At 44.5% G+C, this 72089-nt stretch overlaps 2 protein-coding genes across 2 annotated transcripts; both read left to right on the top strand.

The window, feature by feature from the left end:
- Positions 1 to 10349: 10349 nt before the first annotated feature.
- Positions 10350 to 23715, top strand: LOC144943915 (cAMP-responsive element modulator-like). Its single transcript, XM_078871779.1, has 3 exons — positions 10350 to 10441; positions 18603 to 18765; positions 23011 to 23715. The coding sequence occupies exons 1-3, from the start codon at positions 10414 to 10416 to the stop codon at positions 23153 to 23155; spliced, it is 336 nt and encodes a 111-aa protein (XP_078727905.1). The 5' UTR covers positions 10350 to 10413; the 3' UTR covers positions 23156 to 23715.
- Positions 23716 to 30253: 6538 nt separating this feature from the next.
- Positions 30254 to 63650, top strand: LOC144943909 (cyclin-Y-like protein 1). Its single transcript, XM_078871768.1, has 10 exons — positions 30254 to 30597; positions 44203 to 44277; positions 47835 to 47881; positions 48213 to 48313; positions 54801 to 54836; positions 55757 to 55811; positions 58785 to 58904; positions 59168 to 59334; positions 60895 to 61057; positions 62063 to 63650. Exons 1-10 carry the CDS (start codon positions 30426 to 30428, stop codon positions 62177 to 62179), a joined length of 1053 nt encoding a protein of 350 aa, XP_078727894.1. The 5' UTR covers positions 30254 to 30425; the 3' UTR covers positions 62180 to 63650.
- Positions 63651 to 72089: the final 8439 nt, after the last annotated feature.

Raw genomic sequence — 72089 nt, 5'->3', positions numbered from 1 at the left:
CCGAAGCCTTTGAAAATTTAAAAAAATACAGAATATAAAAAAAACTCTTCATATCTGCATTTAAATAAACCCCCGTTTCAAGTTTGTTTATTCATTTATTAATTAACTTTCTGTGTGCCCATGTGTGTGTCTCTCTCTGTTTGTGTGTCTGTCTGTGTGTCTCCGTGTCTATGTTTTATCTCTCTCTCAAATTTAACAATCTTTGGAAGAACGCAATCAACCAGGTGGGGTGTTGACTGTTGTGTTAGCCGACTCTCTGTGTTGTATTGCATTGTATTTCCAAGTTTACTATGTTTGTTTTCTCATAATTTGTACCTGATGATGGTTGCTTGTGTTGCAATCGAAACGTCGTATTCTATTATTATTTTATTTCTTTCGACGTGACTTTACCGAAAGAACCAAAGAGTATAATTTATGATTTTATTTTAATCAGGTACAGTATGTGTTGTGCTGTTGACCTGGCAATCTGGGTTTTATTCCCCACATTGGCTGAATTTAATGGCGAGTGATGTTGACCGACCCATTCCTCGTTCACCAACAACAATGCTCAGTCCAGTGCGGTGAAATATGGTCAAATAACCTCCACGATTGACACGACGTGGGGAGGGATTCATCCAGCAGTGGATTGGCAAGGGCCTTTAAATTACTGCATCTTTATTTTCTGAATAGGACATGCTGTCCCTTGATTTTACTTCCCACCTTGTTATGTATGTATGTATGTTGAACTTATTTTGCATCATGCGTAGCCAACCGTGCCTGTTGCATATTAAGATGCAATTTGTTTGGACACGGGTCAAGAATGGACCTGGAAAGGATGCCATGTAGGGCGCGACAACGTACAAAATTGTTAAATAAATAGAGAAAGACCAAGGGTGCACTAGAGAGACATTATTGAGAATGGCGTGAACAAAAAGGTTGAAGGATGATGAGACTTTGAAGCTGGTGCATGATAGAAAATGGCAAAAGAAGACTTCATTTGGCCCCAGTCACTGTTGCGCTGGCAGATGGGAATCTAATAAGAGTCATACACGATCTATTCAGATTCTGTAATCATATGTATTATTGGTAAATATTTAAGTTAGAACCCTTTTAATAATGTATAGCAATTATAATTTGCGAGCATTACCTTCACTTTCTAATCTTGGCGTAAGAAATGTCGGTATTTTGAGGCCTGTGGACTGAGACGTGGCATAAATGTCATCGGTGATGATGACGATTCAATTTGTACAACCAAGAATGAACGTTGCTCATCTCTGTTGATGGCGCTGTGCCAGTGGTGAAAGTTCCACATTTCTATGGTGGAGACCAGTCTGAAACTAAAAAACTAAACCACTCTTATTGTACCAGGTAAGGTCCACTAAGTTATATAGCTCATTTTATCTTACCTGGTCACAAATGATAGCTCAACGAAGCGGCGTACCATGTGGACATTTATAGCGGCCAAATACTCTAAAAGCCCGCTTATAAATGTGGATTAAAAAAACGGAGCAGCCGGAGAAATATCCACGCGACCACGGGGAGAACACGCAAACTCCAAATATACAGGCATCATGGTTGGGTTCGAACCCTACGACATCCTGTATACCAGGCGAGGGAGTTAACATCACACAACTACGGTGTCCCCCCCCCCCAGTAATTCCACAGGACAACCATTTACAACTATCACTCGATGTTTATTGTGGATTCGCAACAACGATCATCGCAACGTACACGTTATATTGCGTACCACACGCGCGTCTGATTGGCCATTAATAGTACCGAGTTTTCGCACACAATTTGGGATCAAAAGCATTTAAAGTTTTGGAATCACCTAAGTTTTGTCTCTTGGCATCTCCACTCTGTCCTCATTTAAACTGACTCAATTAAACTCACCAAAGTTTAAGCGTGAATATAATTTTACAATGCTATAATTACGTTTTTTTAAATCTGTAATTGTGGAATGCTTAGATGTTATCTGCCGACAGTCTCTCTTCAATAAGAGCTTCTGAGCTTGATGGACTTTACTCGGGAAATAAACCTCTGAACTTCTGAAATATATTATTGGTTATGTTGGGCCACCTTGAATCTATATTATGGATAACAAAACATTTTGACGTACATATTATCCAAAAAGTATTGGCTCACACGTAGTACATTGAATTAAATTAGTTTAATCATATAACAACTATGATAAACAATCAGGATGTACGTAACATCATTATAAATCCTACCATAATCAATCACAATCAATACAGCTTAATGACACTAATGGACATAAATCAAACCAGTAAAATAAACAATAGCATACCATTAATCTTGTGTAAACGGCAGATTATAACCTAAGAGATGGATCAAACATTTAATCGTGTATAGAGCTTCTGGCATCAACAAATCTGCAACCTCATTGGAAGGAATAAAACGCTTTAAACACAGTGAACTCTAATAAATTGAAAGTCCCAACCTTTAGTGACCCCCGACCTATTGATCGTCTTTATAATGCCGTGCTCGGAGGGGGTTAGAGAGCCGCTTTTTCACGGTGAGTGGCAGCTAAGTTCTGAAGCTAGAGAGAGATGACCGGTGGGTGGAGCGGGGGACGATGTACGATGGGTGGAGCGGGGGACGATGTACGGTGGGTGGAGGGGGGAACGTTGGGGGAGATGCGAGGAGTGGGGGAGGTGGGAGAAGGGCGAGAGGGCCAGGTGGGAGGAGGGGGAGGTGGGAGAAGGGGGGAGGTGGGAGGATGGGGGGAGGAGGGGGGAGGTAGGAGAAGGGGGGGAGGTGGAAGGAGGGGGGGAGGTGGGGGAAAGAGGGAGTGGGAGGAGGGAGTAGGTGGGAGGAGGGGGGGGTGAGAGGAGGAGGGGGAGTTGGGAGGAGGGGTGGGGAGGAGGTTGGAGGAGGTTGAAGGAGGGGGGGAGGTGGAGCAGTAGGGAGTGGGAGGAGGGGGTGAGGTGGGAGGTGGGGGGAGGTGGGGGTAGTTGGGAGGAGGGGGGGAGGTGGAGCAGTGGGGAGTTGGAGGAGATAGTGAGGTGGGAGGTGGGAGTGTCATGGTGCGTTGGTAAGGGTTGTGACGCCCCCATGCGAGCACCACAACGCTCCTCACTCTGTGTGATTAACCGCAGCAACAGCAGCAGCAGCCGATCCGGTTACACCACGGGGGGTCGGCAACCTGCGGCTCCGAAGTCGCATGCGGCTCTTTCAGGAGCGCTTCGTAACGTTAGTTATTAAGGAGACATCGTATTTACCACAGTGCACTGCGGCTCTTGGAAGATTGAGCGGGTCGAGGGGGGTGGTGGATTTTGTTGTTTACCGAATTTGACAAAAAAAAGATGCCTCTTCTTGTTATTTTGGTTGTCGACCCCTGGGTTACGCGGTCCATTCGTGAGGTCACGGAAGCAGCACTCGCAAATGCGTTGTACGCGGAGAGAAATTAGAGCAGCCGATATGTATTAACGCCACTCGTAATGTTATTGCACAACACCACGATTGTAATTTGTGGCTATGCCAATAATACGTGGAAAAAAATAAAAGCTCGCGTGTAAAAAAAACACAGTTTTCAAATCACAACAATCATAATTGTGTATTCAAATGTGGCGTAAGTGATCGACGTCATTTCTGTTGTCTGCCAAAAATCACGGAGTTGAGATCCGCCCAAGAACCGGCGCATAGACGGCGTTCGAACACCCTGAGACGAATCAAGACAAACACGGGGACGCATCTTGACCGTGCATCGCCGGAACCAACGTGGTGCATCAACGAGTCAAGATGACTGACGCAGACGGCAAACAACCGTGAGGGTGTGCTTTCACACCTTCAAATCGATGACAAATGATGTCCGTGGCTGGTTAGACATCAAGACGTGTCCTTCACAGTGACAGCGACGTGCCATGGTTGGGGGGAGGGGGTGGAGGAGGGCATTAGGATGACAGGCGTACCGTGACAGCACGTGACGGCTTATTCCAAAGCGCGACTGTGGATCGCCGAATAGCTATCAATGTGTCATCACGGGATCTTCTTTGCCAGTATCAAATATGAGAATAGGTTTTCCCCTTTTTTCTGGCAACAAAACAGCTATGTTAAGATGTTCAAACACCAAACTGAAAGCTTTTGCGAGGAATCATGCCTGCATTAACCACAATGCTTGTGGTCAAAATGCAAACAGAAAACATACTCTGAGAGTATACGCATTGTCTTTGAAACTGATTGGTCCACACCAGAGACAGCTTTCTTTTGAGCCTAGTCTCAAACAGTGTTCTAACACTGTTTTTTGTTTTGCATTTTGACCACAAGTATTGTGGTTAATGCAGACATGATTCCTTGCAAAAGGTTTCAGTTTGGTGTTTTAACATCTTAACACCTATACTCTTTGGTTTTTTCGGTAAAGTCATGTAGGCAGAAAAATAAAATAAAAATAATTTCTCACGACGTTTAGATCGCGACACAAGCGGCCGTCCTCAGGCGGAAAATTGAATCCGGCAGTGGAACTGCTGAACCAGAAAGAAACACAGCGAGAGAGCAGTTACAACAAGAGGTTATATATGTGGCGGAGGGCAAGCAGGCGGGGTCTGAGCTGGAAAGGAATTCCATCCCCGCACGCAAGCACGTCAGTTGTGTTAATGGGGAAGATTATGGAGAGAGAGATTACACCTGTTTTGTTGCCAAAAAAATTGGGAAAGGGGCCGTCCATAAATGACGTCACGCACCTAGGGGGGGGGGGGGTCAGACATTTATGACGATGTGTGACGAGGGGGGGGGGGAGTGACGTCACATAAAAATGCGCAACTTTAAATAAATATAGACAACACGTTCTACTTAATTATTTTTCTCCTACAACATCAGAGTGCAGCGCCACATTAAATACGCACTACAATGACAATAGTTTAAAACGATTTGAAGCATGTTTTATATATTATTTTTTGGGGGGGGCAGAGCTTTGTGACGTCATATTTGAGGGGTGGTCTGACTTTTTGTGACGCCGTGTCACGAGGGGGGAGGGTAAAAAATCGTCCAAATTCGCGTGACGTCATTTATGGACGGCCCCAAAACCTATTCTCAGCGATGAATGTATTTTAACATCCAGTTGTTTACTCGTTCAGAGGAGGAGGGGGGAGGGGGCACTGCATTCTGAATCCTGTTCGGCCCGCACTCCATTATTATTGGCAGTGGCTGAAATCGGTGGAAAGTGATACCTGGATTTGTTATCCGGTCACCCACATCCCGTTTAGCAAGTCAAGTTTGAAGTTTGACCAATCAACCCCAGTAACCACGGCTGTAAGTTATTCAGCTGAATACAGTTGTTGTAGGTGTATCATCGCAGGTAAAACAATTACTGAGGGTAGGTGTTTGTTTTTGTTGCTTTGTAAATATGTAATAATTTGTTGTCCATGAACTATTATTATGAAGGTGCAATCTTTTCTTACGTAACCATTTCTATAATTGATGTTGGTGTATTCTGGTAGTTTGATGTCACTCTCTGAAATGGGTTTACAAAGAAGAATGAAAAAGACAACCCTGGAAGCATCCACATTATTTTCTCACGATAATTTTTTGGTTCCTGACATTTTAATTTACTTTCGCGACGACGTTCTTTTATGTTTTAGATTATTGCTACTACTACTACCACCCAAAAACACACACTTTCACCGGCACTTGTAGCTGGTGGCCAGGGACACGGAACGTCTTCAGTGACATTTCCACTCGGGTTCGCAATCGAATATCCAACAACCGCCACGCGTCTTGTTTGTTGTTTGTCAGTGTCGGCGCCATCTGCCACAGGGCGAACGCAATTCAGCCGCGCATTCGCCACCGCAAAGACAAAGACCCCCCGTATAGCCTTTAACAGACTGTTGGGCCAAGTGCTGTTAGCGATCAGCACCTATGAAGACTGGCACTGTACACGAGGGGGTGGGTGGCCAGCACCACGCTCCGGCCGCCTTTGTCTCCCTAGTGGCGATGATTTTACACACCGCACCAAGTACTCATTTGAGGCTGAGTCGACCTAGGGAAGGCCCAGGACCGGTTCAGATAATCGTAATTGGTGTTGGCCGTGAGCGGGAATCGAACTCGGGTCGCCGCGCACACACAAACCGTCTGAGCGCCACCGGTGAATTCACAATTTCACTGTAGCATTTAGTTATTGTGAAACATTATTGCATTCAAACGTAAGGCCAATTAAAATAATCAAGGCTGAGAGCTTTGGCTGTGGTATAGACAAGCAAGTTCAGTCTTTGTGTGTGTGTGTTTTAAAAAAAATAAAGATTACTTTTAACTCTGTCGGGTGAAAAGTTCTGAGTTTGGAAATATCGTGACTGGTGTGAGCCTCTTTCTGTGTGAGGGACTGTGTTGTCTTGGTGGGGAGCGGTGGTGCAGCGGTTAGCGCTCTGCGCTACGAACCTGACGACCCGGGTCGATTCCCACTCACGGCCAACACCAGTGACAGCGATTATCTGAACCGGTCCTGGGCCTCCCCTAGGTCGACTCAGCCTCAAATGGGTACCTGGTGCAATGTGTAAACATCGCCGCTGGGGAGAAAAACGCGGCCGGGCGTGGTGCTGGCCACTCACCCCCTCGTGTGCCGTGCGGACCTTCATAGGTGCTCGCTAACAGCACTTGTTCCTACATTCTGTTAAGGCTATACGGGGGATCTTTGTCCTTTTTTTGTCTTGGCCACCTGAGTTCGCTTCCCCTTCACGGCCAACACCAGTGACAATTATTTGAATTGGTCCTGGACCATCTCTAGGTCGACTCAGCCTCAAATGAGGTCCTGGTGTGGTGTGTAAACATGGCCACTAGGGAGACAAAGGCAGCCGGGCGTGGTGCTGGCCACTCACCCCCTCGTGTGCTGTTCCAACCTTCATAGGTGCTCGCTAACGGCACTTGCCCCAACAGTCTGTTAAGGCTAAACGGGGCATCTTTGTCTCGGTGTGGTCTGGGACTGTTTTTTGCTGTTCTGCTGCCTTTCCAAAGCTTTGGAATTTTGCTGTACTTAAGCAGTTTGAACGTATATACTTCCCTGATTTACGTATTTATTTGCAGTGATTTGCTTATATTTGCTATACTTTGCGTTCCAATAATGTGTTTCTATTGTTTGTGACCCGCCCCTAGTGTACGCTCTCTGGAAAAAGAGCTTCACGGCTCATCAGATTTCTCCAGGATAAATACAGATTCCGATTCTCATTCATTTATTCCACCAGAGGCCACGGTGTCGAATCCCCTTCGCTCACTCGCGTGTGAGGCCAACAATGGGCGTTACTACGCCGATCCGGTTCATGTAAACAGCCATTTCCCATGACGCAGTTCTGCCCGTCTAAATTTAAGACATTGTTCAATAGAATTTGTATAAACGTCCGAGTCTGAGTCCGCGCGGGCTTGCTATTGCACGACCGACAATGGAATACGGTCCACATGTCAATCGACCGACTCTCTTCGCTGCGTTTTTTTTACAGGCAGCACAGTGCGAAAGAGACATCTCCACTCCATCAGCACGTGTCTTTGGCCTCTGCCTTGCGCCTCATGATAAGCCACTTCGTTGAGGTATCATTTGTGGTAGCCAGGTCACTTCTGAAAATTGAAGCTAATAGCTCCGTGGGCTTAACCTGGTAAGATTAAAGAAACATTGTTTAGTTTGATTTGTATATTTTTAAATTGATTTGCTTATATTTTCTATGTTTTGCACTCCGATAGTGTTTTTTGTATTGTTTGTTGAAATGTTGTGACCTGCCCCTCCAGTATAAATATTCCGATTCTGCCTACTTTGCATAAGTTCCGTTGCCTAAAACAATTGGCAATGGCACTGTCAATATTTTAATGCATAAGGTGGTATTAATAAACATGGAGGTGTTTTTGTTGTTGTTAATATATTCACATTTTGATTCTGTTTTTAACTCGAGCCATACCTGGAAACTTTAGATTCTGTTAAGTTTACCCACGTTGCTTTTGACAGTTGGAACCAATGTTCGTCTGTGCGTCAGAACACATCCAAAATATCGTGAGAAGAATCCGCGCAGGACTTAAGGTATAGGTGAGTGCAGTGGCCGGCAGCCAAAATAACAAGAAGAGACATTTTTTGTCGAATTCGGTAAAAAAAACTCAATATTTCAAGAGCCACAATTCCGTGGTGAATACAAGATGGTGGGCCCTTTATAAACAACGTCACATAGCAGCAGTTCTTAAAGAGCCGCAGTTTCCCGACCCCCGGGGCGAGTGTCAACTCCGATTAGCACGGTTGGCTATCTACGGTGCGAAAGAAGTTCAACACACACACACACGCAGCCAGAGGTTCGTGAAAAACGCAACAGAAACGGATTCAAGGGCCGCATGTAGACCCCGGATTTGTCCTTGGCTAGTGCCAGGATGGGAGAGAGGGGCGCAACGAGGAGGTAAGAGAGGCTGTAATTGGAGAGGCAGGTCAGGGGGAGGTTGTCTCTGGCTACGTTACATGACCACTGAAAGGCGTGCTTGGCAAGCTCTGTCATGGCCCTGGGCTGTCACCAGTGTCAGGAGCAAGGTGTGGCTCTGTGTCTATCACACTCCGTGAGCCACTCGGCTCCGTGAGCTTGGTCCTTCCTACCCAGAATCGCCCGAGCCCTCCGAACGAAGGACGATGCGATGACGGGGATGGATGGAGATGGCACCTGGCCCGGATGCGGAGCCGAAATGCGTGGTTTGCCGGTTGTCTTCATCCATTCTGGCGACGAGACCAAGCAGTCACGTGTGCCTATAGGTAGGCCATTGATGCTTCCAGTGTCAGGCAAGCCAGTCCTGTCGGAAATCCGCGTTTCGGATGAAGTTCCATTAAGTTATTGATTTAGGATAGAATTCTAAGAAGGAAAAAATTGCGGTGTTTTTGTTTTACAAAATAGGTTGCTGAAGACGAACAGAGGGATATCAGTGATCGCATGTCACGTTACTGCATTGACCCGTGACATCACAACTGGTTCTGAGGGTGGCCTGGGTGACAGCGCTTGACTCCGTTATGAAAGCGAGCTCCCCGGTCCATTCGGTGTCAGCACCCAACAGGTCTTCATGTTCTCTCTGTCTGTATGTGTATCTGTCTGTAAGTTTCTATGTCTGTAGGATTATCTGTCTGTACGTTTCTCTGTCTGTATGTCTCTCTGTAAGTTTCTCTGTACGTATCTCTGTAGGATTATCTGTCTGCACAGATGTCCACTCAATGTTGAGTTGCCTCTGAGGAACATAGAACTAGTGCTTACATATTATCATAAAATGTTATGAACACTTATCATAACCGATTCCCTTCATGTCAGCACTGTAAATACTTTATGTGCATGTAGAATTCATGAATTTGTCAATGCCTGATCTGACAACATTAATAAATTCGCGAATAACACTTTTTACTGAAAAAAGTTTAAGATGGTGAAAAGTTTTCAAGCTACGTTACTTAGTACATCTAATGTTGATAACTTGACTTCACCCTCATCAGCCACGGTTAATCCACTGCTGGATGAAGGCCTACCCTCGCCACCGCAATCTCTCACGATCCTGCGTTATAATATATAGTCCGCCTAGCATCTGCTCGCGAGTCCATTTCATCGCTCCAGCCCGACAACTTTAGGAGAGGCAAAAGAAAGGACCTCTGATATTTTCACTCGAAGTGACAAGTCAAGGATGTTTGTTAGTTTGAAGCTTTCGTGACTGCAGGAATCCATACGCTTTGGTTCTTTCTGTAAAGTCACGTAGGTAGAGGGAACTCACTCAATGGACCAGGCTTAATCTTATTCGCAAGAGCGACCTCAGATTGCATCTTTTGCACAACGGGCGGCGTGAACTCTGCGAAAACAACAACAGAACAGACCGCAACTTAGCCGTGGGTGTCCCTGGCAGGTGTGTGTCCACCCACCCCGCTCGCTCACACAGCGACTACACTTTTGAATTCTCGCCCTCCCTCTGTACCAGCGTGGACGGCACCCTCGTGTTCACCTTCTGAAGCGCTCGCTCGTCATCGTGGCGTGCGCGATGACCACCACCACCACTACGTGGCTTTTCTTTCGTGTTGTGCGCGGTACTTTTAGCGCATCTTAGATTTGTAGCGTTTGTTTTCATTTGTTTGCTGGTGACTGTGTATTTCATATCGAAATCGCCTCCAATGCTTTTGCTGCTGGCGGAAATAAAAGTTGTTTAAAAGTCAAAGTCTCTCCGTGGGTTGAGCCGTGCATTTGTTGACATCTTTCGTGACCTACGAGCGAGGCGACGTGGATCTCATTGGTTGAGGCTGAATGCGGCGTCGGTCGAGTGTGGGTGGGTGGGTTGGAAGCGGTCGCTCCTGCCGTGAATCATACCCGGCTCGATATGACGTCAACGCAGTGATGTAGGCGATCGCAGGGTGGGGGGAGAGAGGGGGAGGTGTTGTTTGCTGTGCCCATATAAACTCACAAGAGGGGGACCCGTAACGCCAAACAACCAACACAGGCTTCTCCGATGGGTGTCATGTTTGAGAACGAAAAAGGTAAGACCCGTAGCGAGATCTCTCTCTCTCACTCTCTCGCTCTTTCACTCTTTCTCTCTCTCTCTCACGCCTATCGCCTCCTGCCTATTTGGCTGTCCAACACTAACTTTCAGGTAGTTGTTGAAAACGCCGTTTCGTCGTGCGTCTTTTGAGTGCGTTAACGCCTTTGTCACGCAACGTGTCAATCACGTGGCAAGTTGCTGCACGTACGGACGGGCAAGGGTTAATTCTGGAGTGTGAAATACAATTATATGGCCGTACGAAGTTTCACAAAGCGAGTTGTTGGTGTTGATTATAGGAATTAACTGCTGTACAGTCCACAATTATCACATCGTTGTGAAAGTGTCGTGCACAACCAATACATACACACACACACACTCCGTACAAACAACACACACACTACACACACTCCGTACACACTACACACACACTACATACACACCACACACTACATACACACCACACACACACTCCGCACACACACCACACACTCCGTACACACAACACACACACTACATACACACTACACACACACTACATACACACACTCCCACTGTACACAACACACACACACTACATACACACACTCCCACTGTACACACCACATACTACATACACGCTACATACCCACAACAAACACACTACACACACTACATACACACTACACACTCACAACATACACACACAACACACACACTACATAAACACTACATACACACACAACACACACACCATATACACACACGACACACACAACACACGCTACATACACACAACACACACACGCTACATACACACACAACATACACACACGCTACATACACACACAACACACACGCACTACACACACACACCAACTACACTTCCTGTTCGGATTAAGGGAGATGACGCCAATGACGTCCGCTGACGTCTGCGCCGCCGATGACGCGCGACTCATTCACTTGGCTCAGCAATGGGGGGTGGGGGCAATGGGGGGGGGGGCAATGGGGGGTGAAGAACCCCTCCCCCTATCTCCCGTCTGTGTCACTCAGTACCAACAGTGATGCCAACTTCACCGATTATGTCGCCAGCGATGTAGCGAATTGATGGGTCTCCATAGCTACAACATGGTTTTTTTAATCTTTCTACGCGGTTCTGACTGCAGAAGAAAAAAAATAAACCACCTTCGAGATTTAGGAGCGAATATAGCGATGTTGTTGAAGAAGGGTCGTTGCCTGAAACGTCTTCTGTTATGTACTTTTTTCCCCTTTAAAGTCCAGTGTTATTGACGAGTGTGTTGAAATTGTTAAGAGTACTTATATTAACTGTGCTTGTCCACCACTGTCAACGCCCTGAAACCACAATCACCAACTAATACGTTCCATTTTGGTAATTTAAGGGTTTCCGCATCAGTTTCACTGCGAATACAAAACTTGGAACATTGTCTCGAGACATGTTTCACGATTTTTAGAAGCCAGGCTTATCTGGTGACATGTATCAACCTTGCTGGTATCCCCATTGCCATTGATGCAAGTGCCCGGGGTTGGTGTTAAGTGATCTGTGTTTTCAGAAATAAGAGGAAGTTGCAGTGTTTGGGGAAGTTATCAGTTTCGTGAGCGCTTTGTGTAGAGATCGAATTTAGTTTTTAACAAAAACAATAACCCGGTGTTGTGGAAAATCGTGCGGCTGTATAACCACCATGGCCATATTGGTATTTGAGATTTACTCGCTGCTGTATGTTATCCAGAAGCAGCATTTCTTTCAAATCTAAACAAGCAAACTCCACTGCTTTGGAGATTATCTGTCAGGCTTGCTCAAACACCTGCAAGTTTGGCAGCTATATAGCGTTAAGAGCACACTGTCTGTTCTAGTTCATGTGAAAGTCGTTCACCTTGCCTGGAAAGAATGGCGAAAGTTGGCTGGCCGATGTTGAGGTTCTTGTGCTGGACACAACTGCGGGGCTACGCTATCAGCAGAGGGCACTACACACCTCAATTGTACTGTACTATGCGCCAACGTCTATGCCTCCCCTTGCCTTTCAATTCCGGAACACTGAGCAGTGTGGTGAAGTATGGTCAAGCAACCCCTATGACCGATACAGCGTGGGTTGGGGGCCTTTATCGAAGCAGTCGATTGCCGTAAGCTTGTGACAACCAGTTTCACCAGTGTACGGATTTCTTAAGGCAATGTTAACGTTTAGTTTATGCGAGTTGTTTGGCCATATTTGGGTGGGAACATGATCAGAAACTGCATTTATACTGGAGGAATCCGATGAGCTATAAAGCTATTTTTTTAAACAGATGTCCAGTATTTTCACAGATGTCCAGAAACGAGGGGATGGGAGAGATGGGGGTGCAGAACGGGTTTCAGATCTCGCTTTAGCCGTGGCTGCGAATTCTCACCCAGGTACCGGGTTTAATATGGCAACACGCAACCTCTTCAACTCGTTTGACAAAAGCGTGCCGTGATTAGGGCTTGGGATTCGTAATGGTCTCTCGTTGCCTGTGCATAAAGTGCCATGTGCGTGTAGAGTACATGGTGCAGATCCTGACTGTCTATACACTTGCTGGAAGGGTTTTCCACGTCGGTTAATGACTCCAACACCACTCACTCACTCCTCAGGCATTGGTGGGCAATAATCTCTCACTATTGCTCCTCCGATCAGCAGCGTAGTGGAACCATTGCTCTGGGAAGTGACGGCGTCACGATCACGTCAGCGCAGAGACAAAGGTCACCACCCATTGAGACGTTGCACAGGTTGTTGGGGTCAAGCGGCGTTAGCGAGCACCTATGAAGGCTGGCAGGGCACACGAGGTTGACGGGCGGGTGGCCAACACCACGGCCGGCCGCCACATTCATCTCCCCACCAATGTTGATGTTTGCACATCGCAGCAGGTATCCATTTGAGGCTGAGTCGACCTAAGGGATGCCCAGGATCGAACTCGGGGTTTGCCGCGTTTATAGCGCAGCGAGATAACCGATCTGCTGCCACAACAACAACCGCGGCGGTGACGATGTCACCACGGCGCTTGTGCCAGGCTAGGTGCACTAAGGCCACGTGAAGTGTCGGAATCAGACTATGTATTGACACTGGAGGAATCTGATGGGCTATGAAGCGCTTTTTCACAGATGACACGCAGGGCCACGGGGTCAGCACGTTACAACAAACAATACAAAAACACGATTAGAGTGCAAAGTATAGGAAAGGTAAACGAATAACTTGTATACAAACAAAAAACTAGTTTCTTTATATTGCCAGCTAAAGCCCACTGAGCTATTAGATTATTTTTCAGAAGCGAGCTGGCTACAAATGATAGCTCAACAAAGGCTCGCTGGCCAGGATGAGGTCACGGAACAGACCCAGGCGCCATAGGTTGACTGAGTGACATGACTGGCAAGATGCACCACCACCATGTGCTCCATTCTCTGCCAACTTTCTCCCCACCACCAACAACCACGAACCTGCGTGGTGACGTCAGCACGCACGCTCGATTTTCAGCCCAGAGCGTGAAGCGTGATGACGTCAGCACGCACACCCGCTTATCACCCCGGCGCGTGAAGAGTGGGTGCGTGGTGACGTTAGCACGCACACCCGCGAATTACCCCGGCGCCTGAAGAGTGGGTGCGTGGTGACGTCAGCATGCACACTCGCTTATCAGCCCGGCGCGTGAAGCGTGGGTGCGTGGTGACGTCAACACGCGCACCCGCTTATCGCCGCACACGTAAAGAGTGCGTGGTGACGTCGGCACGCGCACCTGCTTATCACCCCACACGCAAGACGTGCGTGATGACGTCACACTTCGTTGCGCAATCATTTGTGGTGGCCAGGTAAGATTAATTGTTTTTATTTGTTTTAAGTGATTCTATTATAGGTTAGATACTTCGCGATCCTGTCGCGTGTTTTAATTGTTTGCTGTTGCAACCTTCTGACCAGCCCCTACTGGACATGTGTGGGGAGAGAAAAAAATTAACTTTATAGCTCATCTGATTCCTCCCGTATGAAATATAATTGATCATCGATTATCCGGCTGCTTCCAATATTATCCGGGCCAATCCGGCGAATCGGCACCACGTCCGTGACAATATCAAAACAGTAACTATGATTGATTTCAGTGTCAAAATATATGAAATACGGTACATTATACACTACATACAAACAACTTAAAACAATGAAAACACTGCGCGTGTATACATTTGTCACGACGAATAACCGCGGTGATAAAAAGCAGGACAAGTACACTGCGATCCGGCGCAAAAGTGCGTGTTGTTATTCCGCGTTCGTATCGTCAAACACATCGGGATGTTTAAACGAGAAGCGTCGTGTGGACTTCACCTCAGGCATCGGTCACCTCGAGATCGGAGTGGTAAGCGCGGCACGGTAAATACAGCAACTGTTATCGACAGGGTATTTATTTTACGGGGTATGTGCGTGTTTTATTAAATGCCAATTTCAACGTAGTAAACACATTTAAAACGCAAAAAACGTGTACACAACACCTAAAAACGTAATGTTATGCAGTCATCTTCTTGGTTCTTTCGGTAAAGTCACGTAGAAGGGAAGTAATAAAATAATAAAAATAAAACATAATAAATTATTATGTTTTATTTTTATTATTTTATTACTTATTATGTTTTATTTTTATTATTTTATTACTTCCCTTCTACGTGACTTTACCGAAAGAACCAAGAAGATGAATCCCTGCAGTCACGAAAGCTTTAAATCGAAAAATTTTATGCAGTCATGTACATGAGATAAGATCATCGATTGTGCGTGCGTGGTGACGTCAGCACGCGCCAACGCGTGCGTCGTGACGTCAGCACGCGCCACCGCGCGCGTCGTGACGTCAACACGCACTCACGGCGTGCGTCGTGACGTCAGCACGCACCACCGCATGCCTCGTGACGTCAGCACGCACCCACCGCGTGCGTCATTTGCGGGTGACGTCAGTGCCAGACGCGGGCTGCCACGTGCGTTCGTGGCGGGGAGGAAGAGATTCTGTGGGGTTGGGTTTGGGGGCGGCTGGGTGACCGCTCCTATATAATAATAGCGGCCATCCCAGTCAGACAACCCCATGGCACATCGCTGGGTCTGGCTCCCCCGAAACCCTGCAAGCCTTCGACGCTTCACGTGGCCTCAAAGTGCACCTGGCCTGGCACAGGCGTCGCGTTGATGTCACTGAATGTCGTGTATTGGTGGTGTTTGTGGGGGGAGTTGCAAATCCCTCGCAGCCACAGACACCGGCGAGAGAGAAGGGAGGTGGGGTGACGGAAAATTCGGCGTGGCCATGCGTCACGGAACTCGACCGCGTTGTATTTGGGGATCTCCACCCCCAACTGCGTGGCTTTCTGCTCTCTGATGTAATATCCACCACTACCCACCCACGCGACTTAAACGCTGCGTGTTTGGGAGGCGAGAGGAGAGGGATAGTGACTGCTGGTGAAATGATTTGAATCTCAATAATTCGGCTGAGCCAGTCTGTAGCAAAAGCGGGTTGAAATCTGTCTTGTGTGGTGCTTTCAAGTTGTCCCCTCGTGTGTGTGTGTCTTTTGGGATTCGCCGGTTTCATCTCACACGGCACATGGGCAACAATTAAAATGACTAAATTTCCTCACGTAGCGTAGAGGACGCGTAACGGGAAACTTAACTTTGGACCCTTCGATTTTATTTCAACACCACAAGGTCACAAGCACTTCTCGTTTCTTCACTCGCCGCACTGTCAGGACTTTGCCATTCCCTCCCTCCCGTTGCCTTTTCGCAACATTTGCTCAATGCAGGACTTGAATATGTGACGACGTTTGACCTGTGCCGTTGTGTTAAAATAAAGCGTACACTGTACGAACGTCCACGTGTTGTGCACACGTGTTGTACAGTGCACGTATCGCAGCAGATTTGGCCGCACATTCATTTGCGTTAACTCCACATTTGTTGAGCGCGTACAGTATTATCGGTACAGTGTGTTTCACATCAATAATGCCTTAAATGTATACAGTACTGTACGTGGCTCACTAAAATTGGTCCGCAACTTTAATGTTTGATGCATGAGTGCACATAGTTCAAACGTTGGTTAAAGCACGTGCGATTTTACGAATACTGCACAACAACAACATTAGCATTCGGCTGTGTAATGGTAAAACAATTAACGAATTAATTTGAAACTTGTGCAGTGGCCCAATGTGAAACCGGTCACCCTGCAAGTCCATGTTCACTGGCGTCCCACGTGTTCGAAAAGCAGGCTCGGCAAATGCGTTTTGAAAGAATGTCGACTTGAGAAATTAAGTCCCCGTCAATACGACACATATACAAAACTATATAATCCATCCACTGCTGAATTAAGGCCTCTACAATAGTCGCTATTCATCACGGACAATAACGATAGCATTTACAATAGATATGTGTGGTCCAGATGTCTTGTGGCCTCCGAATAATGGATCCCCAATTTGTTGGTTAAGTTGCAGATTCATTTTGTTTTAAATAAACCTTTTATAAAATGTAAAGTTTTCGAGAATTAAATGGGGGGCCACAAGCCATTTTAACCACCCTGCACAGTACTGTGATTGAATTCGTGGGATTTTGTACTTGCTGATAATATGAACAGATGCAGGCACCCACAAGGACAAAACACAAAGGCACGAGACGCGCCAAGTAGAATCAGAGCTAAAAATACAAGTACAGTACATACAGGCATTACACTGGTCAACACACTTTTGCTGGCACAAGGTATTTCAACGGTTTTAAGGTAATTTTGTGGTGCTGATTCCAAATCTAGCATCAGTTTTTGTAAATCACATCAGGTTTTTGAGATATCAAATATTGCATTTCAATAAAAACTGCAGAAGAAACATATTAAATAAATGTGGATATCTACATAAAATGATATAAACACACTATCCTAAAAATACAGCACCATATTTAAACACTAAAGCAGTCACTGACTCGCAACAACTTGCAATCATAAGTGACAGAGTTAATTTTGGGTAAAATCAATGAAAATGGGGTATGCCGATAGCATAAAATGAGATGTGATAGAGCAAATCTGAGATCAGATTTGGAATCAGCACCCTGAAATTAGTCTAAAACAGCTGCAAAAGTCCAGGCCAGAAAAACAATTTTTTGTTGACCAATGTTATTAACCACGTCGGCGTCGCTCACACCGGGGTCAAGGGCCCAAAGCGAGGTCATATTTTCCTCCGGCCAGACAATAACACACCAAAGAGGGGAAGGAGGAAAGGGTGGTGGGGGGCATGTATTCGACCTCTGAAATTAAGATAACGTTCGTGCCGTCGATTGTCAGAATTGCGTGACGTCTGTAGCCCGATACAGCCAAACACCACCCCGCCGGTGCCCCCTCGCGGTCACCCGCGAGACAAGATGATGGAAGGAGGTTTCCTATGTTTTTCGTCCACATATGAAGGTTGGAAATGCTCTCAAAGACAACAACCTATGTACTGCACTCGTCATTTTGATCGTAACGCTATCAAGGGGTTTCCATCGAATTCCACTTAATGTCCTGCTGCTCACACATCGGGGGGAGGTTGGGATGGTGGGGGATAAGCCCCCAGCTGATAGCTCAGTCCCCGCTGCTAAAATGTTATCTTCCATACTCTTTGGTTCTTTCGGTAAAGTCACGTAGGTATCTTCCAGTCCTCATACACACTCATTCAGTTTCGAGTTTGTTTAAAGTTTGTTTTTACATTGAGTTGGACCTCCCCTGACTTTGTGTCCCCACACTACATGGCTGCTTATGACACCCAAAATATGGTCACTAGGATCCCCTGTTTTTACGAGTAAACATGGATCGCAGGCCCAACGTTGGCCCAGCGGTTCCAACCACATGCCAACGTTAGCCCAACATTGCCACGTTTGGGCGCTTGTGATTTGAGAGAAACGTTTCCCGTGTGTGTACGTGAGGAGCGGTGGCGTCGCGGTTAGCGCATTATGCTATGAACCTGGAAACCCTTGTTCGATTCCCGCTCAGGGCCAATGCCAGTGATGATTATTCGGTCGACTCGGCCTCAATGAGTACCTGGTTTGGTGCATAAACGTCGCCACTCGGGAGACAAAAGCGGCCGGGTGTGGTGCTGGCCACCCACCCCCTCGTGTACCGTGCCGGCCTTAGGTGCTCGCTAACAGCACTTGCTCCTACAGTCCGTTAAGGCTATACGGGGGATCTTTGTTTTGCAGCGGCTCCCAGCGACATGCAGACCTACCAGATCTGCACGGTCGGCTCGAGTGGACAGCAGGGGGTGATCATGGCCACCGTGGCCTCCCCCTCGGGCCTACAGGGCGGCATGTACATCGGGGAGGAGGTGACCCGCAAGCGAGAGATCCGGCTCCTCAAGAACAGGTACGTAGTGGACTTTGTCGCACGCTTGTAACGCACCGCTGACTGGTGGGCCGTGCAGGCATTGCCGTGAGGCAGGTGCCGGCAGGTCTACGAGGTGGCCCTGATCCCTCGTTTTGGTTGCACAGCCGGGCCGCGTTGGGGCTCTGTTAGGCCAACTCGGCAATGCTTAGGGGGCGCCAGAATGTTTTTTCCGCTTCATAAGTCCGTTACCGTGCCATTGATGTCACACGCGCAGTTGAGATGCACGTAGTTGATGCAGTGTGACACTGTGTCTTCACTCTGTAGTGACTGATAATATATGTATTGTCCTTGAAACTGATTGGTCCACACCAGAGACAGCTTTCTTTTAAGCCTCGTCTCAAACGGTGTTAGACCAGATGACGCCAAAAGGCGTACTGCCCAAAGACAATGCACTATCAGAGTAATGAGAGCTCGGGGTGAGCATCTACTACATCATGTGCCAGTACCAATATATGATAATACGTTTTTCCCATTTTTTTCTGGCAACAAAACGAGACGAGGCTCAAAAGAAAGCTGTCTGATGTGGACCAATCAGTTTCAAAGACAATGCATTTCTTATCAGAGTATGTTTTTTTTGCATTCTAACCACAAACATTGTGGTTAATGCAGACATGATTCCTTGTAAAGGTTTCAATTTGGTGTTTTAACATCTTAACACCTGTTTTGTTGCCAGAAAAAATGGGAAAACCCTATTATCATATTTTGGTACTGGCAAAGGAGGTCCCATGATATCCCATAAAGAGTTGGCCAAACATATGAATGCAAGATCCTCTCGAAAAACGGTCATGAGATTTAGAGACTTTGATAGAATCAGAATCTTTATTTATCCCGGAGATAATGCACATCAAGGAGAGGTTATGCACTCCAGGAATTTAGCAGAACGGAAATAATCGTGAGTTGTTGACAGCCTGCCACAAGTGGAGCAAGTGGCCTGGAAGAGCTTACAAAACACATGCAACCGGCTTCATATATTTTTTATCAGCCAGTGTTAATGACAAAGGAAATGAAGACGTCTCGGGTCTCGCACATTCAATTTGCATCTCATTCTCAGGTTGTGGCACGACTCATTCTCACGCATTTCACATGCAGCAGCTCACAGTGCTTTAAACATGAGGCCTTTTTTCCCGGCCGCAGTATTTTCCTTATATTCAATGAAATTGCATCTATAATAGTCATCGTTTAGTGTGTTACTCAGATCCCAGCTCTATTTGCAGCATCACATCCTCTGTTCGCGTGTAACTCGGCTTGCTACTCCAGGCAATATAGCCCCTTTAACTGCGCCTCACCAGATGTAGACATTGCCACAGCGCTGTGTATTTGAAAGCAGGGAAACTTTACATTTCACTCCATAGTCTTATTGTCTTGACGCCTTTGTTCTTTGCAACTAGAATTCTCAGCCTCTGGAGACTATCAAATGCCATTAGCATTAATTCAGTGAGGCGGACACTAATGAGCACAATCTGTTCATTTACACTTCTATTTAACCGTGTTTTCAAAGACAAAATACTTTAACTGGCTCCCTCTGTTTTAACCACGTCGTCGATTTTCATTGTAATGTAAACATGAAGTTTGACCGCTTCCATCATCTCACAGGTGCAGTATCCTTCGGAGACAAACTCCTCCAATATCAAAATACTATTACAGACAACAAATACACGACTGTAATTCTAGATTTGAAGCTTTCGTGACTGCAAGGATTCATACTCTTAGGTTTTTTCGGTAAAGTCACGTAGGTAAAAAGTAAAATTAAAATTAATAAAAAATAAAATTAAAATCATTTGTGCTGTGACGGTTCCACCTGAAGACGGAAGCTTGTGTTGCCTCCGAAACGTCGTGATTTTTATTTTATTTTTTATTAATTTTAATTTTACTTTTTACCTACGTGACTTTACACGACTGTAAATGTAGAGGTGGTTTCACACCTGATGATGATTGCTTGTGTTGCAATCGAAACGTCGTGATAATTTTATTGTTTTATTTTTATTATATTATTATTTCCCTTCTACGTGACTTTACCGAAAGAACCAAAAATACTCTACTGTAGTTGCACACCATCTGCAGTCTGTACTAAACCACATTAGGGTGTTTAATTTTGCATGACAGTGGTTGGTAATGGCCACCAATATAGAGATGAGCACCACCTAACACTCGCTTGAGCTTGGAGAAGCTCTGGCTTTTAGAATGTCAGCGTAGAAAAAATACATGGCAACATCCTTCGATTTTCAGTTAAAAGGGGAAGATGTGCTTTTTTTTATTGCTCAGACATTCCCAAACCGGTCACTGTTTTTTTTATTACCAGTTTATTTTTTCATTTGGTGGTTACCGGTTAATGCGAAAGAGGAACTTTTAACAACCGTACTTTGTATCCTGGGTGAAAAGACATCTCTTCTAGCTGGTCTTGGGGAACACTGGAGGCTGACTGCCCCCTGGTGTTAGATACAAGGAAAATTGTATACGCTACAAAGGAAACACAGTAATCTATATGATAGCACTACACATATAGGCATAAGCTATACTAATTTCACGTCAAAATTTAACACTCTTCAAGAGGGAGAACAACCCAGTGGCGTGAGGAACCACAGACAAAGTGGGAAAGGCAGCCCAGGCAGTAAGCTGGCACCAAATTCCTCTCCAAGCTCTGTCAACCTCTGTATATTAAGCCGTTATCAGCCAACGAATGTTTGCTTACAGTGGGGGTAAACCCGAGTACCCGGAGAAAATATGCTCGTGTGAAGGGGCAACACTCTATCCCATACCAATAGAGCAGATGGGGGTCCACATTTGCTGTAGCGCCTTCTGGCAAGCCCGGGTATGACACCTCGACGCTGATGGGAGTTTTACAACATTTGTGAGATCCACCAATCCTCGCCTGCACAGTGCTAGATCACAGGAGAAGAGTTTACAGAAAGCACTTGCAATGTTGGCCTTTAATCACTTGTGGCTATTATTTAGTTAAAGTGTTCCCGTCCTCTGTAAGTCCTCGATGCCATGTGAAATGGGACCCACTGAGTACAGATAATGGAGTTATTTTAAAAGTTTATACATGGGATGTCTATTTCCTCCCCTTTGCCCATGACATCGCATGTTTTTGTCTGCGGGACCGTTGAGGCCTTGTACGTTTATTATTGCAAAACGCTAATATTTTCATACCCACAATTAAGGTTATTTATGTAATTATGTAATTATTTAAGCAAAAAATACATGTATTCAATTATGTCCATGTATACCACTGAGCCTATTTTTTTTTATCAAGATCTTGTGAATTGAGAAATTTGGCCAAACACTATTTCATGGAATGTTTTGAATGTGGGAGGAAACTAGAGTAGCCAGACAAATTCCACACATATGAGGGAATACAGGTACGAGAAAACGTGTTCGCTGCACCGCCATCTCGTATCCACCTCGTTGCACCATAGAGTTTATAAACACAAACTGACAGAGATCATACAGCACAGTACTTGACTCTCCCAAACTTCAGTTTGGATTGAGATTCAAGAAGATGCACCGATACTGAGTGGCTGGCAGAGTCACATTTGAACTTCATTGCACGTGTGTGTGTGATATCGCTTGTGCGTGTTTGTGGGGTGCTGTGGCATAGCGTTTAGCGTGCTGCACTACGAACCCGGTGACCCGGGTTCAATTCCTGCTCAGGGTCGACACCAGGGACGATTATCTGAGCCGGTTCTAGGCCTCCCCTTAGGTCGACTCAGCCTCAAACGAGTCCCTGGTGTGGCGTGTAAACATCGGCACTATGGAGACAAAGTCGGCTGGGTGTGGTGTTGACCACCCACCTCCTCGAGTGCCATTCCAGCCCTTATAGGTGCTCCTTAACAGTACTTGCCCCAACAGTCTGCTGCAGGCTACACGAGGGTGTTCGGGCCCGGTGCTGGCCACCCATCCACTGGTGTGCCGTGCCAGCCTCCATAGGTGCTAATTAACAGCAACACATTCCTTCGGAGTGGGCAGGTAGGAACTTGGTTGGACAGCGCATTCGTGCGATCTGTGTCACGCGGCGCAAGCTGCGTGGGGCGGCGCGTCACGTGGTGCTGAGCCCGCCCGAAGCACTCTATGAAATACAAATCGATGGCGTGGCTATGCACGACAGACAGACAGACAAATAATCCCTGGTGGGCAGTGTGGAACTTGTTGTTCCTACTTGTACTTGCCTCAACAATCTGTGAAGGCTAAACGGGGGGCCTTTGTCTTTGTGTTTGTTGAACGCAGGGAGGCAGCTCGGGAGTGTCGGAGGAAGAAGAAGGAGTACGTGAAGTGCCTGGAAAATCGCGTCACCGTCCTTGAGAAACAGAACAAGACCCTCATTGAGGAGCTCAAGGGGCTGAAGGATATGTACTGCAACAAGGCCGAATAGCCCCAGCAAAGTCGACCACCGCTGCCCATGGCACCGCGCGTGTCCAACACTCGCGTTGCTCCAAACAGCAGCCCCAGTACAGGGGCAACTAAGCCGCTTGACATACCACACAACGGTGATGCTTGAAGTACTCTAGTGGGATTACACATAGCAACACCACTGCCTACTGGCAGACCGTGTTAGTCTCAATCTTAGCGTCTTCACGATTGCCCTGCTCTCCTCAGAATTGCGCGAATTCCAAATTAAATTATGATTATTATTACCGCCGCACTGTAACCCACACAACTATTAATTGACAATCCTTCACATTGGTAGGCTGACAATTATAGTAAAACCATCAGTCAAGTATTTTGTATTGATATTTATTTGAAGAATTTTGATTGTCAAAGTGAGAAAAAGCTAAGAAAATGTTCAAGTGAGGTAATGTGCCTCACGTAACCTTACTTAAAGGGTACACATTCACACAGTAAACTGTTTAAAGAGTTAAATGTTTTTAAAAAACCTGTTTATGCCAAGAGAGTTTATATTTATTAAAGAATTGTTACCGTATTTTTTATTTACATTTTTCTTACATTTATACTGATTGTACAATCTAACATTGCAGCAAAAGATGTCTGTTTTCGTGGCGTCATTCAATATTATGCTTATACTGTCAGCACAGGTGTTACGAAATCAATCACCTCTTGCTCTTGTAGTTTTATGATTTCTAAAAGGAATGTTTCGGCATTTCCCCACATTTCAAATGCCACTTATATTTTGACTTTTAAGCAATCTATTCACATTTACACATTTAAAGTGTCAGTCCTAGTTATCACTTCTTAGAGAACTTAATTCGTATTAATTGTTATTAAAACCTAATAGAATTAATGGCTTTTACACATTTATAAAGAGCTGGGACAATGACTCCAGGTCACTCAATTGTCTGCTGATATTGGATTAACTCACTCGCTCGGCTCACACATTGGTACTCTGTACATTTTGACATCACTGTGCCAGCATGCAGTCCAAATGTATCAACTACAAATGTCTCAAAGTGCAGAGTCGATCGTGACATCTTTGGAAGTCACTGCCCTTCATTTGATGGGGCGGGGGAGGGAAGTCAAAGGATTTATTACACGAGCAGGTTTGCACAATTTGGCCAAATATTTAATTCACACATTGTTTAAATAAACATTCGAATTTGACGTAAATTTCTTGTAACCCTCAAAGTTACAAGTCTTGTGAATATTGTGTAGTGTATAGTCAGGCGGGGTAAGGGTGAAAGGCCTATTCTTCCTGGTGCTAACATGTGGGGTGTTGAACTGCAAACACGATCGGCAGGTGCCGAGAGAAGAGGATGCCAATCTGCACCTCAAACTGATTACGGCCAATGATATTTATGTTTGCACCAGGGAAAAAATTAACCCGTAAAAACAAAGTTTTTCACTATAAATCCTTTATATGCGTGGCGGCTAGAGTCCTCTCGTCCTCTGGCTTGAGATGGCTGCCACCTATGGGTCAGATGATTGCCTGCCACCATTAAGCAATTGGTAATTAAATATTTTAAAAAAATTCCTAAAATGTTGAAAATTTTGGGGAAAAAAATTCACTAAAATAAATTGTCACGCACAACGAGCCTGTGTGCAAAATGTCAGCTCGATTGGATCAGGGGAAGTGGGTTAAAAAACGACCGAAAGATTTGCACGGTCGTAAGCGCACAAGCAAGCAAGCAAGTGAACTTAATATAAAGGATTTAAAAAGAAAGGCATATTACCCCTTGTAGACCTTTTGCCTCAACCTACCCGATATAGTATATCAAGAATATTTGCCAACTGCGCATACCTGGATTAAATACAGTACATGGTAGCCGAGTACTCTTAATAATAATCCATGGAAACAATTTGTGCCGAGCTCTCATTTCATTAATCTGTACACGTTTTAAAGTTAAACAATCAGAATACGAAATAATTTTCATTTCGGAGGACATTGTGAACAGAATTGTTTAATTGTGATGATACTGGTGACGTTTCTGTGAAAAGCCAGCATTTCCACGTGGTGTGTTATTACTTTGGAGACGTTTGGTACTGGTTGTAAATGTTACTATGCGTGCACAAAGGCCCCGAGTAGAAGTTTGTGTTTAGTACTCATTGCGTAGATGAATAGCACTGAAACTGTCAATACCACCAATTATCTAAAAACAAATGTTTATCCTAGAACTTAGTGCACAGTGAATGTTCCACATTTATTTTTACGAGGAATATACATATGCAGAACTGTCTATTAATTGACCTTAAGTTACATGAGCTAACATTGTCTGATAGCATAATGTTTGCGTACGGTGCTGCTAGTAAACGCAACTCACCAGTGGCTTGTTAGAGACCCGAACTAAGCATAGTACAGCAATTTTTTTAGATGTTTTCACGTTTGGACATATTTCGTCCATGAACATTCATGCATACTAAACAGTGCTTTTCTACTCGCATTAATGAACACTTTGATTTGGTGTTTAAGAGGGAATATAGGCTTGAAAAAACTATTTTTACAAATGAGAAATGTGTGTTTGCATTTCCTTTTGCGTAAACATACACAGCCAAGACTTTTCCAAATGAAGTTGCGTGCAGATTTATAGAGAAGAGAGAAGCGTCTTCAACTACTCAGGAAGTTAAACGTATTTTTTAAAACAAATATAGGGTTTCAATGTTAGCCTTGTTAATGTTTCCCTTTCATAGTTTCTTATTCTTGTGTTACATCAGTCCGTTGTAATTGCTGCTGTGCTTTGTGATTTCATTTTTATTTCACGCCGTGTTAAGCATCTACAATTCTGTGACTGCCGTAATTGTGTTCCATTACACACGTTGAGAATACCAAAGTAAAATAATCGGTTGTTTCCTTTTTTTATATATATTGGATGCAATTGTGAACAACAGCCATATCAGGCATGATTACATCTAATGGACATTATTATTGGTTCACTACAGCTCAAAGAATCGGTCATACAAGGCGTGTGGTGAAATTCGGAGATGTCCATGTGTGTGCTCGGCATTTGAAGGCTGAAAGACCAGAATCGGTGAATTCGCCGACAATCTGTTTAGGGAGACAGTTCCCAAACCAGGCCAGCAGAGTGAAGAAGAAGGGAGCTTATACTGGTAGGAACCTCCTGGTTCCACCAGCCCACAGGGGATTATTGTGTCCGTCCGTCGTGCATCCAAAAATGGGAGGGGTCGGGCTGGGTGGAGATGGGAGGGTGGGGAGGGGCTGGATGGGGAGGGTGAGGAGGGGCTGGTCACCCCGTGGTGCCCTTATAAAACTCAACGTTTAACCTACTCACGCCGGCTTGTGCCCGCCTCTCACAGTCGGGCATATTTGCGGAATACACCACGCCGCCGTTGACCCTGGACATTGACCGCGCAACCCAACGTTCCTACCAGCTCCCTCTGCAGGAATGTGTACATAATTGGGTGGCACGGCGTCTTTCATATGGGGGTGGTAGCATGCCCTGAAGGTCTGTGGGGCAGTGGTTGGTGCGCAATTTGTTCTAATTAATTCATAACTAATCAGTATTCTTTTCCAAATGAACGCTGTTATGGTGTAACGATGAGCACACTTGACTTACAATCTAGATGACGCCAGTTCGATCTCCTGGCGTGGCAGTTGAAATAATGGGCACATTTTTGTTTTAATCCTACCACACCTCTGAGTTAACAATCCGCAGGTCATGTTTGGTCGAGTACAGTCTGGATATTATACTCTTTGGTTCTTTCGGTAAAGTCACGTAGGTATAAAATAAATCACGACGTTTCGGGCGCAACACAAGCGTCCATCAGGTGGGAAAGCGATTTATTTTATACCCACGTGACTTTACCGAAAGAACCAAAGAGTATGGATTCCTGCCAGTACGAACGCTTCAAGTCAAGTCTGGATATTTTTCACCTCTTCAGTGTTGAACAGTGGATCAGAATACCTTGAGAGCAGTGGTTCTCAGTGTGATCCCCAGACCACCAGTGATCCGCGACGGTCCTCTAGGTCACGTCCGCGGGGCTGTTCTGCAAACGCAGGTTGATTCGGAAATAATTACGGACGTAAATTAATATTTTACTCACTATATTTAATTTAAAATTAAGTTAGGTAAATAATCCTGCTGAAACCATCCTAACCCTTAGATCTAAATGTCCCCCTTAAAAAAACGTATAGCTGTGTCAATTTTTTTGTATGTTCTGGTTAAATGAATCATGTATGAGTGGCATTTAGTGAGAATTGTTTGCGTTTTGTCACTTGGGGTGGGTGCTGGGTAGTCCGCGGAAGTGTTTGCATCGGCTGAGTGGTTTGCAGGCCAATACAGTAAAGAGAAATCCCAAGAGACCCGACCTTATATATACTGGTTGAGGGGGGAGGAGCCAGGATGGGCCGCGGGATAGGAGTTGTGAGATGGTTAGTACGGCTGCGGCTGCTGCTGCTGGGACTGAGCCTTTGTTATGTAGATGCCATCTAACCATCGCACAACAACTCCTCTCCCGCGGCCCATCCTGGCTCCTCCCCCCTCAATCAGTATATATAAGGTCGGGTCTCTTGGGATTTCTCTTTACTTGATACAGCAATTGTGCTGTGACGGTTCCACCTGAAGACGGAAGCTTGTGTTGCCTCCGAAACGTCGTGATTTATTATTTTATTTCTATTATTTCTTCAATTATTTTTATTATTTATTTGTATGATTAATTTTTTACCTACGTGACTTTACCGTAAAAACCGAAGAGTATGAATCATTGCAGTAACGAAAGCTTAAAATCTAGAATTAGGCCAATACAGTTTGAGAAACGCTCAACTGGAGTGACTACCTAGAGCTCCCTCTATTGGAGGTTCTTACGTCAGCAGTGGCACGAGCTAACAATTGCAGGGCTGCACCTTCACCTTTTCGAGTAGTCTGTATTTTCCCATGGAAGAGCACATTGTGATTATTTCTACTGCAAGAGAGCCCTGGTAATACAAAATGGAAAACTAAGTGAATATATATATTCTGCAATACACACCGGTTCTCACTTTAGTCTTAACCGGAAAAATATGAATCGGTACATAGCAACTGGAATGACACAGATCAGAAATGGGGACATTCATAAATTAAATGGAACAGAAGCATGTGCAACGAAGCATGGGGAGATGAATGCTTGGAAATACATTGAGAGAACATATGCAAGTAAACACGTATTTTTTTGTGTAATTAAAGCAAAACAGTTGATGACGATCGCTTGTGTTCTTATCGAAACGTCGTAGTTTTTTTGTTATTTTCTTTGAACCATCTACGTGACTTTACCGAAAGACCCAAAGAATATGAATTTAAACTTTCTATTTTATCTTTCGGCAGCAGCAGCCTTCACGTAACCTAATTTGCCTGCACGTAGTGTCAGGATTATTCAGCGTATCTGTTGCTTCCCTGTAAACGCTATTCCTGATACGCGACTGCGCTTGAACGGTTCCTCGGTCTCGTGCGTGGACATGCATTGGGACGCAGAGGCAAGCGTGCGTGCATTGCGTGGACGCTGTGAGCGAGGGTGGGAATGCGGTCCATGCGTTGGCATGGGCAATCAGAATGCTGCCTTGCCTGGAGGGGAGAGGCTGATTGTGGTGCGTTATCTTGACCCCCACCCACCCAGTTCAGCATCCAGTGAGTTAGCAGATATATTTTTTTAAATGTATCTCCTAACACTCAGCGTCGCTGTCAACTCTGCTTGCCATAATTTTAATTATGACTTGCCAGGGAGAAGTGGACGAGTTAAATTTGGAATTTTCCAACACTGTGTGTGGATGTGTCTTTTTGTCTTTGTTGTTGCATTGGGGAGCTGCAGTGCAGTGGCAATCAGTGTCGATTCCCACTTACGGCTAACATCAGTAGCGAATAATTGCACTGATCCAGGGCCTCCTACGGGTCGACATAGCCTTAAATCGCAACCTGGTGCGGTGCTTAAACATCGGGACTTGGGAGACAAAGGTGGCTGGGGGTGGTTCTGACCACACGACTGACCGACCCCCTTGCGTGCCACGGTAGCCTTCATAAGTGCTTGCTAAGAACGCTTGCTCCAACAGCCAGTGTTTGCTATATGGTGGACCTTTTACTCTGTGTTATTGAAATTCCGCTATACAGTACTCCCCTGACAATGAAACGTGTGCACTTTTAGCTTTGCACGTTGATCGGGAATTGCATACATTAGGTATATTTGGAGTTTGCATATTCTCCCCGTGGCCGCATGGATTTTTCTCCGGGTCCTCAGAATATGTGGCTGCTATAAATATCCACATGATAAGCCACTTCGTTGGGCTATCATTTGTGCCCAGGTCGTTTCTTCAAAAAGAAGCTCATAGCTCAGTGGGCATTACCTGGGAAAAAAATGGTTATTTGTATTTTTTGTGATTCGCTTACCTTTCCTATAATTTGCACTCCTATCGTGGTTTTTTTTGCATTGTCTGTTGGTGTAACTTTCTGACCCACCCCTTACTGGACATCTGTGACGAAAAAGAGCTCCACAGCTCATCGGATTCCTCCTCCAGTCTAAATAAAGATTCTGATTGACGGGCCATGTTTTGATGTACAGCCTCTACTTACGAAAAGGGTTCAAGAGGTCTGTTCGTAAGTGGATTTGTTCGTAAGTCCAACTTTACTCCTGTCGATTCCAAACACGTTGTACGGCATGTACACTAAACATGGGGAATGGCTTCAAAAGGCATGCAATCTCCTGTAGATGAAGATGCCACTGGTTTTTCACGTTCTGCACATGTAGATGCCACTGGTTCTTAATGTTCTGCAGATGTAGATGCCACTGGTTCTTCACGTTCTGCAGTTGTAGATGCTACTGGTTCTTCATGTTCTGCACCACCGCCATCTATTGCGCGGCGGTTGAACTTACGACTTTCAGACCAAACGAGCAACTGGACATAGGGACAGGTTTCTTCTAGATTTGAAGCTTTCGTGACTGCAAGGATTCATACTCTTAGGTTTGGTTCGTATCTCTGAATGTTCGTAAGTCGAATGTTCGCAAGTAGAGGAGTGCCTGTATGGGGGGGCGGGGCTGGAGATGAAGGGGCGTGTCCACGCGGCGTGGGCGTGTCTCCGTCGCCTCCACGTGACAGACGCCGAGCCAATGCGCGCGCAGGTCTAAAGCGTGAATCCGGGGCCCGGCTCTCGCAAAACAAGCAGCAGTTTCAACAAACACCGCCGAGATATCGACAACAACAACAATAACCAAACAAACAACAACAAGCCGCTACCGCCACAGAGCGCGGGAGCAAGACGCATGGCGTAGGCATGGGGAACGTGGCGTCGTGCTGCGTGCCCGACAGCCCTCGTGAGGGCCCTGGTGCCCGCAGCTTGGACCGCGTTCGCATCTTCGACGCCGAGACGCGCAGCGAAGACAGCGGCGGCGGTGGCGGTGGCGCGGCCTCCCTGCAGCACATCAGAGACCGCGAGGCGGGCAGCGGTAAGTGCGTCTTGGGGTAGATACGGAGTCGATTTGGACGTCTGTGGGTTTGATGGGGTGTGGGGGAGAAACGCAAAACAAAATTGGCTTCGAAGCTCATCGGATTCGTCCAGGATCAATATTCAGATTCTGACACGACAGCTGATCGATGCCACACTGACCGCGGGTGCTGCTACGAACAACGCAGACGAAGCGACCGCCAGAGCGGGTGACTCTTGATCATCACCTGTGTTATCGATAGTTCGATGTGAATGTGCCGTTTTGTTGAGGCGGGGGGGGGGCTACTGGCGGTGTTCTTCATTGGAAGGCCACTGGCGGCCCCCTGGTGGCCTTTAGTGTGACCCCTCTGTGGCCTTTAGTGTGACCCCTGGTGGCCTCTAGTGCGGTCCCTGGTGGCTTTTAGCGAGGCCCCTGGTGGCCTTTAGTGTGGCCCCACTGTGGCCTTTAGTGTGACCCCTCTATGGCCTTTAGTGTGACCCCTGGTGGCCTCTAGTGCGGTCCCTGGTGGCCTTTAGTGAAGCCCCTGGTGGCCTTTAGTGTGACCCCTGGTGACCTTTAGTATGACCACTGGTGGCCTTTAGTGTGGCCCCTGATGGCCTTTAGTGTGACCCCTCTGTGGCCTTTAGTGTGACCCCTGGTGGCCTTTAGTGTGACCCCTGGTGGCCTTTAGTGAGGCCCCTGTGGCCTTTAGTGTGGCCCCTGGTGGCCTTTAGTGAAGCCCCTGGTGGCCTTTAGTACGACCCCTGGTGGCCTTTAGTATGACCCCTGGTGGCCTTTAGTGTGACCCCTGGTGGCCTTTAGTACGACCCCTGGTGGCCTTTAGTACGACCCCTGGTGGCCTTAAGTGCCTCCCCTCTGTGGCCTTTAGTGTAGCCCCTGGTGGCTTTTAGTGTGACCCCTCTGTGGCCTTTAGTGCGGCCCCTGGTGGCCTTTAGTGCGGCCCCTGGTGGCCTTTAGTATGCCCCCTGGTGTACTTTAGTGAGGCCCCTGGTGGCCTTTAGTGCGGCCCCTGGTGGCCTTTAGTGTGACCCCTGGTGGCCTTTAGTACGACCCTTGGTGGCCTTTAGTACGACCCTTGGTGGCCTTTAGTACGACCCCTGGTGGCCTTAAGTGCAGCCCCTGGTGGCTTTTAGTGTGACCCCTCTGTGGCCTTTAGTGCGGCCCCTTTGTGGCCTTTAGTGCGGCCCCTCTGTGGCCTTTAGTGTGGCCCCTGGTGGCCTTTAGTGTGGTGATACACGAACTAACGCGAAAACAACGCCCCCACCCCATTCCCCCCTTCCATCATCATCATGATCATCGTCCATTAGAGTTTTTTTTGGGTTTGATTGCATAAATATATAAATGTGTCGTTAAAACACGCCACCACCCGACACAGCCAACTAGTAAGGGTTGTCACGTAAACGGAACGTGGCAATTCGTCACTAGTACAGCACACCGGTGTGTTGGAGAATCAAGTCATATCGTGCTGCTGTCAAACCCCCAATGGTGTCAAATGTCTGGCGGTGCCTCACACACAGCTGGCGATGTCTTATCGGCCAAAGTGGCACCCCTCTCTTGAACACGAGGAAAAAACCCTGCACTTACTGGCCTGTTATCTTGGCGTGATCTACTCGAACTGTTGGGTTTTTTCTGCTTCTGCCTTGCCAAATCTGGATAAATTTGACGTATATCATGAATGCATTTATTACCTCTTCATATTTAGTGACTTTCTTACCATTTTCTTTTATGTTGCACTCCTATCGGTTTTTGTTCTCTTGTTTGCTGTTGTAACTTGCTGACCCACCCCATACTGGACGTCTGTGGAAAAAAAGAGCTTCATAGCTCATCGGATTTTCTCCTGCAGTCGCAATAAAGATGCTGGTGACCGCACAGTCAGTTGCACTGTACAGGTGCTGCCTGATTTAAAGCTTTCGTGACTGCAGGGATTCCTCTTCTTGGTTCTTTCGGTAAAGTCACGTAGAAGGGAAGTAATAAAATAATAAAAATAAAACACAATGAAATAATTCTCACGACGTTTCGGCCATAACGCAAGCAGCCGTCCTCAGGTGAAAACCAGGTCCGTCGAGGCGACAGATTCAGACTCTATCGCCTCGACGGACCTGGTTTTCACCTGAGGACGGCTGCTTGCGTTGTGGCCGAAACGTCGTGAGAATTATTTTATTGTGTTTTATTTTTATTATTTTATTACTTCCCTTCTACGTGACTTTACCGAAAGAACCAAGAAGAGGTGCTGCATGGACTTATTGCTGCATCGCAGGGTCGTATGGAGCAGGGGTGGATGCAGATTTGGGGGAGACCTTCATCCAAAAGTGGATTTCTGGATGCTGCAGATGCTACTTATTTGGATGCTGCAGCTGCTGAATTATTTGACACTACAGTATTATATGGTGCCACGGTGGCTAGGAGATGTTAACTACCTCGCCTGGTATGTAGGAGGTCGTGGGTTCGATCCCGACACCCGTTTATTTGGAGTTTGCATGTCTCTTTCCCCGTGGTCGTGATGATTTTTCTCCGGGTCCTCTGGGTTTTCCCTCCCCAATTAAGGAACATGCATTTAGAGTTTTTGGCTGCTGTACATTTGCACGTGATAAGTCACTTCGTTGACCTTATCCATTTATGGCCAGGTCGATTCTGAAAAAGAGCTAGAACGCTCATTGAGCCTTACCTGGTGAAAAAAAAATAGTTTAAATAGTTTAGGTTATATACTGCCTGTAACACTGTCATGCATGGTGCAGCGTATACTGAACATTAAGGCCAACAGCGGTTACGGTACATTACTACCGTAAGAATGTTGAACCTCTTTCGCACCGTTAGTAGCCAAGCGTGCTAATCGGAGTACTACTGTTCTGTGCATATATAGATCGTACATCACGTTGTGCACTGGTGTCCGTGTGTACCACATTGTGGGGAAGTCGACAGTGGTTTCCCAATGGAGAGAATCGCCCGCCACAGCAACGCGGAATTCCCACGACTATCTCAGGACTTTAAACTTGAGACCTGGAGATGAGAGCACTGCGTCGATGCTCAGATTTTAGCAGAAAATCACTTTCAGGAGAATCATAAAGCACCACGCACTCCCTGCAGCACAGACGGGGCCCCGGTAGCAGCGGTGGTCGCATTAAAATTATAACACGTACATTCAATTCTTCATAAAACGCCATCGGGCGCGTGAAATCGAGATCATGCACGCTTTACAAACGCATGCAATATACTGCATCTGGTATAATACGCATGTGCGCAGTCCTGTTGCCAATTCACTGCTGAATGAGGCCTTCCCTACACCGTGCGGGTCGTGGGGGTTATTTGACCCTACTTCACGCTGGTCAGTGTGTGTGTTTGTGAAGTCGAGCCGGATGTGGATGGGGGGTATATGTGAGCATAGTACAGTACAACTATAGATTTTGCTGCAACTGGCCTCTGCTGACAGCGTAGTTGCACAGCAGCCGTTAACACGTTTATGGATGATGATCGCTCATCAAAACACTATCCAGGCTCGACCCGACTTAGCTTCCGAGATTTAAGGAGATCGGGCACATTCCGAGCGGGTGACGTCACTCAATATGGAGCATTCCCCCCCGTCACTAATAATAATGAGCAAGTGACGTCACTCCACATCGAACAGCCCGCCTCATTAATAGTCATGGGCAGGTGACGTCCTCCAAATGCCCCCCCCCCCATTACTACCTACTATAGTGAGCCAAGAATGCCTGTGTGCATCGCTCGTGACGTCACTCCACGTCGACCAGCCCCCCTCATTAATAATCATGAACAGGTTACATCCACCACATGAACCCCCCCCCCTCATTAATAATCGTGAGCAGGTGATGTAACTCCACAATGAACAGCCCCCTCATTAATAATCATTAACAGCTGACGTCCTCCAAATGGACACCCCCCCCCATTCATAATAATTAGCAGGTGACGTCACTCCACATGGGGGGGCCGAGGCGCCTCCTCCCCCCTCCTCGGCGTCAACTCACAACGCTCACGACAAAGGCAGAACCCTCGCGTCACGTGATCTCCGTAACGCTGTTGAGACATCAAAGTAAAAAGGACGTCATGATGAACAAGAGATTATAACCTTAAAATGAAATAGATCTGTGTCAACGCGCCCTTACAAATTGCACACACATTAATGCAATGAATATATCACGTCGCGCTCTGCTTTTCACTTGCAAGTTTCAGATTAACTGCAATACACCCGTCCTTGGACGGGCATAAGGGTATTGTTCAATATTTACCCTGCAACAAATCAGGGACAGGGAGTGGGCACCCGGCTGTTAATACAGTACTCTGTATACACACGCACGCGTAAGATTCACACAACACGTATGTGACATAAATATAGCACTAGACAGAGGTGGCGCTGGGTGAGATTGCGGTACAGAAACACCACTTAGGGCATGTGCTTCACATGCATAATGTATAAACGCCGCGTGTTGGCGTCAGGGAGACTGTCTACGCAAGATTAACACACGTCATTTACACAAGACATACAGAATATACGCAACCCGGACCAACAAGAGCACAATAAATGCTGATTATAATTGAACACCTGTGGAAGACAGCACGCACGGGGTAACTGCTTGTACAGAGATCACAATCTGGCCATAATAGAGGTTTTTTGGGTTGGATCGCGTAAATATATACATATGTCGTTAAATCCCGACACAGCCAACTAGTAAGGGTTGTCACGTAAACAGAACATGCCAATTCGTCACTAGTACAGCACTAGTGTGTAGTGTATAGTGTAGTATATAGTGTAGTATACTAGTACAGCACACCGGTGTGATGGAGAGCCAAGCCACAACATTTACAATCTGAGTACGATGTTTCGCCAGTAATTACAACTAGCTTCATCAGGCGACAGCCAGATTTATAGAGAAGTCTGTTTCGTTCCTTATATAGAGGCGTAGATGTGGTGACCACGCTTCTGCGCTCTTGCGCAAAGTGTGGGGGGGGGGGATTACACTGGTGTGCTGTACTCGTGACGAATTGGCATGAACACAATCTGTTTTCCAGAATCTCATTCGATACGTCATGGCATGGCAATGTTACTACTTACTAATAATCTGGCTAAGGATGCATTGAAGAAGCTGATTTTATTTTGCGTGCACAGGCCTTCTTTAGCTCCGAAATACTTACTATGACTATACAAAGCCCTAAATTGGCCGAAGTGGTGCTGGTGCACCCTGTGTCTGCCTTGCTGCACTTGATAGAATTCAACTTAAGGCAGTCCAATAAAGTTCCCTCGTTAATTATTCCACCATTGTGGAGTCGTCGAGACTAAACTAGAAACTATTTTTTTTATTTCACCAGGTAAGTCGCACTGAACTATGTGGCTCTTTTTCATAAGTGACCTGGCCCGCAAATGATAGCTCAACAAAGTGGCTTGTGTGAAAATTTATAGCAGGAGGACCTGGACAAAAAATTAACCCGTAAAAACAAAGTTTTTCACTATAAATCCTTTATATGCGTGGCGGCTAGAGTCCTCTCGTCCTCTGGCTTGAGATGGCTGCCACCTATGGGTCAGATGATTGCCTGCCACGATTAAGCAATTGGTAATTAAATATTTAAAAAAAAATCCTAAAAGTGTAAAATTTAGGGAAAAAATTTTCACGAAAATAAATTGTCACGCACAACGAATCTGTGTGCAAAATGTCAGCTCGATTGGATCACGGGAAGTGGGTTAAAAAACGACCGAAAGATTTGCACGGTCGTAAGTGCGCAAGCAAGCAAGAAAGTGAACTTAATATAAAGGATTTAAAAAAGACCACGCTACCACAGGGAGAACATGCACCATTATTACAGACCAGAGCACTCGTTTCTGTGTCTTACCCCACACTCTACGACTTGGGAATTCCCTCTCATCTCTCTTTTCCCCATGTTCGTTACGCAGTTCAAGATTCGCGTTCACAACTTTGAGAATGCTGTTGTCGTTGATGGCTGCTTAGAGTTTTGGGCCTTTGGGGCTGTGCTCAGCAAGCTCTTTAAAAACGGCTGCACAGCATTTACAATCCATAATCTCTTCCAGTGGCATGTGTTGTCCAAGCCCACTTTTTTTAAAAAATGTCAGTAAAAGTTAATCTATAACTTAGTGTGTGAAAGCATGCATATGCCCCTGAAAGCGCGTACAGGATATTACACACGGCATACACAACGCATAGAGTACATGCATAGAATACAGAACATACAGAGCATGCTGGTGAGATGGAAGCATGCTGAGTGAACAGATGGGCACAGTAAAAAAGCAAACACGTTTCACCCTCTGATTTACTGCACATGGTTATCAGGAAAAGTACACGGGCGTTTAATATCTAACGAAGAATTAACAACCTTCACGGAATATAGTAACATGGGCAAAACAAAGAAGCGGTCTGGGTGAGGTACAGTCAACACGGAGTACATTTGCGCACACGGTGCACACGTGTACATGGTGCAGAGCAAAAGGTGGATGTGGAGGAGATGGAATACAGCGCAACCTGCAGGGCATTTGAAGCGTGCTGCACAAATGAACAAAACACTTAACACGTGGTAGGTGCAGACCTTTTAGTGACGCCTTTTTGTGAAACTCCCTAGAGCCATAACCTCGTGTCCTTCAGTTGATCTTGTCTTACTCCAACTACTCTGCAGACAAGTAGACGGTGTTCATTCTGTTACTGTGCCAAATAAGCTTTCATAGTTGGAAAAGAAAGGTATGTTTAGTGCAAATCTTGTTTTTCATGGATTTTATTTCGGTACACTCATTAGTGAATGAGATGGAAAAATCAAACCTGCTGCCCTTTAGTGGGCTGCTTTATTCACTGGTGGCATTCCAGATTCAAACTTAGTATCTCAGTCTTTTGATTCAAGCATTACCCCCACGAAGCAGCTCATACACCTCAGTGACCATCATAGAGTCCACAAAAAGGACAAGTAAACCCGTAAAAACAAAGTTTTTCACTATAAATCCTTTATATGCGTGGCGGCTAGAGTCTTCTCGTCCTCTGGCTTGAGATGGCTGCCACCTATGGGTCAGATGATTGTCTGCCAGTATTAAGCAATTTGTAATTAAATATTTAATTAGTTTTCCCTAAACAGTGTAAAATTTTGGGAATTTTTTTTCACGAACATTAATTTTCTCGCACAACGAGTCTGTGTGGAAAATGTCAGCTCGATTGGATCACGGGAAGTGGATTAAAAAACGAGCGAAAGATTTGCACGGTCCTAAGCAAGCAAGCGAACTTAATATAAAGGATTTAAAAATATATTCGCCTGTGGAGGACGCGGGGATCGATCCCGCGACCTTTGGCATGGGAAGCGAGGGCGCTACCAACTGCGCTACTCCGCCACGGCCTGTGGAGGGCTTACGCTCTGGGCTCCTATACTGTGACGTTCAGCCAAAGCCATGAATGAGTTATATTTGAATAAATGTAAAATACATTTTTTTTGCCTAAAAAGTGTAAAATGTTTGAAAAATTTTTTCACGAACATTAATTGTCTCGCACAACGAGTCTGTGTGGAAAATGCCAGCTCGATTGGATCACGGGAAGTGGGTTAAAAAACGACCGAAAGATTTGCACGGTCGTAAGCAAGCAAGCAAGCACGCAAGCAAGCACGCAAGCAAGCAAGCAAGCGAACTTAATATAAAGGATTTAAAAAGGAAAAGACCCGGGCCTCTTCGTGGACACTTCTCACTTTCGATTTGGTACTGTACAGCACTTCCAGACGGTAAAGCGCCCATGGCCAAGTTGTACAGTGACAAATTGTTCAACTCACGGTCAGAATGTTACGAATTCAAATCTTGGTTGGGATTGACTCAGCCTGCCCGTCAAGCTTCTTGAGTTAATGAAATTAAATGCCACCTTTTGAAAGTAAACTGTGGTTAAATTTTGATTTAAAGCTTTCGTGACTGCAGGGATTCATATTCTTGGTTCTTTCGGTAAAGTCACGTAGAAGGGATGATGATTGCTTGTGTTGCAGTCGAAACGTCGTGAGAATTTTATTGTTTTATATTTGTATTATTTTATTGTTTCCCTTCGACGTGACTTTACCGAAAGAACCAAGAATATAAACTGTGGTTGTCTGATAGAGATTCTGGCTCATGCTATGGGAATGTCGAATTTCCACTAATGGCTCAGGAACAATAAGTGAGCTTTTTTTAAACTTGACATTAAATAATAGCACCTTCGAATTCATACTTCCGCATACCAGTTCCTGTCTGCAATATGGTACTACTAACTCATCTTTCAGATAAAGTGTATATGATTTTACCTTAAAGATTAGATGGGCCTTAACAGACACCTGCTTCAATGATTGTAATGTAATTTAGTGGAATGATATACCCAGTTATAAATAGAGCCGATCATGTAAGTTGTAAACGTGTGTTTAGTTGATGCGCATGTTTGTATAGCCACACACACTTTTGCACTGAATGAGACTGTGTGTTTAAATAAATGAGATTTCAGCAGAACAGTGGGTGCATAAATTAAACTCGTAAATCAGTATTTGGTGCCTTATGCCATCTTCCCTTCTCGACTGTGAATCAGTGTTGTGCTCTAATGAAACTAAACATTTGTTGGCCCCCATACACGTACTCAGTCGAATTTAATGGATTTATTTTAGGCAATATATATTGAGCACGAGAATAACATTTACTCAAACCTTAGCAATTGTAGAGAGTTGCATAACCACCTCTGCTCATCCACTGAAATAATTGTTTGAATTGTGTCTTTATGTAGCATATGCAGCCACTTAACATTTGCAATGCTTCGAATATGGTTGTACTTGTTTATACCCCTGCATGACTGAGTTGATTGTGCTCTACCTTCACAAGTTGTTGATTCAAATACAAGTTTTTTTCATGAGGGAATTTGCCCGAAGTAATTTAATTTAAATATTTTAATGAATGCTTGAGTCTGATATAAAGTTTGTGTGGTTGCCCCACTCACTGCTCTTTTCATGGGCGGCACAGTGGCAAGATATTAACTACCTCACCTGGTATACAGGAGGTCTTGGGTTCGATCAGGACCCTGACGCCTATTGTATATTTGGAGTTTGCATGTTCTCACTGTGGTCGCGTGGATTTTTCTCCTGGTCCTCCAGTTTTTCCCTCCACATTTGGAAATATGCGTTAAGAGTATTTGGCTGCTATTAATTTCCACATGATAAGCCACTTTATTGAGCTATCATTTGTAGCCAGGTCGCTTCTGAAAATAGCTAAATAGCTCAGTGGGTCTTACCTGGTAAAAAAAAATAGTTTAGTTTTAAAAAGTTATATCAAAATATTAGCATGGGAAGAAGAGTTACACTGTGTGATTTCTGGTCAGGGCTAACGTTAGTGGCAAGTTTACGTATAAAATGGACCCCCCTCTCCCCCTGCCCCCCCCATAACAGTCCTAACTGACACGGTGTGGGGAGGCCTTCATCCAACAGTGGATTGGCAAAGGGCTATACATTTATAATGATTAACCTATGAGATTATTGTAATTAAAATATCCATAATGATGCTTGAGAGAGCCATGCCATTGCGTTGTTGAGTTGAATTTTCTCATGTTTAGCAGTATGAAGTTTCGAGTACTAAAGTTAATTTTTTTCAATGTGGTCTCTGTTTATCCAAAAGCATGTCTCTTTTAATTGATAATGCATCATAAAACCTATTGTGGCAAGGCACAAGCATTATCTGGGTGGATTCCATGATCAGACAGATTGTAGATGTATTATTCATGCTTGCATGTTATAAATTAAGCTTCTAGGTAGTTTATCAGCTTTAAGGGATGATTTTTGTAAATAATTTGTTAAAATGTGTTGATTTGAGGTTGACTAATTTTACTTTATTACTGGTGGAGGCTGTGGTTTTATTTTTTTAAATGCTTAAAGCCATGCCTTTAACTATGAGTGATGGGTGAATTTGGCCGCGATGCCATTCTGAATAGTAACATGTTGCCTGTGTTATGGTGTCTTCTGCTTCTGGCATGCATGCATGTTTCTCATGTTTTTGATAATTTTCCTTGGTGTGATTTGTCCAGAGTTGAGGAATGTGCTTTAACAAAACTTGCATTTTTCGACAATTCTTAATTTTTCTGACGGTCATATTTTTACGTAGGTAAAGCAGTTATTTTATCTAAGAATGGTGTGAACGTAGTATTTATTAATGTTACAATTGTATATATGCAAGCTGTCTTTATTTATTCATTGTTTGTTTGCCGCTAAAGTGTGTTTTCACAGAGATTAGTTCACATTTTGGCCTCAAACTCGCCATTGGTATCCATGGTGATCTTTTGCGAGATCACATTTATGCCTGCCTTATATTATTTTACTAAGCAATACCACTGAGATGACAAGATAACGCGTGGTTATTCAGACCATTCTGTGTTACGCCTATAATTTACGACATAACTGCAGTTTTCAGAACTGCAGTTTTATTTAAAGCCAATGGAATTTTTAAAGCTGGTTGATTTGCCGTGCCTGGGTTCACACATTGTTTTCGAAGACATCAGATTACCTCCAGTACTCCACACTACCGAGACCACCCGCTATTCATTCGCTTTAGTTTTCTGCAAGATTTTATATAGCTTCAGAAAGAGTATTTATGAATTAATTTGGTAAGCCCCATAATTGACGCAGTATGGGACAGGCTTCATCGAACAGTGTGTTGACAAGGTCTGCACGTTCATATATTGATTAGTATGGGGAAGTCACATGTAGCCTGGCATAAGCAGATTCATTACATACCAGCTTCGTGACAGATACCTGATGCACAAATGTAAAATTAAAAAAAAAACTCCAGTGTGCGACTGTGGTCATCCAGAACAGGCCGTACAACGTATAACGCCGCAATTCCCGATCCACAAATACGAAGCGGACATCACAGCGATACACTCCACGACTCCTGATGCGGTTATTTGGCTTGACCACCTGAATGTGAAATCCGAGTTGTTGCTCTGCATTTACATCAGCCATACAGAAGAAGAAGCTTGGTGGCAAATTTCAATATGAATGGGCTTATCACGATCAGATTTGAATTAAAGGTAACAATATGTTACACGGAACTATAAGGCAAATATTTACCGTGAATTCTGAGAAAAGTGACAACTCCGTGTTTCAACAAGTGTGTTAAAAGCAGCGTCTCAAGCAAGAAGCTGTAGCTGAGGGGTAGGACACCAGCTCCTTCAATTGGCATGTGAAATTTACAGGTTCAGTACCTGCCTTGGGGAAATTAGTCTATTTTTACACGCTTTTATTTAACTCACTCTGTCTGTTGTTGTTGGCGTCGTGGATGTATCCTCAAATCTGGTAACTAAATTTTTACCCACTTCCCAATGTGGTATCGACTGCAAACTTGGTATACTCATGGCATACTGATGACAATACCATATTCTATCATAAAAAAACATATATTAAATTTTTTTGTATATGTTCTGTTTCGGCTTTGGTCTAATTGTCCACGCTCAACTGACGTTGGCTGTACATCACCACGGTCCCTTACGTTATGGCAAGCTTCGGGGCCATATATTCCATGTTTATTAAACAGTGGTTATTATGTGTCAAAAATAAATTGCAATACCAAGTTATATTTTGTAAGTATCAAATCAAAGACTGATATTTATGCCCAAGCTAGGTTTTGTGTTTCCAATGAGGCTCACTGGTGGTATACTTTAATATGTTAAACCTAAAATACAGGCCCTGAGTTCAAGAGACCAATGATAATGTATTTTCTATATACATAATCATTATCAGGTTCAAATTAAGGTAAGTGGCTTCTATCAATCGGCTCTTCAGAGATGGTCCAATCAGCCGATCAGGATGTGAGCTGATCTTAATTGGGTCACAATTCAATGCTTGCATGATGGATTTGGTCATCCCATATGACCCCTTTGCAAAAATCAGATTGAAGAGACCAAAAATCAAACCCATCATTGCACCACAATCCCTCTGCTAGACCGCTGCCTGCTGGTGCAAAGCAGCTTTTGGACATTATGCCACATGCATGGATTTTTGGAATTATTTCTATTTTTTAATTCCCCATGTAAGGGGGCTCATGAGTTATGCAATACTATACTGTATACGTTCCTGATATTTGTTGTCTATACCAAGTGATGTGTATATAAATATCGACTCAATAATGTAAACCGATTGTGACGGATTCCCAGTTTTCCTTTGTAATGGGATTTTTTGTCTGTTTTCATGTTATGTTGTTTTCTTTAGGGGGTAGCATTGGTAGTTAGCACACTACATTATGAATCCTGCTACCTTAATTGGATTCTCAGCCAAAGGTGATAGTGTTTTTGCTTTGATTTCTGTTTACTTCATTGCTGTACTTGTATTTCTTTTGCTTTCGTTCTTTTGGTGATCCAAGTCACTCTGGACATATAGTCTATCCTGGTCTCTTGAGTTCTCACCTGGTTAAACAAAATAATATTTTAACCTGATAATTCATCCGATCCTGGGGACCTCCCTTCACTCGCAGCATTGAGCAATATGTTCACACAACCGACTAGTCCAATTCAGCATGGGGAGACCTTCATCCAGCAGTGGATTTTCAAAAGGCTGTATATTTTAATTTTGATTCCATAGATAAGCCAGTGTCAAGTTCAGCATAGCCATGGCCATGTGAAACCGGGTAATTGTAGACAATAGGACAAACTTTGCCCATGCCCTACTTTTTCATATATTGCTGGAAGGGCTTTCAGCGACCACTTTGCAGAAGTTGTTGTGCACTTAATGTACTGTTTGTACATGCCTGTGTGCATTTTAATCGTATGCCGTCTCATGCAAGGCTACATTTTGAACATATCATTCATGTTTGTTGACTTCATGTTTCCATGAATGGGTCTGTGTGCCCCTGTCCATTTGAAAGCGAGTACAGTATCTGCTTATGTACATGTATGTGCACATGGTTACAAGCCCTCATTCAAATAAATGGTGGTCTGTGGAAATGTTTATCAGTAACTTGCTACATAAAGAGGCCGAGGGTAAGCCACCGAACCTCACCATACTGGTCAGTGCGCATTATTAAAGGGCACTCAGATATCACTCGCCACTGATGTTAGCCGTGGTCGTGAATCTATGATACTAAACAGTTTTCATTTTACTGGGTAAGGCCCACTGAGCTGTATAGCTCTTTTTCAGAAGTGTCCTGGCCACAAATGATAGCTTACCATGTGGACATTTATAGCAGCCAAATACTCTTAAACGCATGTTTCTAAATGTGGAGGGAAAACCACAGTACCTGGAGAAAAATTCCATGTGACCACGTGGAGAACATGCAAACTCCAAATATATAGGCATCAGGGTTGGGATCGAACCCACGACCTCCTGTGTACCTGGCAAGGTAGTTAACATCTCGCCACCATGGTGCCCCTTAAAACTCAGGTATCTTGGGTTCATAGCACAATGTGCAAACCACTTAATCACTGCTGCACTCTGTAGAATAGCAAACTGTTGAGAATTATTAATCACGTGTTAAAAGCAACCACATGTTTAATCAGTTTGCCAAAACTGTAAAGCACATCTCCATATTGCTGTAATTTTTCCAGCCTGTGAACTAATACACATTTAATGTACTGCACCTGTTTTTAAACACCCACATGCCATCTATATGCTTGTTTTGAATATGCATTTCAGATAACGATTTGGAGCCAAACCCATCGGACCACCCTCGGGCCAACACCATATTCCTCAGTAAATCACAACCTGACGGTGAGTGGGCAAAGATATACGAGCTGGGTGCCGCCTAACCGCATTCGATTCGTGATAAATATGGAGTGTTCTGATTTTGGTATGTGTTTAGTTACAGCACTTAGCGCATATCTAATTCAGCCAGTTACGTATTAAAGTGAATGCTATTCCTGTTAAAACGGTGCTGTTAGAATGGGCGTGCTCTTCCTTGTTTCGGGTATTTTCTATTTCAGCATGACCGATAATTAATAATCCTCGTGATATTCAATGCATTTTCATCGGAAAACATTTCAGACAAAGTATTGGCCACTAGGTGGCATTGCACTACCACCCAGTGCCACTGTTAGTGGCCCACACCTTGTCCCATATTGCCTGGCACCATACAAGGAATCTCCTCGTAACTTCGTGAGGGATACGTTACAGAGATGGTCGTGAATAGCAAATTTCGCGGATAATGATAATACATAAATAAGATATTAAATACGTGAAAATTGTGTATCTCTCTCGTGTCTTTATCTCATAACTCTGCCTTGCATCACTTTATCTCTCATCACTTTTTCTCATCACTTTGTCGAATCACATTTTCATCACTTTATCTCATCGCTTTCTCTCTCGATACAGAGTTCCAGGTGCGATCCGAGGATAGCCGAAATCGCGGATAGCAAGTTCGTGAATAGCGAGGCAATCCTATGCTGTATTATTTTTGAAAAATAGAAAAGGGCTTTCAATTCCCTGTAGCTGTTATCCTTTGGAGCATAAATTTTTTTCTATCATTTTATAATTTACCACAGCAGCACCTGACTGATTCTGTAAACACAGCCTCAGACTTTCTGGATCGGTCATGCACATCACTGGCAGTTACAGCTCGGCAATTCCAGGCTTCGTAACTTATCCAGCCTTGCAGACCATGACTCCGATCAGTGCTCATGGCGTCCCCGGGTGGTCTTTTAGATGTTGACCTTTAGCACAAGGTCATAGTATTCTCCATCATCCCACATGCCAGGTGATCATTGCTGTTTTCCAGTACCAGGGCTGTCCATAAGTCTTAATTTCCCCATTTTGGACAGGGCTCAAGTTTGTAGTTGAGGCCTGTGGCCTGTCATGGGCCTCCTCGACGCACCACACCTCGGGCTAAAGCACTAGTACAGGCCTCGTACATGGCGATGTTTTAGTGTAGCCACTTAATCGATTGCTCGTGTTAATGTGCATACCCAGGATTTATGCAGAGGCTGGCCTTTTTACTTGTTCTTAAATTTCCTTCAGATATTGTTAAGCCACTGGAGCTATGCATTCCTTTCGAACTGCTTTTTGTGTTTTGTTTGTTGTTCTTCCCCCGCACCTCCAATTAGCACGGTTGGCTATGTACAGTGCGAAAGAAGTTCAGCATACTTACGATTCAGAGCACGTGGCTATATGCTTCATACCCTAGTCCCAGCTGAATGTGATGACAAAATGTTAGCGTTGTCCTTCCCGTCAGATGACAGGTCCGATTAGTAGGGACCCACACTCCCACATTCTCTCGATACCACTTAAAACTTCAAATTATCCACTGTGGCAAACCAACACAGGATAAGGCAAATCACTATTATCTCTAGAATTTAACCGTGAGAATAGCAACTGACACAGAGTGTGGAGGCCTTCATTCAGCAGTGGATTGACAAAATGGCTGTGATTTATTTTTTTGCCAGACAATTTCTTCATTTCAGTCCACAACTTACAAAGTGCAATGTTTCTTGGCTGCTGTACTAAAAGGCAAAATTAAAAAAAAAATGAGAAAGCTACTCGCAAGAGGAACACACCTCCATTGAACATGCAAACAGTCTCACTCAGTCCACATTGCCATCAGTTTACATATTAACCCATTACATTGAAATGTTCCACACATTTCCAACAAATACCTGCATAAGTGCTTGGATCTTCACTTGAATGTCTTAGCCTAGCCCCAACCTTCGTCCCCTCTGCTTATGGCTCAGAGTAGTCTGACACTGATGTGGTTTGGGACTGTTAATGTTGTTTTGCCGCCTTGCCCTAGCTTGCATTTAGTGTTGAAACATCGGCAGGAATTTATTTACTTATGGCATTTGTACTTATATTACGGCCTTTTCTATTTTGCACTCCTATCGGGCTTTTTGCTAACCCACCCCTACTGGACATCCGTGCAAAAGAGTTTCATAGCTCATCGGATTCCTCTGATTTTGATTCACACTGCCGTGAACAATCTTTAAGTCGACCCTAAAATAGGTGCCTTTTAATTTGCACAGCAAATTAAGTTTCTGATTTTTTTGTGACTCTCGTGAGGTGAATGCGATTAAGCTGTGTGTGTGTGATGTCTGTCGTGTTAGCACAACAAACGTTTACGAGTGGATTGTGCCCAGAATAATGTTACACTGTCACGTGCAGTATTCATTGTCTTTTCGTTGTTGTACAATTTTATTGTAATCCCTTTTTTGCCAACATTTTTTTAATGCTATTATCAGGAGTTAATCGTTTCATTGTCTGCACCTCTGAAAAGGACAGTCTCTCGTGTGTGATTATGTCAATGTCAGCGATAAATATTCAAGACATTTAATAATTATTACATTGAAAAAAAATGGTTTTACGTGCTGTGGAGTGATGTCCACAAGCAACGTGGCTGTCACTGCCGAGTTCTGCTGCTCTTTCAATCTCCTCCCCTCCCCACCGCCGCTGGAGCGGAACGAATTTGTTTTGTTCGTCTTGCCCTGACGTGACCTTGTGCTTCAGCTGGCTGCTGGCACAATATACTCGTGTGGGGCTTGCTTTCACTGAGCCTTTCATTTGTCCTGACAAAGATATCTCAATATAGGCGGGCCTGCTTGGAGGGTCATGCTTTTGGTATCGGTGGTTGTGTCCAATGAAAGGCTGCTTTTTCACTGGTCAACATTTCCTCGGATTAAAAATTGGAGGGTAAATGTTTTAACATCTCAACTCATCTTTATGTTGGGACAGTTATTTCGTACCCATTTCCCGCTAATTGAAGTCGGCGTGTTTTGAAGGTTGCTTGAGGCAGTGATGAACATTTCCACATTTCTGTGGCAGGGGCAAGTCTTTCTATAGGGTAACCGCTGATGACTTATCACAAAGTCATACTTATATTTGGACTCTGGAGGATGTATTTAATCACTGTACTCTAAGTTATCTATCTAATGCCTTCATGTACTGTTCTAGGAAATAAAAACGTATGAAATGTATACGATTATTGTATATATATTTTTGTTATTAGACATTGATATTGTGAGGTTACCCTATTGGCTCCAGATCAGTGCAGCAAAATACATCGTTATACCATACTACGTTCCAACGTTGATGCATACTTCACCAAACCGTACTAACCAGTCTGGTGAAATATGGTAAAGTAACCACCCAAGCCCACTTGGTATGTGGAGGCTTTCATCCATCGTTGGATTGGCAAAAGGGCCGTGCATGGTAATGTTCATTCAAACCTCACTTTTTAAATAGCTGTTTATTTGCCGTGTCAACATGATGACATACCCATTTGCTTGTACGTGTGTGAACAAGGACATGTGTGTTTCCCACAATTTCCAAATATGTTTTTACAGTGAGAGAGAAGAGAAAGAGTAATTATTCAAATAATGTGAGCGTCACGGTGAGTACCATGTCACTGCCTCCACGTTGTTGTTGTTGCCTACCTGTTTCCACCGGTATTCACTAATCGAAGGGAATATACTGGGAAAGAAATAATTTCTTAGAACGGAGCCAGCATAAATGTCAGAGAAGAAAATGTTTTTTTATTTGCTTAAACCTTTCGGCTTTTTGGAAACCCTTTGCGTAACAAGCTCCAATACCTTTACAGCTGTGTGTAACTGTGATTCATCAGGGAGTATTTAATTTGTTTTAGAAAAAAATATGATTTATTGTAACTTTTGTGTGCTGCGTGAGTGATAATTTACACCACTTTTATGGATTGTGCCTTGTAGGTATCTCCTGCCCAAATTTCGAAGAAGTACAGCTCCTGCTCAACCATATTTCTTGATGACAGCACAGTGAGCCAGCCCAACCTTAAATACACTATTAAATGGTGAGTCAGGGAAGTGGACGCACTTAATCTGCGGTTGACAGAACATGATGCCACCAATTGAAGCACAGACACGTTACGAAACAGAGAGAAATTCTTTCTTTAAAAAAATGCAAACTTTTATGCATGTTTTATTGAACTTCTTTTGCACCGTACATAGCCAACCATGCTAATCGGATGTGCAGGAGAACGACAGCAAACTAAACACACAAACAGATTAACACGTACGCTTTCGCGACCAATATCATCCATAATATAGGTTTTTGGGTTAGATCGCATATAAACTTATAAATGTGTCGTTAAAACCCACCACCATCCGAGTCAGATTTGGCACGGTACATAAAATAGGGAATTTAATATTTGGTACAAAAGATGTATCACCGAAGTTATCAACAGAAGGTGTGTACAGGATTAACTGCACGTGTGGTAAATGTTATGTTGGGCAAACAGGACGAATGATCAGCACGAGACTAAAAGAACGTCAGAGAAATTTTAAATTCTCCCAAATGCAACTGTCAGCAGTAGCAGAACACGCGTGCCAACAAGGACGCTCAATTGATTTAGATAATGTTGAAGTTTCGTGCTAAACTAGCAACTACTGGCCAACACTAATTAGAGAATCTATCGAAATTGAAAGAAATCAAAATAACTTTATCCGTTCGGATAGCTACCATCTTAGTGCTGCGTGGAAGCGAATCATCAAATAATAAATTATTTAAATGCATGCCTACAAAGGGCAGCGTACTTCAATAGGGATTGCCGTTGGAAGGGCTATTTTAATAAACACAATAGACAGGAAGGACAAGTTCAAAGGGCTCGCATAATGCACATGCATAATGTACATTGCCTCAGTAATCCCGCCCCCCCCCATCATTGTGCAAGAGCGCAGAAGGGTGGTCAACACATCTACGCCTCTATATAAGGGACGAAACAGTAAGAGACTTCTCCACAAATCTGGCTGTCGCCTGATGAAGCTAGTTGTAATTACTGGCGAAACGTCGTACTCAGATTGTAAATGTTGTGGCTTGGCTCTCCAACACACCAGTGTGCTGTAGTAGTGACGAATTGCCACGTTCTGTTTACGTGACAACCCTTACTAGTAGGCTGCGTCGGGTGGTGGCGGGTTTTAACGACACATTTATATATTTACGCGATCTAACCCACAAAAACACTTGACTTAGATTACATTGTTCAGTGAAACTTTTTTGACTTGTTTGCAATTTTAATTTAAACTTGATGACGTCGTGCCGAGTGCTAAATATCAGCATGCAGTTCTTGCACTGGTGCCTGGAATTTGTACCGGGTTGTGGTGCTTGTGCCAAGCTAGGTGCACCTTGAGGCTACGTGTCGTGTCGAATTCTGACGGCTTACATGACAACAGTAGTCAAATCAGATCCACGCACATTTGATTTGCAGTGGCGAATTGTAACACGCGAACAATATGTAAACATTTTAAACATGTGAAAATGAACATCCCGCAACTGCATGCTGAATTTATTCAAATCAACATTAGATGCTTTAGTTTGATTATGCGTGTGGTGTAATCAAACAATTTGGAAGGGGCGTCGTTGGTGGATTACTCAGATTTCATTATCTGCATGTTCTTCCCGACTCTGAGAGCTTCTACAGAAGTGGTGGGGCAACCTGCGGCCTGCAGGCTGCATGCGTCCCGCGGAGCCTCTTGCGGTGGCCTGGTCTCAAATGTGTCTCGAGCAGGGGGCTGCAACCAAAATAACAAGAAGAGCCATTTTTTTATTAAGTAAAAAAAAACTCGTTATGTCAAGATGCGCAATGCATGTGAATACGAGACGGTGGCCCTCAATGAATAATGTCACGAAACAGTCATTAAATAATTCTAGATTTGAAGCTTTCGTGACTGCAAGGATTCATACTCTTAGGTTGTTTCGGTAAAGTCACGTAGGTATTAAATAGCCGCATGCGGCTCCGGAGCAGCAGGTTGCTTGACCCCTGTTCTAGGTTGATGCGTGGGGTCATGATCGGCGCACAACCACGATGTCAAGGTTGCGGCCCACTGAGGTGAAAGAGGGCAGCTCATGTAACCCACCAACTCGTCTGGGTTGCCCATCGCTGCTCTAAGTGATTAGCAGTAGAACAAGTGGCTTGCTGATACATCTCTGCACAGTTTTAGTATTGCCCTGCATTCGCATCGGTTTTGTCCAGGAACTTCAGTTTAATTTAAGATTTGTCTGTTCGTTCAAACATAGGTCCCTCTTCTAAATAACTTGGAGACAATGTAACGTTTTATTTGACATATGTTAAAAAATATTTTATTGGTATATTCAGTTGTGTTTTTTCCTGCAAAGTTAGTTCTGAAGGTTCTCACGTGTGATTACTGTAATGCCTTTTTTATAGGTTAAATTATAACAGTCATGGTTACTTTAGCTTTTATTAAACGAGAATATCACGTCGCACAAGAGTAAAGGCTCAAATGTGTTAAGACTCACATTTATAAGGTCAGAATGCCCTCTGTATTCCTCTCAGACCTGCTCTCGTAAATATCTGCTTGCCCGGGCGCCCTGCATCCCGTGCTTTGTCTCTGTGCAATAGTCAGCTGGCGGCGGTCACACTGACACCGCCGCTTCTCCCCGTCGGTGGGCCGTGGCACTCCACAACGTTGATTGTGTGTGGTGGTATAGGGGATCATGTGACAAACAGTATCAGCCCTGGCGGAACTTTGCTCGTGTCCACGGAGCCAGTGTTATAAATGGCCACGGTGTCCTCTGCAGTTTTGTGAGGTAGTAAAAAAAGTAATGTGCAGCTCGAGTTCATGTTCGTAATTTAGAATGTAACCGTAATATGAACTTTACACAGTTCTCTTTATAGACCACGCGCATTCACAATCTACATTACCACCAAAATGTTGAGATTTAGATGATCTTTATTGAAAACTAGGTGAGCGCTCATTGGAACTGAGTGTTTATTTTGAGGGAGACCTGAGGCTCTGAAGAATACAGCATTAAAACACATCATCAAAACGCATCATCGTAACCAATTGTTGCATTGTAGCACACCAATGTTAAAGCCCTCAGGCTATTACTCTAGAATTTAGGATATGATTGTTAACTGCATCGCATACTTTAAAAAGATTGATAAAGATAGCTGAATTGTTTTATTAATCAAATAACCCATATATGGCATTTTATATTGTAAAAGTGGGGGTTTTATTAGAATTCCCAAGCCTGAGACCTGATTGCTTTTAGGTTACGATTTGATTAGCCTCCAAATACTATTATGCAAGTTATTTCTTCCAATTCCAATTGGTCATTGTCCATTAATATACCTTTCTTTGCTTGACATGTCACCAGTTTAGTCCATGCCCATTCCTTCTGTGCGCCATGGTGGCGAGATGTTAACTATCTTGCCTGGTATACAGGAGGTCGTGGGTTCAACCACAACCCTGCCTGTATATTTTGCATGATCTCCCCGTTGTCACATGGATTTTTCTCCGGGTCCTCTGGTTTTTCCCTCCACATTTAGAAACGTGCCTTATGGCTGCTATACATTTCCGCATGATAAACCACTTTTTTGAGTTATCATTTGTGGCCAGGTCGTTTCTGAAAAAGAGCTGTATAGCTCAGTGAGTCCTAACTGGTAAAATGAAAATAGTTTTAAATAGTTAGTTCTAGGAAGGTATCTTGTCTAAATCCTGTTTTATCTTGTAATTATTCGTCTTTCTGACATGCATAAAAACGGTGGGCTCTGTGTATGAAACTGGATTTGGTCATCAATCCAGCTATAATAAATGTAGAATGACTTTACTCTATCAGGCTTTGATGAAATTGGCACCATAAACATAAGCAAATAAAATTGAGTGAATAAAATGTGATTCCGTGTAACCGTATATTATGACCCTGCCATCTCTCCTGGCCCTCAAACCACTTCACCGCCTGTCCCGGTTCTCTTCTGCCAATTTGATGAGTAGCCTTGCCACCAGACACCATGTAAATCTCATCAAAGTAAAGGCAATACTCCCCCTTTGGGCATCTGTCGCCATGGTCGCTGTTGTACATGTGATGGCTTGGCACTTGCACACAGAATTCCTCACAGCGCCTCCATGCCACTTTGTTGCTGTGGTGCAGGGCTCCGTGTCCTGGGTAAACACGAGTTTCTGTCGAGTGTCCCAGGACTCGTTTTGACAGAAGCAACAGGGGATGCAAAAAAACAACCCTCCTGCAAGGTTTTAAAATGCTGTAAACCAGTTTCGCTTATTCGTGAGTTACTAAATGCATACTAATTCCCTATTCGCGACCCGCCAGACTCCAGTAATCGCGGGTGTGCGTCGTGCCAGGCCACCGACACTGGGGAGGTGCGTGCAGACTTACATTTGAAACTGTCTGCGAAGGTTAGGCCACGCCACCTCGGCTGCCAGTGTCGTCCTCGCAGTTATTATCCCACTCTGAACTCGCTGTAGTGCATTTTTACTTCATACGTCCTTACCTTCGACTCGTTGATTCGTTTTGGTATAAACGAGTGGACTGTGAGGTTCGGTAAAAAGAATGTGAATGCAACCGAGGGACAGTGTTGCGGTTAGCGATGTTGTTATCAAACACCTGCATCTCCTGAGGAGTCATCCTCCCGAATTCCTCACCATCACCACCACCTCCATCATCATCAAATCATCATCAAAGATAATTACAAAAATAAATTGTTCCTTATAATTTATTATTTGATTTAAACATTTACCATTCCACCCCCCCCCCCCCCCCCGATGTTCACTTGTGCCGGGAACGTAACATACATTTTTCCCATTGGAACAAGGTTCCTGCATTCGCGAATTCTGCATTCGCGAATTCTGCATCCGCGAGTGTTTTCAAGAACATAACCCTCGCGGATAGAGAAGGTTTTATTGTATTGCATGTCCCTTTCCTTGAAAGTAAAGAGGTCATCAATGCCAAAGCTGTTAATGCCACCACATATCACAATCATCCTGCAAGGGTCGGCTCTTACAGTAATGCACCATCTTCTTTCTAGGTCCGTAAAATGCTGCACTACGGGTGTCCACTCCGTAGTCTGGTTGTGTCACCGGCCTTCCTTCCTCCCTTGCATATATACCCATTGCAACCTTTTTTAAAATCCTGATTCCGACAATAAAACGTCTTGCCACGTTCTGTTCAGTGCTGAACAAATTGGTTGATAAATTCACCTCTTCCAGACAGTGGTCCTCATCATCAGCCACACTCTTGTGTATTTATTGGTGTACACATCTCAGATGTAACATCTTAAATCCCTTACACATTTTTAAGTAGACAGCTTTTCTTTATGGGAATGCCATAATATCCCAGAAGTTCCCCTGTACCTTCTGTCCAAACAGAATAATACTGCTTGCTTACAAGCTGCAGAACAAATCCAAACATCCTCTTCACTTTTCAGCTCTACTCTTGTTATTTGCCTGGTAGTAAAATCTTTCATTGCTACATAACGGCCTCCCTGCTCGAATCCTCAATCGTGTGTGTGTTTTTTTAAGCACAGTTTGACGTGATTTTAGATGCTCCGCAGAATAATTCTCACGAACATCTTTCCTGGAATGCTTATTAAACGCATCCGTGTAGAACTCGCACACTCTTTTATATTCGTATATCATGGTACGATATTGGAGTTGTTTCCCCAGTCCTTTGACAACCTTTCCCTGCTCATTTGTCTTTGATTATTTAATGCATTTCCTCCAGCACGTCTCTTAACCACCTTCCTGTAACATCCTCAGCAATTCTGCCTGCACACACTTTTGCTGCCTTACCCCAGGTTCTTTAAATTTAAACTATTAAGGGGCATTGACTCGCTTTATCTTAATTTTTTTGCCTGTGTGGTTATAAAAAGGTTTGGATTACTCAATGATAATTATTTTGATGATGTACAATTGTGTTGGTGAAGTAATTAATATATCGGTCACCATTTAAGATTGTCTGCCTGTTCAGCGAAACATCGCGTGCCATGATGTAGAAATGCTATTCGTGTTGTTCACTGACTTCACAAGATTTTGTTGGCTTCTATTTTCAATGACGCAACCTAAAAGTCGGTGCACACTTTGTAAAAGTTAAAACATCGTGGAATATATTGCACTGTAATTCTTGAGACAATGAAGTCAGCAGGAAATTAGGACAAGTAATTGGAATTCAACCTGAAGTTTTAGGTAATTTGAGCTTACCCACCCACTGAGCTTCTAATGTACTCATTTGGTGGGCTGTGTACATGTACTGGCGATGACCCGATTTAAAACCAGACATGTATGTCTGTTGGCATCGTGTGACTAGTTCATTGTGAACGTAAATCATTTTGCAATTGAATGTATATAACTTTTATTGTATGAAAAAACATTCTCTCCAAATTATACGAAGCTGCTTAAATTATTGTTGTAATTAATTTACCGTAGGTATCTTCAAATGTCAAAACATATTCATGCCTCTGTGCATGTTGACTTAAATTTAAATTATGTAAGAAAATACTTTCAAATAATGTTGTCTTTTAATTGCAGCGTGGCACTTGCAATATACTACCACATTAAAAACAGGTAAGAGCAGATTTACATATATTCAAGGCATATTCTGTTATTCTCAAAACGCAGGACAATAACCACATGATACAACCATTGAGATTCATTTTTTTTATGAGATTCACCTGTTTAACCATCGATTCATAGTATGCATGATTTAGTTGTGGATATTTTTTTTTTAAGTTGATATTAAGACATTGATGCATGTACACAGTACATTACAGCTGCCAGTGTAACGCTGGTACGTTTTCACAAGGATTGGTGAATGTCTGTGAGAATTGTGTTATACTGAAAAATGGTTTAGTGGTTTTATATATATGGTTAGCACTTGCCATTTCAATGTTCCAGCTACTAAGCGGCACCGAAAAGTAACTGATAATGTAAGAAAACACTTAGGTTTTATCGCATTATGATTATCTTACCCCATTGTATCACCCTGCGTAATTAACACCAATGTAATATGAAGTCAAGTGGAGCGAAGGGGTTTTTTTGGTATTAAGAATTCAAGTCAACGAGTTTCCATTGGGTGGTGGTCATCTCCATTTTTGTCCCTGAACCATTCGTGAAAATGTTACAAATGATGGGGGCCATATTACCATCCCAAAATTTGTCCCTGGTTACCATAGCGTAGTTGCTGTACATTAGCTTTTCATTTTATATTTGGACAATGTTTAGGGGCACGGTAAATATGAAACGTTTCAGTGATGCACCTGAAACGGCGAAGCATGAGCATGAAGCTTTTGTGGCAACACGAAAGCCACGTGGTGTTGTGCTGGTGTAGCTTCGATATCCTGCAGAATACCGATGCCCAGATGAGGTCATTTTTTGTAACCCTTTCACTTTATCTAATGGTTGCATCTTTTTGTCTTCAATAAAATGTCCTCATAAAATTGTATTTCTGTCGATATTTTTTAAATTTAATTGTTTGTCATTCACAGGGATACTACTATTCGAACTCTTGACATATTTGATGAGAAACGTCATCCTTTAACGGTGAGTAAAGTAGATGGAGTACATTTTACTCTTCACTGAATTATGATTCATAATTATGTTAAGTTGAAGCCAACACTTGTTTTAATTGAAACTACATTGTTGTTCAATAGATTTTAATTATCTAACCTGTATACTACCCGGCTCAGTCCTGTACTTGGATTCACCACGCCCGGCCGCCTTTGTCGTAAGAGAATAAGCGACTGATTCGGATGGTGTAAATTATGATTATGTTCCAGAAGGGCTAAATAAGCTAAAATTGTATATATTTACAGTTAGAATTAGTTGAGAAATAAAGTATATGGAGATTTTCTAGGGTGCTTAATGCAACAAAAACATCTAAAATCTGAAAATATAAAATGTACTGCTTTGTTATGTTTAAACCTAGGTATTCAGCAAGGGGTATAATGAGATTGTTATATATGATTAATCTATATAGTATACTAGCTTTACTACCCAGCTCAGTCCTGTACTTGGATTCACCACGCCCGGCCGCCTTTGTCTCCCCAGTGGCGATGTTCACACACCACACCAATTACTCGTTTGAGGTTGAGTCGACCTAAGGGAGGCCCAGGACCGGTTCAAATAATCGTCACCGGTGGTGGCCGTGAGCGGGAATCGAACTCGGGTCGCCGGGTTCGTAGCGCAGCGCGCTAAGCACTACGCATGCGCGGGTCACATGACAGATGTGACGTCACAGCTCACTTGCTGTGCAAAAAAATATGCATTATTGAGCCCCCCCCCACCCAAAAAAATACAAAAGTATATTTTTATAATTTTTGCATGGTGTACAGTCTGGAAAGTACCCACATGGCAAATTTCAAGTTTGTTGCATGTCGGGAAGTACGCTAAACATTTTGAACAGACACACATAGTCACAAATTTCCATTTTATATATATAGAGATAATATGTTCACTAATTCAGTGTTTTGTGTACTTTGTTGAAGAGTATGATACGAAAGCTGTTAAACCCCAGGCAAAGTAGTTATAGTTGAGGGTAAATCATCCTTTGAATTAGACACGGTAGCATAATCACCACACTGATGGAGGGACCACTGGATTTTCAAAACAGGAAAATTGCTCGAAATGCGTTGACCACTGTCTTGTAGGCTTAAAGGTAATTAATTGTGTCGAAACATACACACGAAACGTGACACAATTGTAGTGTTTTGTGTTGAACAGACCCTGCTGCGTTGTGTGGATGGCTCTTGCCTTCCTCACACTGCTCTTGAGACTTGGAAAGTCGAATGCAGTCCAGACTTTTTGCCTATTAATCAAGTGTTGATTGAAAGCATTGCTCCAAGAAGCCCATACACTCATGGACTAACGTTATCTTATTTCTACCTGAATAAACACACTCGTTTTACGATCAGTAAACCAGCGCACAATGAGCTTCTGTACAATTATAAAAATGCACTCGTTGCCTTGTGTATCCCGGTTTATCTCCAGTTATAAGTCATTGCAGTGTTATTCAGCTGGCATTTATACCTCGTTACATTATAAGACACTGTAGACCCTTCTACCAGATGTGCTGGGTACCGCACTTCACAGGCGATTACGAAGTAAAGCGGTGCTGCGGTGTTTCGCACCCTGCTCTTCACGCACCAGTCTTGCGGCCTAAGTTTGAATCCTGTCCACAATTAATATCAGTGGTGAATGCTGTCTGAACAAGTCCTAGCCGCCCCCATCACCAACCCGCTCTGACCGCCGTGGTGAATTATGGTCAAACAACTGCCATAAATGAGTTGTTGTGAGGAGGTTTTTGTCTAGGAGTCAACAGACAAAGATGCACTGAGGCATAAGGTCCTATGTTGGCTTGTTAACAAGAAGCTAATTACCCTATGAGACCTCCTTTACCAGTGGCAAAATATAGTAATAGGTTTTTACCCTTTCAACTGGTACAAAAACTGACACCTTTATACAAGGGATCATGTTTGCAATAACCACAACACAAGCAGTCAAAATGCAAACAAAATGAAACATCTGGTCCAACACCAATGGAGACTAGGCTCTAAGAAAAGCTGTCTCGGGTGTGGACCAATCAACTTCAAGGACAGTGCATATCATTATCAGAGTTGTTTCTTTTTGTTTGCATTTTGACTGCTTGTGTTGTGGTTATTGCAAACATGATCCCTTTTATAAAGGTGTCCGTTTTTGTACCATTTGAAAGGGTAAAAACCTATTACTATAAGATGCTAATTAACCTATAACATGTTAAATGCGAGTATGTTAGCTCCTTGTGCACATTTTATTGAAGAATGTGCAGAAGCATAGCTTGAAGAAGGTTTATTTCACCATTGGAATTTAATCCATTTTCAGGGGATCGGTCCTTTGGGATGATCTATTGGCAAACACACTCATCCTCGCAGCTTTTGTAGTTATGCTTGAGATTTTGCATGGCATGAGTGTTTGTTGGCATGAGTGTAGTGAAATGAGGTCAGCCTACATAAACATATATCTACATGACTGGGTAGTAATTGTGCACTTCCTGTCAGTGGTAGTGCGCTGCAAAGCCAAAGGAAATGTATTTATTCCATAACAATCATAGATTTTCGACAGGACTGGATGTACGTAACTTGCATACTTGCTAATGTAAACAATGCTTCTCTTAGCTGTACAGGTTACGTGAATTGACACCTTATGTTGACAAAGAACCTAATGTGCCCTTCCCATTCCACCCCCCCTCCCGCTGTCCCTTTCCTTCCCCCAATATGTTATTTATCTTACTCCCTTTCCCCTCCCCATGTAAGCCTTCAAGCCTCCTGCACGTGGTCCCCCACCTGGGTGGGACAGCGAGCACAATCCCCCCCCCCCCCTTCGTTGGGCACCTGTCACGCCGAAATCGAGCTGCCGTTCGCGGGGGTTTCTGCCCCCCCCCCACCCCATCCGTGCTGCGATCGGCATTTTGTGCCGGGCTCGCGTTGAGCTGTAATTAAAAAACATGAAAAAGAACCTAACGTGCACTCCTTGTTCCAGAAAGTGGAAGTGCCAGTGGACTACAGTGTTAACGACCCGGAGCACAGGCACATCTACCGCTTCCTGAGGAACCTTTTCAGCGCAGCCCAACTCACAGCTGAATGTGCCATTATCACTCTGGTAAGAAGGCATGCCTAGACCACCTACCCGTTACCATTAGTCAAATTAATCCTATAATTTGTTAATTGTCATGAACTTGTTCCTTTACATCATCGCATTACGCTTTACTCCACTCATGCCGTCTGTCAGACGAGGACTTCTTTACGGAAGTGCCTGTGAACAAGACTGTGCTGTTACCTTCTGTGGATTTCGGTGAAAAGACACTAGTAATGCCAAAATTTCTAAATTGAAACTTGTGCTTTCTGTGGACACTCTCCCTGCAGGTGTACGTTGAAAGGCTGATGACTTACGGCGAGATCGACATCTGCCCCAGCAACTGGAAGCGGATACTGTTGGGAGCCATCCTGCTGTCCTCCAAGGTGTGGGATGACCAAGCTGTGTGGAATGTGGACTACTGCCAGATCCTCAAGGACATCGCTGTCGATGACGTGTGCGTGCCTCCACAGCTGTCTCTCTCTGCTGTGCCCTCGTGTATTGTGGGCGCCACGGTGGCTAGGATATGTTAACGACCTCGCCCTGGTATACAGGAGGTCGTGGGTTCGATCACGATCCTGACGCCTGCTGTATATTTGGAGTCTGCATGCTCTCCCCGTGGTCGTGTGGATTTTTCTCTCCACATTTAGGAACATGCGTTGAGAGCATTTTGCTGCTATACATTTCCACGTGATAAGCCACTTTGTTGAGCTATCATTTGTGGCCAGGTCGCTTCTAAAAAAGAGCTACTTAGCTCAGTGGGCCTTACCTGGTAAAATAAAAAAAATTGTTTCGTTCATCGTACCCTTTGCTTCCTTATAGATCTCTCAGTGGCCAAGTTTTCATGCAAACGTAAAGTACATACACATTGTATTGACACTGAATATTATACAAGTGATCTTTGTTGGAGTAAAGGAAATGGTGCTTTAATCAAAAGGTATATTTACATTTTTGATAACGGATGTGTAAAGTGTTATCTTAAGAATTGTTTTTTTTTATATATAAATAAACAATTTAAAGCAGGTGAATAACCTGTTGAATTTAAACGTCTCTCTTTTGCAAGGGAGACCTGGAACACAAAGCAATAGAGGATGCATGTTAACAGTGGAACAACATCACAAAACTCTACTTGAGTTTCAATAAGATACAGTTACGCTATGTATGGAATAGTCCAAAAGCACTTTCATATTGACCAAGTAACCAATCCAGTTGCATATGAAAAAATTACAATTCAGAATTGTTTTCAACATAATAGAGATGCAGTGTTATTCCACCTATGTGCTATGAAGTTGGGCCTTTCATGGCAGAGTTACTGACTAATGTGTTAGTTCATGCTTCCTGTTATTAGGAAGCCACCGGAGCTATGCACTTTCAAATCTAGATTGAAAACTAATTTCTTTGGAACTGCTTTTTGTGTTTAGTTTGTTGTCCTTTGCCCACACCTCCGATTTGCGCGGTTGGATATGTATTGTGCAAAAGAAGTTCAACAACATACATACACGCATGCGCCTCCTGTCCCTTGCCAATGATGTCATCATTACGTGCGATGTCAACGTCTCCTCCCCATGCAGCATCCCTCCCCTACTTAGAATACTGGACATCTGTGAAAGAGTTTCATAACTCATCGGATTCCTTCAGTCTGAATGAAGATTCTGCTTCTGAGAATAGTCTTTTAATTATCTGATTTGCTACCAAACTTGGTTAATTTACACATAAGCAGATTAATTGCCTGTTATAAGCATTCGATTGGATGTGCTTATTTATATACACAATAATAAGATACTCAAGAGAAAACCATACGTTTGACCATGTCCTTTCGTGTATTGACAACGTAACAGTTGCTAAAGTTTAATCATTTATTTTGTTTCACCTTTCGCAGAGCGAGGGGCGCCTCAACGTAGATGCCTCCATATCGGAGGGCCCCTTACCGGGTTGGCGTCGTGCCCGTCAAACACATACTTGAGCTGCTGCGTGATGATTTGTGCTCATTGGGGTAATTTCCCCCCCCCCCCCACAGGAATGAACTGGAGAGGCAGTTTCTAGAGCTGCTGCAGTTTAACATCAACGTCCCAGCAAGTGTTTATGCCAAGTATTACTTTGACCTCCGTTCGCTGGCCGACTGCAACAATTTGAGCTTCCCTCTGGAGCCCCTCTGCAAGGAAAGGGCCCAGAGACTGGAGGTGAGGATGCGTGCATTCTCTTGCGCGCATTACGATACAGCCAAACGTGTTAAACACATTTAGTTTCCTGACAGGGTGATAATTACTGTTATTTTGTCTTGGACATGTGTATATATATATTTTTGGTAAATTTACAGCAGAATTATTTCATTGGAAAAATCACGTAGCAATATTGCCCCCCCTACTGACACATGAATGCCCAGTTGAAGGCTGATGCTGTGTAAACCTTGTGCCGCACAGGGGCAGCTGCCTAGGCCAGACCTGCCGCAGGCCATTACAATGGTTAAGATGACGTGATACCAAGCAAGTGATTTGAGTAGCTGAGGCATTTAAACTCCCTGTAAATGCAAATCCGTATCTACAAAGTGCGTACCATCATGGACTCTCTGCAACCTTAGGGGCCTTCTGATATAACCTTGGATAATATGAGCACGTGCATTTTTTGTTAGAACTGCCAAAGTTTAGAATTGATAACGTTTTAAAATCGTAATTTAAAAAAAGTACGTCCCTGGGCTTTAAATGAACTGTGTGAAATGAACTCGGGTATGTGCATGCACCTGCTGATCCGTTCTAGGTAAACCCAGGCTGCACACATTCCTGTTTTGTCTTGCACCATTTAAGCTTTGGACTTGGCTCACGGGCTCATTATCATCCCAGATGTTATGGGTATGCAGTTTCCATATGCAGTCTTGATTAACTTAAGATGATGAAGTGCCATTTAGTGGTGTCTGAGGCTTAAGAGATCCAAATAAATATCAAATTAGCAGGAGAATTGTATAGGTTTATTCGGCTGCCTTGTTCACGACATTTAAACCTGTGTCATTGTAGTGTCTTGTTTGGTATTGATGCCTGGCATTGTTATCGTAAAGTATGACTTCAGCATTAATCTATTTTAAACGAGGCGTTTTGATGCACATATAAACTTGACAAAAAAAAGGATGGCAGCTCGTTACAAATGTTTCGGATCTGTTGACGTTAACTTGAGAAAAAAAATTCCCTTTCCAGGCCATCTCCCGTCTCTGTGAAAACAAATACAGAGATTTATCGAAGACTTCTCTGCGAAAGTCCGTCAGCGCTGACAATTTAATCGAAAAACGGACATTCGCAGCCATTCTGCCGTAGTGGCTGTGAACGAGCGCATCCGAGAACTTCAATTAATTCAACGTACATTGAGGCTGTGGAAATATTTTTTGCAAGGTAAAGTATGCGGTGCGATTCTGTGCATTGCCAGCCCTTTTGACATCCTTCCGTTTTACATGACAAATTTGGAAATATAGAAACGCGCACACGCAAAAAAGGCGATCGCTTAAAAGTTATGATTTTGCTAAAGTATATTGCACCATATATTAAGGGCTTAAATGTCTTAAAACACATTTCTTTAACTCGCTTTTTTTCTAAGTGAAAGTAGTTTCATGTGCTCCCAAAGTAGAACCTTAATTCTTGCCAATAGCGTAAACATTTTTGAAAATTACGGTAATGAATGAGTCATCACCAGACATCCCAAGTGACAGAAAATAATGGCTGACGAAAGGCATTTTGCAATGGAAAGTTTGGCAAGCGGCAGTGGAGCTATAACTGCAAAACTGTTATGAGCTCAGTTGGGGAAGGAGGCATGGGGAGAGCTGAGAGCTTAGCTGCATTGTGATAATGTTTGCATCTTCAGCACTTGTAGCTGTGCAGTCGATGTTATACTTATGGTACGTGCTGGTTTTTGAATAAGCACAGCCTAGCATGAATGGTGAAGCATTCAGAAGTTTTCTAAATGGTAATGCAAGTACTTCTGTAGACCTCATGTATACATTTTAATTGTCAGTGATTTAAGACGGTCTGTCATATGGAAAAGGAAGCATTGGACAAATCTCTTGAGTCGTTTGCGGATGGGGGTGGTATAGGAAGCGTGGTTGGAGTCTCTTTTCAAATAGAACTATCGAAAAGGGTATACTTTTTATAAACAGCTCCTCTGTGTGTATGGTTTTATGGGTGCAGAAAACATTTAATACAATGGACAAACCAGTCACAGTGTTATTCAACACTCCGTATCCAGAGTCTGCAGAAGATCGGACCTGGAGCTAGAATCCAATGAGTCGAATGAAATGCGTTGGGTTTTTTTCCGTCAAAAAAAATCAGGAGGGGCCTATTGTTTAAATTCTTAATTCTGCAGAATGTGAATTGTGTGAATATCGCGTGCGTGCACTATCCGTGTGCCTTATGTTTACTCCAGTGTGAACCCTAAGATGTGCGTCGTGCACTTGCATGCGCTTGTGCGCGCGCACACACACAACACTAAGCGCAACAACCAATAATGTGAATAATGCAGAGGACCCTTTTAATGAATTGGCTTGGCCAAGTTGTATTTTCTTTTTTAAAGCAGGGCTATCCAGCTTGGATAGAAATGATGGAAAGAGAAAGTGAGCTGCCTGAAGCCCCAAGAGACCGCCTCGCTCCGGGATTCCAGAATCCTTTTAGTGGCATTGTGCGTTGCTGTATCGGGGTCATTGTAACGGGAGCTGTAGGAGTGGCTGGAGTAACTAGCGGGCCTGTGGGGTTTCTTGTGTGGGATGACGGCAGGGAACATTCTAGCAAACAAAGAAAATGGAAATCAAGACCGTGTTATTGTAGTTGGAATTTTTTTTTTCTCTCCACTTTTTTTTTTTTTGCCTTATTTACTTGTCTTTTACTTTGCACGGTTTGTGATATTTTTTTCCCGCCGTATATATTTTTTTCATTTGCAGCGGTATTCTTTGTTTACCGTCTCTTTTTGTGAGGATATCCGTCTGATTTGTTTATGCCGAGATGTTGTTTATTTTCTTAATGTCTGCGGCTTACATATAAATGTTTAAAAGTAATACTGCATTACTCTTCCTGAACGTACATTTTTATTAGCAGAAAATAATTTGGTTTCTTAATACAGCTTATATAATGACGAGTAAGTTTTATTTTACTTTACTAATTTCCTTTAATTAGCTCAGAGTTAATTGATGCTCATTATCACATTGTATAGAGGGCACCTGGCTAATGAAATTCATGGTGAGACATTTATGTTACCCGATTTAATTGCACATAATTTTCAGATTTTAGCTTTGACACCTGCACGTATAATGGGCTGCTTCTGCCAGTGTAACGCGGTCAACAATGTCCACTTTTGCAGCAGGTGTTTCAATTTGTCGTAATTTCCAGCAGATGATGATTTGGTTGCAGACTTATTTAAATATCAACTTCACGTGAATGAACAAAAGACTGCACTTTCGATCCACTTGAGTTGTTTTCTGTGTGCAGCATCCGTGGCTTATAATACATCGACTTTAAAGTAGCATTTCTGCACATGAATACAAATAACAAGTGAATACTTTTTTTTTTTAAAGCGTATTGTAGATAGTTTTTGAAAATGTACATTTTACGAAAAAAGAAAATACACGTGCTCATTTGGCAGGAATATGATATCATTGTATTATCTTCCGTGCGGAACATGAATGGATGCTAGCATGTGATCGATGTGGGATATTTTCTCATTCACCTCGTGTAGAGTGCGGTGCTAAAGATGGATATGATTCCTTATCGTTACTTCAACGCAAAACTTTGGTAAAATAACAAAATAACATATTGCAGTATTGGGATGCTTGGGATTATACAAAAGCATAGAAAATGTAGCATCCATTTACCATTGTTAAATTATGCGTTCATAGCATGCCATATATACTCCTTTGTGTTTGCCTTGATTGACACATGATAATCTTATATTCAACGATACTTGGTATTGTTGAAATTGTGTACGTAACAATGCACCCTTTACGGTGTTGATGATGATGATGATGAACTGTTATTTCTTGCTGTAGTAACTATCTGTGGGGGCCGCCGCGCACGTAACGCGCGCGACCCTGTTCCGGATTGCGCGCCGAAGATGTATTGCCGTATTCGAGTGGGCGTTGTGAAGTGGTGGTCCAACGGGGGCGGGGGGGTGGAAAGAAAGCGAAGCTTGTAAAGTTATTTAAACCAGTGTAACATTGGCACTCGCGTTTTTTTTTTAATGGGGACGTTAAAAGGTTACACTTATACCTGGGAATAGTGAAAGGGATATGTAATTAATAATTTGTAGAAGTACAATAAATAGGTAAACATTTTATGTTTGGCAAGAACTGTTATGAAACGTAACACCAAAAAATGCCATTACCTATCAAAAATTAAGTATTACCATAATTGTGCTTGCATTCTGAGTATGACACTGGTAATTGCTATGAAGAAACCCGACGGGAAAAAAGGGAAAACCTTTACATACAAGTGTCCCCTGATGAGAGTAATGCTTCACAACTACAAGGGAATCTTTGCCAGGCAGTAGTGGTGTCCCATGCCGGCAAGCCAGCACTGTGGAGGCAGGGAGCATTGGTGGATCACACAAATGTTTTGCGACTCTTCCCCCCCGTAGGGTGCCGGGTTGCTATCACCCTGACTGGCGCCACAGTGGCATAGATGTTTACTACGTCGCCCGGTATACGGGAGGTTCATGGGTTCGATCCCAACCCTGACGATGCCTGTATATTTGGAGTTTGCGTGTCTCTCTCTCCCTGTGGTCGCGTGGAGATTTCTCTGGGTCCTTCGTTTTTTTTCCCTGCACATTTAGAAACGTGCGTTGATGGCATTTGACTGCTTTACATTTCCACGTGAAAAACCGCTTCATTGAGCTATAATTTTGTGGCCAAGTCGCTTCTTAAAAAAGAGCTCTTGGGCTCACTGGGCCTTAACCTGTAAAAAAATATATACAGTAAAACCTTGGATTGCGAGTAACTTGGTCTGCGAGTGTTTTGCAAGACGAGCAAAAAGTTTAAATAAATATGAATTTGATAAACAAGCGAGGTCTTGCAATACGAGTAGTACGTATACGCTTTGTCTGCCGAGCGTCACGTGATCACAACTGATATACGAGTGCTTTGATATAAGATTACAAACACGTTTCCGGAACGAATTATGCTCGCAATCCAAGGTTTTACTGTAGTTTCGTTTAGTTTAAAAGCGGTAGAGCCAGTGTGGACTAATATCGTCTGTCCTGTCCGTATGGCATTGATGCTGCGGTTGCAGCCCACGTGCGTAAAACATTCATTACACAGCTGAAAATAGCTTAATATGAAGACATACAATGCAGGGACCATCATGAAAAAGAGTCATTGGACTCTTAGTGTGGCTTCCCCTGGGTAAACAGTCCTAGTAACGGTGGCCCGATTTAAGGTTTCTCTTTAACACTAATTTGAGAATAGTCGGTTCCATACTGGCTATTTTCATGTATTTGTCTTTGTCATGACAGTCAAACGTATTGAGATGTGCTCTCACGTACTTATATTATGTAATGGTTGAGTAAAGTTGTACGTGTGTGTTGATTGGCATTTTTCCTTGTCGGAGTTTTGCTTTGACAAATGTTACTCTGGTTATTTTTTTTTACGTTCCTTCGAAATTGTTTTTTTTATCTGCACTGGGCACATAGGCCCTAGATAGCAAACATTCCAATTTTTATTATTTCTTTAAATGTTTTGCCCAAATTCCACAGGTTACAGTTCCATAGCAAATTATAGGAAAAAAGCTTTTAACATTTAGTGTAAAAATTGTATGTGAATCTTGGAATGAGATTACAGAATAGTATTGTGTTATGATTGTAAAGAATTCTGCTACTAAAGTGCATCTAAGTGAGTAAATTACAAATTTATTGTTGAGCCTCCATTGAATTTCTCGGCCCTAAATGATATGTTCACCTTTGTGCTCACTTTTTATTTTTACGTAGAAGTCGTTATGTATAACGATGATGGGCCCAATTCTTGTAGTATAAAACGACATCACGGTTTTCTTTTGTTAAGGTGCAATGCTCCTTGAATGCATTCTACCTTGCATACTACATTCCTCAAGCAGATTGGTTAGAACAGGGCCGGTGTAGTCCTGGGCAGGGTGGCAAGGCTGTTAACCCTCTCCCGTTCCGAGAAGACTGCAAGTTGCAGGGTGAGTGTCCTGTTCAACGCTGAATCTCACAACGTGCAAGCAGTTCAAGCATACATTTCATTTAGAGGGGCACCGCGCCATGGGTTTTAAAGACATTTTACTCACCACAGATAACTGTACTGACACGACCGTACTCTGTAATAGCTCCCACATGGCCGTGTGGGAGCCTCGGTACCGATAAAGTAATTTTATCGGTTTTTCTTCTGATTTTGTTCTGATGACATACGTGTACATGGAGTGCTTTAAATCAACACGATTAACCCTTTCGTGTACATCATCGGAACGGATTCGGAAGAAAGAGTAGGTGTATAGCTATCCGCGACTTATGATTTAGCTGCAAGACTGAGCTTTAGAAGCACAGTACTCTGCAGTCGAGTATGCCAGAGGTATTGCCAACGTCCCAAGTACGATTGATGCTGCACGATCTACATGTGTAATAAAAGACTCGACCACGGTATCTGGCTTGGTGTCCTTTATTCGGGTTCGTCTACTCTTCCCACACGGCTCTCTCCCTCTGAGACCCTCCGCTCGGCGCCGACGCTGCTGTCGCTCCCGTAGCCGCTAACAGCCTCGCTGCTGATCTCCTCGTGTCGCTCCCGTAGCCTCTAGCAGCCTCGCTGCTGATCTCCTCACGCAGCCTCTCCGGCTGCCCTCGCTGCAGTTCCACCACTGCTCTCCCTCTCCGAGCAGTCCCACTGCTGCCTCTTCGTGCAGCCTCGCTGGCTGCTCTCGCTGCAGCCTCGCCGCTGCTCCCTGGGTTGGTCACCGCTGGCCGACGGTGCCAATCCTCTTTCCGAGTGTGTGTGGCGATCTCGCCACTCCTCCCAGCCTTCGCCCTGCGTGGCCTCACCCTAGTCCAGTCTCCAACAACCTCCCTTCCTCTTCCGGTTTCTCCCCTTAAAGACCCGAACCCTTCTCCCACGTGACGTAACTCCTCCCCCCCGTGACGTCACATCCGGAAGGTCGTTTACGCCCGCATTACACCACCCTCCCCCGTAGAGAAAACCCAGCCGACCTCGGCTGAACAAAACTCCAACAGTAATGCGGGCGAAACCGACCCTGACACACTAAAGGACACGAAGCATGCAATAATTATAACAGTAAAACAACAACACAACATAATAATCAACGAAACGTAAGAGATTTAGAACGTGTGCGGGTCGCCGGCCCGTCCCGGACGGTCGGCGGCCCACCCGCAGAGCGGGAGCGTGATGGGGTTTTAAGAGTGACAGACCGCAATCCTCCTGTCGCTGTTGGAGGCCCACCAACGTCCCGTGTCCCCGAGGGCTCAGCCCCGGAGGTGTCCCGCGATTGTGCTCGCACCGGGGTCGGAAGGGCTGCAGGGCTCGGAATTCCCGCAGTCCTGGCAGGCACCCCCCGAGCAGGGCCCCCCGTCACCTGCGGTGTCACGGCCGGTCTGTCTGTCTCGGAGGTTCCTTCCTTGGCACGTCCGTTGACGAGGCCTCCTGCTGGGGCTGACCCGGGACGCGGGCCCAGCAGTCCCTGGCGTAGTGGCCCTTACGCCCGCAGCGGAAGCAGTCAACGTCGTTGCGCCGTAGCGCAGGCCCTGCGTCCCGCCGGGCCCGTACCGGTGGTGCAGCGCGCGGGGCCGGCCCACCGCGGCCCGACCATGGACCAGAGGCGGCCGTCAGCTCCTGAGGGCCCCCCCCCATCCGGCACGTAGACCGCCTTCTTAGGGTCCCAACCCAAGGCGCCTCCCTCGACGATGGGCCCCCCCCGTCCACGCCGCGACTTGCTTCCACCGTCGGAGGTTAAACTGTGCATCTAAACATTTTGCTGCCGCCCGGGAAGTGAGCTTCTCGTGCCCACACACAGACATGGGAATCCCCAGATCCCGAGACTGCTCGAGCATCTTACCTAAGATGAGAGGCTTGAGCAGGTCAGGCTTCGTCTCCGGATATGCGGCCATAGCCAATTCCAGCACCGCACCCCTATATGCCACCGGCGATTCCTCGGGCGCTCGCTGTCGTTGAGCAAATCGGCGATGAGCATCATCAGGTGGCTCATAAGCGTCCGCCATTTCGTCAAAAACTCCACGTAATGTTCTCTTCCTTTCGGCCGTTATGGAACGAAAGAATCTGACCGACTCGTCATCAAGAAGAGTCGGCAAAACTTCCAAAGCCTCAGCGTCGGTCCACCTAGCAGAACGTACCGCTGCCAAAAATCTGCAGGCGAAAGCACTCCAATCGCCCCCGATGGAGAATTCCTTGACCGTAGTAAGATGCCGACTGCGACTCCTCAGCACGCCGTCCTCAAGCGATGGTTCATCCGGTGGTAGGTTCAAAATGGCGTCGAACCGCGGCGTGGTCAAGATGGCGGCTTCGTGCCGCGTGGCTGATGGCGTCGACAGCGAAGGCAAGGCGGCGGCCTGTGGACCACCCTCGGCTCTCCCCATCGCCGTCCTCGGCGTGACGAGGTGACATAGCTGCGCCAGGACGTCCTTGAGAGTCTCAAGTTGCTCCGCCATCTATTGCCATCGGAAATCCACGTCCGTTGGTGCTGACGGACCCGCCACCGCGGCGACATCTTCAACTCCCGTTCCCGCACTCGCTTCAGCAGGGCTCTCCTCCACCACCGCAGCTGAATTCATCGTTGGAGGAAGGTCGTCGTCGTCGGATGAAGAAGCAGATCCTGGCGTCGGAATATTCTTTTTTCTTACTTGCTTCGACATGCCGTTACACTTCCAACACCAGTGTAATAAAAGACTCGACCACGGTATCTGGCTTGGTGTCCTTTATTCGGGTTCGTCTACTCTTCCCACACGGCTTTCTCCCTCTGAGACCCTCCGCTCGGCGCCGACGCTGCTGTCGCTCCCGTCGCCGCTAACAGCCTCGCTGCTGATCTCCTCGCGTCGCTCCCGTAGCCTCTAGCAGCCTCGCTGCTGATCTCCTCACGCAGCCTCTCCGGCTGCCCTCGCTGCAGCTCCACCACTGCTCTCCCTCTCCGAGCAGTCCCACTGCTGCCTCTTCGTGCAGCCTCGCTGGCTGCTCTCGCTGCAGCCTCGCCGCTGCTCCCTGGGTTGGTCACCGCTGGCCGACGGTGCCAATCCTCTCTCCGAGTGTGTGTGGCGATCTCGCCACTCATCCCAGCCTTCGCCCTGCGTGGCCTCACCCTAGTCCAGTCTCCAACAACCTCCCTTCCTCTTCCGGTTTCTCCCCTTAAAGACCCGAACCCTTCTCCCACGTGACGTAACTCCTCCCCCCCGTGACGTCACATCCGGAAGGTCGTTTACGCCCGCATTACACATGGAAGCTGATCGCTTGACGCCGATTCACCGGCGAGTCTTTGAGATAACATCTTTTTCTTTTTTCTTCTAACACCTCATTCATCATTGCCAATGGGGTTACTTCACCTGCAGCTTCCCTTCCTATAGATGGTATCGAGTCCGGCAGACTTGGCACCTGTTCAGGGGCACTCAACTTACCCGAGAAAAGTGTGGTCTCGTGGTGGCTGTGCCCGAGCTACTCCAAACTAGGAAGGCGCTCCATGTGCTTATGCCACTGTTGGCGTTGAGGCACCTTCTCGTATTGTTGCCCACCTGAATGAGTTGCACCCACCATTGGAACCTCCTTTGCCAGTAGCAAAATATGATAATTGTATTTTTTACCCTTTAATCTGGCGACAAAACTGACACCTTTTTTTTACAAGGAGTCATGTTTGCATTGACCACAAAACCTGCGGTCGGAATACAAACAAAAAACACAACTCTGATCATGTATGCACTGTCCTTGAAATTGATTGGTCCACACCCGAGACAGCTTTTCTTATAGTCTAGTCTCACATGGTGTTGGACCAGATGACGCCTTTTGGCGTATTACGAGATGCACCCATTTAGCCCATTGGGCTGAGTTCCATCAGCAAGAAAGTTTTCATCAACAGAACTATCGACTGCACCACTTTGCCTGCAAGTCGCGTGTTTTTAGATTTTTCAAACTTATCATTGGTTGATCCCAAGCCATTGGGGACGAGGAACTGTGCTTTTAGCATGCTGTGTTTGGGGAATGGATTAAAATACCTAATCCCATGGTCATGGTGCTTTAATGAAGGGAACGGTTTGTAGCTGCTACCATCTGGTCTGCAGGGTATTGTACATACAATGGTGTGTCAATTCTTATTCATCAATAATCACGTTAAGACTTGAGACTGCCTGTCTTACGTGTTCCGTTCAGTGACTTGAGATTGTTCATGCTCAAGTAAATCATTGTTTTGTATCGACGGTGTCAACTCTTGTCATTTTTCTTGTCCGCAATATGCATTGTTCTGCACGTTTCATATACTGCAGAGATGAAACTAGACGCCAATCAGGAGCAGGATGATTTTAGTGGGTGCATATTTCCTTCGTTTACTCCTGGCATCGTGTACGAGAACATAGCTAAATATTTTCAATCGTAAATTACTAAATTAACAGTCTGGGTAATGAAAAAGAAAATAAGAATGGACACCGTGTGAGCTCTTGGTGCTGGGTTTTCACGAGGGACTGTAAGCTGTAGGTAGGCCTCTTGGAATTGGGTGGATATGAGTGTGAGGGCCTTTGTGGCAAATGCTTGTAACCAGTGGAACCTTGTGGCAGATGAGACTCGAGGTGGTAGCAGATGGAGGATCGCCTCCAGGATGGTGTTCCCCTAAATAATGCTGTCATCAATTTCCAGGAAGCTCTCGCCTAGAAAGCTGTGGTGGCTCTAGAAAAAAAAAGCCAACAAGCATGGCTTGTCCAGCTGAAGAAAATTTAGGAAATGGCCTTGAAATAGAAATAAATAATGTGGTGCAGGTGAGTGATGATGGCAGTGGTGATGGTTATATGGGTCATGGTGATTTGTGAGATGTTCGACTCAGAGATTTTCATGGATTACACATGAGTATGGAGCTGGATTACGGCTTAACAACATTCTTGTTGATTTAGTGTTGAAAGAGACTATGAATGTAGAATTCTAGAAAAGTTCCCGGATGTTGCATCCATAGCCAGGAAGTTACCTGGTTTCTGTTCAAAGGAAATGTGGCGCTGCGAAGTCTTTGCACAGTTTCAGCAAGACGGAGC

This window comes from Lampetra fluviatilis, chromosome 2, assembly GCF_964198595.1.
Source record: "Lampetra fluviatilis chromosome 2, kcLamFluv1.1, whole genome shotgun sequence".
NCBI classification, from domain to species: domain Eukaryota; kingdom Metazoa; phylum Chordata; class Hyperoartia; order Petromyzontiformes; family Petromyzontidae; genus Lampetra; species Lampetra fluviatilis.
This window is presented reverse-complemented; position numbering and strand designations above follow the sequence as displayed.

Excerpts from the sequence above, each read along its gene's own strand:
- LOC144943915 (XM_078871779.1), top strand. The coding sequence starts at position 10,414 with ATGGGTGTCATGTTTGAGAACGAAAAAG. Across the intron at positions 10,442-18,602 it reads CATGTTTGAGAACGAAAAAG|CGGCTCCCAGCGACATGCAG; the intron begins GTAAGACCCGTA and ends TTTGTTTTGCAG. Across the intron at positions 18,766-23,010 it reads ATCCGGCTCCTCAAGAACAG|GGAGGCAGCTCGGGAGTGTC; the intron begins GTACGTAGTGGA and ends TGTTGAACGCAG.
- LOC144943909 (XM_078871768.1), top strand. The coding sequence starts at position 30,426 with ATGGGGAACGTGGCGTCGTGCTGCGTGCCCGACAGCCCTCGTGAGGGC. Across the intron at positions 55,812-58,784 it reads AGAAACGTCATCCTTTAACG|AAAGTGGAAGTGCCAGTGGA; the intron begins GTGAGTAAAGTA and ends TCCTTGTTCCAG. Across the intron at positions 61,058-62,062 it reads AAAGGGCCCAGAGACTGGAG|GCCATCTCCCGTCTCTGTGA; the intron begins GTGAGGATGCGT and ends TTCCCTTTCCAG.